Raw genomic sequence first — 61,364 nt, forward strand, 5'->3', positions numbered from 1 at the left:
GCAGTAGTAAAGATTTAATAAAAACATTAATATTTCATAAGAAAGCAATATTAAAATCAAAGCTGACTCAATTTATATGCAAACTGATTAATGCCAGGGATATAAAATCAAGCAGACCCACCCTACAAAAAATCCAGATAGTGATAAAGACACAAAAACAATGACATCACAACAGTTTAAGTGTAAATACTCTCAACTCAATATAGAAACAATTAAATGTTTGATATTCCCCGGATAGCTGGTAGATAAAGCAAGAAAAGCCTTTTAAAAAATAAAACAAAGAATATAATTTCAAGATATTTATTATTACTTCTACATTGTAATTCATCATATATAATTCTGTTTTATTTCAGTGATGGATTATTATTAATGGCACAAAAATTCTTACTTAGAAATATGGGTCTCCAGATGACAAAAGTAAAATCGAACATGATTTTTTAAGAGGTTAGAAATTAATAAGTTATTATCACAAATAAAATTTTACTATGCTATGTACATCATTAAAATCCTCTTATAAAAGCTAGTAAACAAGTATAATCAACTTTGTAAATTAAAAGATCTAACAGCTATCAGAACTCAAACACCTGGAAGCTAAAGACCACCTTGCTTAAGAATGCTTGGATAAAACAGGAGATCAAAGATGAACTTAAACAATTCATGGAAACCAATGAGAATGAAGACACTTCGGTCCAAAACCTATGGGATACAGCAAAGGTGGTTCTAAGGGGGAAATACATAGCCATCCAAGCCTCCCTCCAAAACATTGAAAAATCCAGAATACACCAGCTGTCTCTACACCTTAAAGAACTGGAGAATCAACAACAAATCAAACCAACTCAACATGCAAAAAGGGAAATAATCAAGATTATAGCAGAGATCAATGAGGTAGAAACGAGAGATACAGTAGAATGTATCAAAGAAACTAGAAGCTGGTTTTTTGAAAGAATCAATAAGATCGATAAACCATTGGCCACACTAATCCAAAAGAAAAGAGAGAAAGCCCAAATTAATAAAATTATGACTGAAAAGGGAGAGATCACAACGAACACCAAGGAAATAGAAACAATCATCAGAAATTATTACCAACAGTTATATGCCAATAAGCTAAGCAACCTAGATGAAATGGATGCATTCCTGGAAAACTACAAACTCCCAAAATCGAACCAGGAAGAAATTGACAACCTGAATAGACCGATATCTAGTAACGAGATTGAAGCAGTGATCAAAAACCTCCCCAAAAACAAGAGCCCAGGACCTGACGGATTCCCTGGGGAATTCTACCAAACTTTCAAAGAAGAAATAACACCAATTCTCCTGAAGCTGTTCCAAAAAATTGAAGCAGAAGGAAAACTTCCAGACTCTTTTTATGAAGCCAGCATTACCCTGATCCCCAAACCACGCAAAGACCCTACCAAAAAGGAGAATTTCAGACCAATATCACTGATGAATATGGATGCAAAGATTCTCAACAAGATCCTAGCAAACAGGACCCAGCAGCACATTCAAAAGATTATCCACCATGACCAGGTGGGATTCATCCCTGGGTTGCAAGGATGGTTCAACATTCGCAAATCAATCAATGTGATAGAACAAATCAATAAGAGAAGAGAGAAGAACCACATGGTCTTCTCAATTGATGCAGAAATAGCATTTGACAAAATCCAGCATCCGTTCCTGATGAAAACGCTTCAAAGTATAGGGATATACTGAACTTCATAAAATCTATCTATGAAAGACCCACAGTAAATATCATCCTCAATGGGAAAAAGCTTGCAGTCTTCCCGTTGAGATCAGGAACACGACAAGGATGCCCACTCTCACCACTCTTGTTCAACATAGTATTAGAAGTTCTAGCAATGGCAATCAGACAACAAAGAGAAATCAAAGGTATCCAAATTGGCAAGGAAGAAGTCAAACTCTCTCTCTTCGCAGATGACATGATTCTTTATATGGAAAACCCCAAAGACTCCACCCCCAAACTATTAGAACTCATACAGCAATTCAGTAACATGGCAGGATACAAAGTCAATGTACAGAAATCAGTGGCTTTCTTATACACTAACAATGAAAATACAGAAAGGGAAATTAGAGAATCGATTCCATTTACTATAGCACCAAGAAACATAAGATACCTGGGAATAAATCTAACCAAAGAGGTAAAGGACCTGTACTCGAGGAACTACAGAACACTCATGAAAGAAATTGAAGAAGACACCAAAAGATGGAAGACTGCTCCATGCTCTTGGATTGGAAGAATAAACATTGTTAAAATGTCTATACTGCCTAGAGCAATCTATACTTTTAATGCCATTCCGATCAAAATTCCACCGATATTTTTCAAAGAGCTGGAGCAAATAATCCTAAAATTTGTATGGAGTCAGAAGAGACCCCGAATTGCTAAGGAAATGTTGAAAAACAAAAACAAAACTGGTGGCATCACATTACCCGATTTCAAGCTTTACTACAAAGCTGTGATCACCAAGACAGTGTGGTACTGGCATAAAAACAGACACATAGACCAGTGGAACAGAGTGGAGAGCCCAGATATGGACCCTCAACTCTATGGTGAAATAATCTTCGACAAAACAGGAAAAAATATTCAATGGAAAAAAGACAGTCTTTTCAATAAATGGTGCTGGGAAAACTGGACAGCGATATGTAGAAGAATGACACTCGACCATTCTCTTAAACCATACAGAAAGATCAACTGGAAATGGATAAAAGACCTCAACGTGAGACAGCAATCTATCAGAATCCTAGAGGAGAACATAGGCAGTAACCTCTTCGACATCAGCCACAGGAACTTCTTTCAAGATATGTCTCCAAAGGCCAAGGAAACAAAAGCGAAAATGAACTTTTGGGACTTCATCCAGATCAAAAGCTTCTGCACAGCAAAGGAAACAGTCAACAAAACAAAAAGGCAACCCACGGAATGGGAGAAGATATTTGCAAATGACACTACAGACAAAAGGTTGATATCCAGGGTCTATAAAGAACTCCTCAAACTCAACACACACAAAACAGATAATCCTATCAAAAAATGGGCAGAAGATATGAACAGACACTTCTCCGAGGACATACAAATGGCTATCAGACACATGAAAAAATGTTCATCATCACTAGCCATCAAGGAGATTCAAATTAAAACCACATTGAAATACCACCTGACACCAGTTAGAATGGCCAAAATTAGCAAGTCAGGAAACAACGTGTGTTGGAGAGGATGTGGAGAAAGGGGAACCCTCTTACACTGTTGGTGGGAATGCAAGTTAGTGCAGCCACTTTGGAGAACAGTGTGGAGATTCCTGAAGAAATTAAGAATAGAGCTTCCCTATGACCTGCAATTGCACTGCTGGGTATTTACCACAAAGATACAGATGTAGTGAAAAGAAGGACCATCTGTACCCCAGTGTTTATTGCAGCAATGGCTACGGTCGCCAAACTGTGGAAAGAACCAAGATGCCTTTCAATAGATGAATGGATAAGGAAGATGTGGTCCATATACACAATGGAGAATTATGCCTCCATCAGAAAGGATGAATACCCAAATTTGTAGCAACATGGACGGGACTGGAAGAGATTATGCTGAGCGAAATAAGTCAAGCAGAGAGAGTCAAGTATCATATGGTCTCACTTATTTGTGGAGCATAACAAAGAACACGGAGGACATGGGGAGATGGAGAGGAGAGGGAGTTGAGGGAAACTGGAAGGGGAGATGAACCATGAGAGACTATGGACTCTGAAAAACAACCAGAGGGTTTTGAAGGGGCGGGGGGGGTGGGAGGTTGAGGAGCCAGGTGGTGGGTAATAGGGAGGGCACATACTGCATGGAGCACTGGGTGTGATGCCAAAACAATGAACACTGTTATGCTGTAAACAAACAAACAAACAAAAAAAACCTTTCGTTTGCTCAAAAACCTGTACAGGAATGGATCTGTGTCCTGATGGAAGCAGTGGGGCTGCCAAGGGGGTAGAAGTGACTGCAGTGGTTGGATATTGACACTGGACAGCCTTGTAAGAGATGTTCTCATCTTGCTTCTTTGAAGGCCCCTTCCCATTCATAGTGGTCCTGGGGACAAGGAGAAAAGGAATGTCAATGATTTCAAGAAGTTGAAACCTGCCAAGCATTAGAACACCATCTCTTCTCCACGAATTCATTCTCTTATTCACCCCCAGTGTCCCGCAGCAGACAGGAGGGGTCTGGTCCAACAGCGGTTGCGGGCAGTGGCCCTTCCACAGGCCAACTCCCCTCTAGCCCAGAAGTACAATGACCAGGTCCCAGGCTTTCAACTCATCTAATATCTGTGCCTTCTCTAGGGGCCCCAGGGAACTTCTGGGCACTTTCTCTGCCTTCTAGGAGGCTCTGCGGGGCTGGGTCAAGTGCTCTCAGCAGACATGGACCACCCTGCCAGTTGTATCCTCCTGCATTTGCCACCTATCGACACGGGAGGATCAATTGAGGGGACGTCCTCTCAGAGAGATACATTGCAAACAGTATAGAGGTCCTCTTTCTTCCATTGTTTACTCTCATCTCTCAGTACTTTCTACCATCTCTTGATTTCCCTGGAATTTCAAGCCCAGGAGAGGGGGCGTGGGTCAGAAGCCAAACATTTGAATTCACACTCCTGTCTTTCTTGAATGTTTTCCGCAAAACAAAGGGCCTAAAACAATATTGATAACCTCATATGGTTTCTGTGGGCCAGCCATCCAAGTGCAACTAGTCAGGTCCCTGTGCCTCAGGATCTCTCACAAGGGTGCAGTCAAGATGACATCTGGATCCTGTCATCTCCAGGCTTCTTGGGGGGAAATCTGCTTTTGAGGTCACTCAGGGGGATGTGAGCAGCCAGAGGTCCTCCATAGCTCGATGCAACAAATCTTCATTACTTGCCCCATGGGCCTCTCCATGATAGAGCAGACAATGAGCAGCCGGCTTCCCTGGGAAAAGATGAGGGATGGAGGAAGGGCGGGCAAGCCCAAGAGGAGATCAGTCTCTTTGTAAACTAAACTCCGAAGTGACATCCTATCACTTTGGCTATATTCAGTCCTTTAGAAGTGAGTCACTAGTTCCTCACTCTAATCAAGAGGTAGAGTATGGAACACAAAATGATGTGCATCCAAGATGCGAATCATTGGAGACCCTTTAAGGCTGCCCTCCCTACTTTGGTGGGACTTGACTTCAGCTAGCCACCACTATAATATTTGCATCCTTACTAGGATGTGAATTAGGAGAACATTTAACCAAGCCCTTCTGGGATCCTTCAGCAGCTTACCTAGAAGTTCCTTGCACAAGGGTGCCTGTCAGTTCAGTGTCTGGCTCCTGATTTCGGTTCAGGGCTGATCACGTGATCTTGAAAATCCAGTCCAGCGTCCATTTCAGCACGTGAGTCTGAAGCCTGTCTAGGAATCTCTCTCTCTGCCCCTCCCCCACCTGCCTGTGTGTGTGTGTGTGTGTGTGTGTGTGTGTGTGTGTGTGTGTGTTGTGTGTGTGCGTGTGCCTTCTCCCTTTCTGTCTCTCTAAAGAAGAAAAAGAAGAAGAAATGTAGTAGGCATAGTAGTAGAAGTTATTGGCACAGCAGGTGATCATTAGACAACCCTGGTTTGGAACGGGAGCTCTGAAATTCACTAGCTGTGTGATCTTGGGGCAAGTTGTTTCCCCTGTCTGAACGTCACTCAGACATGACACACTGGATTATTGGGACGATTAAGTGATCGAGAAAAGACACTTCAAACCGTCCCTTGCTTGGCATAGAATCCCTTAATAAAATACATTCTCAGTAGCAGTAGTCTCAGCAATTGGATATTTTTATTTTTATTTGTGTTATGTTTAACACTGAAAAATATTCTCTCACACTCATACGGCTCCAGGGAAAATGGAGCATCAGGCTAAAGAATGGGGTGGATCTCAAGTCAAAGGAGCCATGGGTATGGCTGAAGCACACGCATCCCACTCAGGAGGATCTGGCTGAGGGTGTGCTGTTGGTTCTGGCCCTCACCGCTGGCCTTCTGCCACACTCCTCCTTCAGGAAGGTCTGGCCTGCCTGCCTGCCCTGCCTCGTCCTGCACTCTCTGTCCACAGCTGCCAATCTCCTGAACCAGCGGGTCTGCACTTGCCTGCAGATCAAGGCTGTCCTTGAAGCCTTCTGGTGTTTTCCTCAGCAGGGCTTCTCCATCTTCCTGGGCTGCTCCACAGATGGGATTTTCATGAGGCAGCTGCTGAGGGCTCTTCAACAGCCTTTCCCGAACTCCCTTCCGCAGTTGCGTGGTGTTTCCCACTGACCAATACCCGGCATCTTGATTCAGGGCAGCCAGAGCAAGAAGCTGGAATGGGAGAGGACTGGCCTTCGGCTCGGATGATGCGACAGCTCCACGGGCTTGTGCGTCCGGTTCGGTCTTCTCCATGCCTTTTCCAGTGACTTCCTCATTCTGGGCACACTGCCCCTTTCTTCTTCGGAAGCTGAATGCACTCTTTCCCAGGAACACCACCACTGCAGTGCACACCAGGATCTCCCAGCAAAACCCAGAGACTCGTGGCACATGTGGCCAACGTTCGGATATCACCAACCCAGCAGCCCACAGCTGCTCCAGGACAGCCCACAGCGGCTCCAGAACTGTGTGGGGAGGCATTTGGATGGCCACCAGCTGGCTCCAAAGAGCCTTGTGGCTTGGTCTCCGATCACCAGTGTCTTCTGGGCCACTAGGAAGTGCTTGGAACCTCTACGAGGGTTCCGTCTCCAACGCAAACCAGTGCCTGGCAACAGGAGCTGAAGGGAGGAGGGGTGGGGGAGGTGCACCTGAGTCTCCAACGCACATCAATGCTTACAACAGCAGCTGACAGCCATTGGGGTAGGGGAAAGGAATCGCTATATTGTACACCTGAAACAAATACAACCCTATCAATCAATTTCTCAGAAGTACAATTTAAACATTAAAAAAAATTTAGAAAGCAAACTAGGTATCCAAAGGAGAAAGATAACAAATATCCAAACACTGAGAAAGTAGCATTCTAGATGATCAAACATCAAAGATCAAATCTCAATGCATTGAAGTGAAGGAAAATGAACATACAACATATGAAAATGTGTGGGACACAGCTAAATCAATGGACAGCACCATGTAGAGCACTCGATGCATATGTTAGAAAGGAGGAGGAGCATCTGGGAGGCTCAGTCAGTTAGTCCATCTCTTATTTTTGACTCGGGTCATGATCAAACTCGAGGTTGTGGGACTGAACCTGCATTGTGCTGGTGCTGGGCATGGAGGCTGCTTAATAATCCCTCTCTCTCTCTCTCTGGACCCCTTCCCTGTCACTCTCTCTCTCTCTCTCTCTTTCTCAGTCTCTCCCTGTCTCAAAACAATAAGCTCTCTGCTTGAGAGCCTATAAATAGAGGATAAAATAAAACTAAGGAAGATAACCAAAGGAATCCTTCTACCCAATTTCAAAACATACAGCTACAGTAATCATAAGTGTGTGGTGTTGGTGAAGGGATAGACAAATGGAACAGTATAAAGATAGATAAGTGCAACAGGATCAAACCCAGAAAGAGACCGACAACCAACATGTCAATGGTTGAAAGGGACAAAGGGGAAAAGCAGTTCAGTGGAGGAGTGACAGCGTTTTGAATAAATGGTGCTAGAGCAAATGGACTTCCAGAGGCAAAGAAGAAGAAGGAGAAGAAGAAGAGGGAGGGGCAGAGAGAAGGAGGAGGTAGAAGTTGAGTACGAAGAGGACGAGGACCACAATCGAAGTCTCATTCTCTGTACAAAACTTAAGTCGGGGCACTTGGGTGACTCAGCTGCTGAGGCAGCCAGCTCTTGATTTCGGCTCTTGTCATGCTTTCAGGGTCCCGGGACAAAATCAGGCTCCAAGCTCACTGGGGAGTCTGCTTAAGGATGCTCTTTTCCCTTCTCCTTCCACCCAAGCCCCGCTCATGTCATGCTCACTCTCTCAAAAAGAAAAAAAAAATTTTTTTAATTAATTCAAAATTTATCACCGCCTTACATGTAAAATGATAAATCCTATAGGGAAACAATTTCCAGAATGGACAGCTAGGGAAAGAATCCTCCGACTGGACATCAAATCATTTGCCATACAGGAAAAGTTCATTCATTATATATGATCCGACAATCAGAATTGGAAGTCTGTCCTGTGTGAAACACCTTGTGAAGAAGACTTTAAAAGGGAAGCTACAAACTGGGAGAAAATTGGTGCAAACCACATACCTGATAAAGGACTCCTGTCTGAAGTAGAGAATCTCAAATGTTGACCCCCAAATAAGCAAGCCATCCAATCGGAAAAAAAAAAAAAAAAAAAAAAAAAAAAATTGTGCAAAAGACCGAAACACTTGACCAAAGAGTATACAGATGGAAATCACATAAAAAGTTGCGATTGGGGCAATTCAAATGTAAACTCCAATGAGCTCTCACTGCACACCTATCACCATGATGCAAAACAAATGCATCTGAGAGGGAGAGAGAGACCCCACTACCCCATGCAAGGCAGCATGTGGAATGACTGGATCGCTCCTGAATCGCTGTTGGGAATGGAAGATGATAGAGCTCACTCTTGAAAACAGTTCACAGTTCCTTTTCTTTTTCAAGGCCTGGATTTAAATTCCAGTGTACAAGCAGTATAATATGCATTTTGGGTGCACAGTATAGTGACCCAACACTTCCACTCAGTTTCTGTTTAAAAAGGAAACTAGGCGGGCGCCTGTGTGGCTCAGTGTGTTAAAGCCTCTGCCTTCAGCTCAGGTCATGATCCCAGGGTTCTGGGATCCAGCCCCGCATCAGGCTCTCTGCTTAGCGGGGAGCCTGCTTCCTCCTCTCTCTCTCTGCCTGCCTCTCTGACTGGTTGTGATTTCTCTCTGTCAAGTAAATAAAATATTAAAAAAAAATTTTTTAAAGAAAAAAGCCAACTAGGTATCCAAATGAGAAATATAACAAATATCCGAACACTGAGAAAGTAACATTCTAGATGATCAAAGATCAAAGATAGAATCTCAATGCACTGAAGTGAAGGAAAATGGACATACAACATATGAAAATTTGTGGGACACAGCTAAATCATAGGATAGCACAATGTAGAGCACTCAATGCATATGTTAGAAAGGAGGAGGAGCATCTGGGAGGCTCAGTCAGTTAGTCCAACTCTTGATTTTGTCTCGGGTCATGATCAAACTCGGGGTTGTGTGACTGAACCTGCATTGTGCTGGTGCTGGGCATGGAGGTTGCATAATAATCTCTCTCTCTCTCTCTGTACCCCTTCCCTTTCTCTCTCTCTTTCTCAGTCTCTCCCTGTCTAAAAACAAAAGGCGTCTCAAAACAATAAGCTCTCTGCTTCAGAACCTAGAAAAAGAAGAGAAATAAAACTGAAGAAGGAAACTAAAAGATTCCTTCTACCCAATTTCAAGATCTATAGCTAGATTAATCAAAAGTGTGTGGTGTTGGTGAAGGGATAGACAAATGGAACAGAATAAAGATAGTTAAGTAAAACAGAATCAAGGACCCAGAAATAGACTGACACCAATTTGTCCAATGGGGATTTGACAAAGATAAAAGCAGTTCAATGGTGGAGTGACAAGTCATTTTTATGACTATTATATGCTGATATCAGTATAAAACATCATCACGTTTGTATAATAATTACTCTGGCTTTAATATAATTCCCTAGATTATATACTGACCAGAGAGCTATACTTCAGTGGCAGGCATTGGATCGCTGTTTACCAAATTGGTTTAGCTTTTATTTCCCTTGGGCATGAACCTACACTACTTTTCTAATTTTCTCTTGCAATAAGGAGTGGTCATGGAACTGACTTGCATCTAAGGACATGCACACCAATGTAAGGGAAAACATGGAGTGTACAGGCCCATTTAAAACAAACAATCCAAAAACTCCAACACTCCTTCAAAATGACTGTTAAGAGCCCTGCACTGAAGGAAAGTGAGCCTGTCTTCCAGGACAAAAAACCCTGGTGCCTCCAACATCCTCCACCAGTGACTGGTTTTACCTGAGAGAACTATGTCAGATCAAGAGTTCAGAATGACGATTCTGAACATTCTAGCCGGGCTCGAAAAAGGCATGGAAGATATTAGAGAAACCCTCTCTGGAGATATTAAAGCCCTTTCTGGAGAAATTAAAGAACTAAAGTCTAACCAAGTTGAAATCAAAAAAGCTATTAATGAGGTGCAATCAAAAATGGAGGCTCTCACTGCTAGGATCAATGAGGCAGAAGAAAGAATTAGTGATATAGAAGACCAAATGACAGAGAATAAGGAAGCCGAGCAAAAGAGGGACAAACAGCTACTGGACCATGAGGGGAGAATTCGAGAGATAAGTGACACCATAAGACGAAACAACATTAGAATAATTGGGATTCCAGAAGAAGAAGAAACAGAGAGGGGAGCAGAGGGTCTATTGGAGAGAATCATTGGAGAGAATTTCCCTAATATGGCAAAGGGAACAAGCATTAAAATCCAGGAGATGCAGAGAACCCCCCTCAAAGTCAACAAGAATAGGTCCACACCCCGTCACCTAATAGTAAAATTTACAAGTCTTAGTGACAAAGAGAAAATCCTGAAAGCAGCCCGAGAAAAGAAATCAGTAACATACAATGGTAAAAATATTAGATTGGCGGCAGACTTATCCACAGAGACCTGGCAGGCCAGAAAGAGCTGGCATGATATATTCAGAGCACTCAACGAGAAAAACATGCAGCCAAGAATACTCTATCCAGCTAGGCTATCATTGAAAATAGAAGGAGAGATCAAAAGCTTCCAGGACAAACAAAAACTGAAAGAATTTGCAAACACCAAACCAGCTCTCCAGGAAATATTGAAAGGGGTCCTCTAAGCAAAGAGAGAGCCTAAAAGTAGTAGATCAGAAAGGTACAGAGACAATATACAGTAACAGTCACCTTACAGGCTACTAATGGCACTAAATTCATATCTCTCAATAGTTACCCTGAATGTTAATGGGCTAAATGCCCCAATCAAAAGACACAGGGTATCAGAATGGATAAAAAAACAAAACCCATCAGTATGTTGCCTACAAGAAACTCATTTTAGACGCGAAGACACCTCCAGATTTAAAGTGAGGGGGTGGAAAACAATTTACCATGCTAATGGGCATCAGAAGAAAGCTGGGGTGGCAATCCTTATATCAGATCAATTAGATTTTAAGCCAAAGACTATAATAAGAGATGAGGAAGGACACTATATCCTACTCAAAGGGTCTGTCCAACAAGAAGATCTAACAATTTTAAATATCTATGCCCCTAACGTGGGAGCAGCCAACTATATCAACCAATTAATAACAAAATCAAAGAAACACATCAATAATAATACAATAATAGTAGGGGACTTGAACACTCCCCTCACTGAAATGGACAGATCATCCAAGCAAAAGATCAACAAGGAAATAAAGGCCTTAAATGACACACTGGACCAGATGGACATCACAGATATATTCAGAACATTTCATCCCAAAGCAACAGAATACACATTCTTCTCTAGTGCACATGGAACCTTCTCCAGAATAGATCACATCCTGGGTCACAAATCAGGTCTCAACCGGTATCAAAAGATTAGGATTATTCCCTGCATATTTTCAGACCACAATGCTCTGAAGCTAGAACTCAATCACAAGACGAAAGCTGGAAAGAACCCAAATACATGGAGACTAAACAGCATCCTTCTAAAGAATGAATGGGTCAACCAGGAAATTAAAGAAGAATTGAAAAAATTCATGGAAACAAATGATAATGAAAACACAACAGTTCAAAATCTGTGGGACACAGCAAAGGCAGTCCTGAGAGGAAAATATATAGCGGTACAAGCCTTTCTCAAGAAACAAGAAAGGTCTCAAGTACACAACCTAACCCTACGCGTAAAGGAGCTGGAGAAAGAACAAGAAAGAAACCCTAAACCCAGCAGGAGAAGAGAAATCATAAAGATCAGAGCAGAAATCAATGAAATAGAAACCAAAAAAACAATAGAAAAAATCAATGAAACTAGGAGCTGGTTCTTTGAAAGAATCAATAGGATTGATAAACCCCTGGCCAGACTCATCAAAAAGAAAAGAGAAAGGACCCAAATCAATAAAATCATGAATGAAAGAGGAGAGATCACAACTAACACCAAAGAAATACTGAGAGAAAATGTACCTTCTAGAATGGGACTGTACTGAGGTTTAAATTTGTTAGAGCATCTATTGCTAACCAATACAGTTTTCCTTCTCAGTGTTCTCAGCAAAAAGTTAATTATCCCATCCTGGTGGATTTCTACCTTTCTGAAAGGAAATATGTCAACACCTGGATTGCTTGATGAATAAGGTAAAAAGATAGTTAAAACTATTAGGCCATGGGGCACCTGGGTGGCTCAGTGGGTTAAAGCCTCTGCCTTTCACTCAGGTCATGATCCCAGGGTCCTGGGATTGAGCCCCGCATCGGGCTCTCTGCTTGGCGGGGAGCCTGCTTCCTCCTCTCTCTCTCTCTGCCTGCCTCTCTCGCTACTTGTGATCTCTGTCAAATAAATAAATAAAATCTTTAAAAAAAAACCAAAAAACTATTAGGCCATAAGAAATAAAGGCCATAACATGATAATTTTATGCTAGGTAGCATAATATCTTACACACAGAATGAAGGAAAGAGTCAGTAAGGAAAGGAATAAACAAATAGTTCATACATAGATTTTCCCTTCTTTGCTCTACTGGGAAGACATAGTTCCTGGAAGTATGTAGCCTAAATGAGAAAGGAATCACCAGATTTCTGAAGGTCTATGATTGTATGTAAAACCTCTCGACAATCCACCTACTTGAGCTTCAGTAGACTGCAGGACAAAACACAACATATTCCCTTCTTGACTCACATATACATTTGGGCTTGGGGTTAGAAGAAAGGAAAGAGAAGCATCCAAGAGGAAAGTCCTCTAACTCAACATCTTTTCATTTTTACTTATAATTTTTGGATGATGTGTTTTAGCACACTAGACGATATGTGGTGTGTTTTCACAGTGCTAAAGAATCAAGAACAAAATCACCTACAATTTATCACTATTATCATCTATTTACTAACAATATAATTACTCCTTTCTTCATTCACTGAGCAAATATTTATCAAGCACCTACATGTGATGGGCACTCCAGGTATCCTGTTCCTATAGTACTTCTATTTTGATGGGGGGCCAGAATCAATATGGGAAGTAAAGAGAGAAATAATAAATAAACAAATAAAATAGCATGATAATTTAGAGAGTGATAAGTTCATGAAGATAATTTCAAAAATTAAAAACACAGTTTATGGTAATAGGATAAGATTCTCAAAGAGTGTCACTGAAGACATAAGTCATGAATACTGCGACTCTTGTCATCTCATTCACTGCTGTCCCTCCAGCACCTAGAAAACTCCCTGGTATATACTAGGAATTAATAAATCATAGTTGAATGAGAATTGCAAGAGCAAAGATCCTAAATGCAGAGTCATCCCAGAGTGTTTAAGGAAGAGACAGAAAACCATAGGGGCCACAGTGTAATGAGCTGGGTACAACATTATTTGCCAACTCACAGAGGAAGTCAGGGGCCCTATTATGTGGGGCCTTATGGGCCATGGTAAGAGATCTGGACCATAGTAAGGAAGAGGTTCCAGACTTTTCTTTGAGTGTAATGGGATGCCAGTAGATGATTATAAGCAGGAGAATTCTTTGCACTTACATTTGTTTTAAAAGGTCTCCAGCTGTTTCCTGGAGGCTGTGTCATAGGGATGGTGGACAAAAGCAGGAGCAAGGAAGGAGAAGTTGTAACTGGGAAGAAGGTGGGGATCTTGGAAGTGACAAAAGTGGTCTGATTAGTGATCTATTTTGGTGGAAGAATTCACAGGGCACCCAGAATGGTGAGGAAAACCTGGGAGAATCTAGTTCAGTTTCATCCCACTCTAACTGGGAAAAAAAAAAAAAAAAGAACATTGAAGTAGCTTAGTCAAATACCTATGTTTATTCATAATTCCCTCTTTCTCCTCTCCCACATTTTGCATTAGAAATTCTTCAAGCTTTACTTCTCAGTCCCATTATCACTGCATTCTTCTTTGTTACTGATCTTCTCAGGAAACTGGTGCTCTCTTGAAATGATTCCCACGATTGTATACACTGAGCTTTACACATATATTTTCAACCTCTTGCTGGGTGTTCCCCTGTGGATGTCTTATAACGATCCTGACAAAAACCCTTTATCTTCTCCCACCCTGCTCCTTCTCCTGAATAATCATCCCTGTCAACCAGACAGAAATCTCACAGTAACCTGATCTTGCTCTTCACTCCTCATCTCCCACATCCAACAGTTTTCAGTTTTCTTCCCTTCTGCCCTGTCAGAGTTCTACTCATTCTACAATGCCTTACATGAGGCCCTTTCCCTCATAATGCAGCCCCAAATACTCCAATTAGAACTTGCCACGGGGCACCTGGGTGGCTCAGTGGGTTAAGCCGCTGCCTTCGGCTCAGGTCATGATCTCAGGGTCCTGGGATTGAGTCCCACATCGGGCTCCCTGCTCAGCAGGGAGACTGCTTCCCTCTCTCTCTCTTTGCCTGCCTCTCTGTCTACTTGTGATCTCTATCAAATAAATAAATAAAATCTATAAAAAAAATTAAAAAGAACTTGCCATGTCTTCCTCCACTATCCCAGGTAAATACTTACCCGTATTTCTAATTTTTGCCTGTTCGTAGCCATTCACATTAAAATTAGCAAATATATCACCATAAACCCATACTCCACAAAATTCCCAGAACTGCAGTTCTATATATATTAGGTACTTGAAATGTTAAAAATACATAAGCATCCTATAATGTAGACATTTACTATAAGCCAGATTGATTAACAGAATCAAGATGCTTCCAACTGGTGACCAAAGAGAATAACTTAGTAATTAACAAAATAATTACCATGGTGGGTGATTCCATTTTCTAATAATGCTTGTCCAAAGTGTACATCTTCCTCAGGCCTGTGAATCTCTCCAATTTCCAAGAGCCATGACACAAATTCACTGCAATAGAAATCCAGTGAAATAGTTAAAGAGTTTTCCCACACCTTCCTCCCCAAGAAGTCTATTTCTACCATGCTTTCATCAAGCAGCATTGGAAGGAGCCTCAGATATAAAGAAATATTTGCAGTGCATTTAAGCTTACATTTTTTCACATATGCAAAGCCCCAAATTATTTAAATTTTACTCTATCCTAGAAAACTCATGTCCATTCATTCATGCTTACCTAAACCCTATTATATAACACCTATTCAACTTACTGAGACCTCTAATAAACACAAAGGGATATTTTTAGAGTAGTTTTTTTTTAAAGATTTTATTTATTTCTTTGACAGAGAGAAATCACAAGAGAGGCAGGCAGAGAGAGAGGAAGGGAAGCAGTCTCTCTGCTGAGCAGAGAGCCCGATGTGGGACTCGATCCCAGGATCATGACCTGAGCTGAAGGCAGCGGCTTAACACACTGAGCCACCCAGGCGCCCTGAGAGTAGTTTTAACTGTAAAGAGAATACAACAAGATCCTAAAGATAGCAAACAGACAAAATAAACAGAATAATAATGACTGAATATAAGAGATAGACTGGAATATGGCTTTCTAGGCACAGAAAACCAGTGTGTTTGAACTCTAAGAAGGCAAACCCCAAAAAACTGCACACCCCATATGGTAGAAGGAATTCTAAACGTGTTCTCTTACCCCACTATCAAGAATCCCATCCCTTGGTTTTGTAACCAAATCTTAATCTGGGTAGTGGTATGGATGAATTTTGTATAGGAAACTAAAATTCCAAGTCAGTTGACCTCAAAAGATGTATATTATTCAAGTGAGCTTGACCCAGTCAGTTGAGCACTTTGAAGCAGAGAGTTTTCTCAGGCTGGTGGCACAAGAGTAAGAGACAAATTAAAAGCACAAGAAAGATTCAGTGAGCCACTGCTCACTGCTGCCTTAGAAGATAGAGGGGCCATGTACCAAGGAACACAGGCAGCTTCTGAGAGTGGTCCTGGCCAACAGCCAGCACAGAAGTAGGACTTATTCTTACAATCACGGGGGACTGAATTCTGTCAACAACCTGAATGTGCTTGCAAGTGAATTTTTCTTCAGACCCTTAAGATAAGGCCCAGCCGCAGTTCAGCACTCGATGTTGACCTTGATTTCGACCTTGTGAGACCCTAAGCAGACAGCCCAGCATTGCTACCCCTCAACTTCTTTCTGACGTATAGAATTATGAGCTATACGGGAGACAAACCATAAATGACTCTTAATCTTACAAAACAAACTGGGGGTTGCTGGGGGGAGGTGGGATTGGGAGAGGGGGAGGGGGCTATGGACACTGGGGAGGGTATGTGCTATTGTGAGTGCTGTGAAGTGTGTAAACCTGGCGATTCACAGACCTGTACCCCTGGGGATAAAAATACATTATATGTTTATTAAAAAAAAATTTTTTGGAAGGGGAGGCGAACCATAAGAGACTATGGACTCTGAAAAACAACCTGAGGGTTTTGAAGGGTCAGGGGTGGGAGGTTGGGGGAACAGGTGGTGGGTAATGGGGAGGGCACGTTTTGCATGGAGCACTGGGTGTTGTGCAAAAACAATGAATACTGTTACGCTGAAAAAATAAATAAAATGGAAAAAAAAAAGAATTATGAGCTAATGAATAGGTGTTGTTTCAAGGCACTAGGTGTGTTGTTATTTATTTATTCTGCAGCAATATAAAATTAGTACACACCAATAGTTTTACTATACTGTTTTCAAATTTTGAAGTTATTTAGTGGGGCACATGGGTGGCTCAGTTGGTTGTTTTGGCTCAGGTCATGATCTCGGGGTCCTGGGATCAGTCACACCTCCTGCTCTCTGCTCAGCAAGGAGTCTGTTGCTCCCACTCCCTCTGCCCCTCCGATGCTTGTGCTCTCTCTCTCCTCTCAGATAATAAATAAAACCTTTAAAAATACATAAACAAATAAATAATACGTTTTTTGTTTTTTTTAATAAATACGGTTTTTAATAAATTCATTCTTGAATTTAAATGTCATCTGGGGGGTGGGGGTGGAGGGACCTGGGTGGCCTAGTCGCTTAAGCATCTGCCTTTGGCTCAGGTCATGTTCCTGGAGTCTGGGAATCGAGCCCCACATTGGGTTCCCTGCTCACTGAGACATCTGTTTCTCCCTTTGACCCTCCCGCCTGTTGTGCTCTCTCTCTCTGATTCTCCCTCTCTCTCAAATAAATAAATAAAATCTTAAAAAAAGGAATATTCCAGCACAAAACCACCCATCAGAACTGTCTACCACATCCATCTGCTGTGGCTGTGAAAGGCCAGGGAGGATGAACAAACCACATCTTTTACCATTTTGGCGTGTGGGGTGGAGCCCTACATCACAGATAAGTAGGATGATATTTTATAACACAGGAAAGCACCAGCTTGGTACTGTTTTTTGGGCCATGTGGTATCAGTAAAAGAACACTAAATAGAGAAACATTTTATAATAAAATATTTTATTGTGCTCATGTTATAAAAATATAACATTTGAATTTTACATAAAGTAATGGATACATTTTAGAATGGTTTCAACTTTGCACAGAGGTCAGAGAAGCCAAGCTATACAAGGTGTCAGGAAATTACTTTTCCATTTACTTCAAAACCAAAGGCAACACCTATGGCTAAAGTCAAATAACCGAGGGGCATGGAATTCTAAAAATGGATATCTAGTCTAAAAAGTACATTTTAAGGCAGAAGAAGTTGTTAAAGCCATCCAAAAGAAAGAAAATTTTTAAAAGAAGTAAAACTTCAGTTTTTTCTTCAATAGCACAAAAATAATAATACCAATTCCAGGGATGTCTGGGTAGCTCTGTCAGTTAAGCATCTCCCTTTGGCTCAGGTCATGATCTCAGGGTCCTGGTATCAAGCACCAAATCGGGCTCTACACTCAGCATGGAGTCTGCTTGTCCCTTTCCCTCTGCTCCCCCCACCTCGCAAATAATTAAGTAAAATCTTGGGGAAAAAAAAGCGTATCAACTCCACAGTGCCGTCACAGGATTAAATGAGCTGATGTATGTCAGGAGCTCAGCACAGTGTATGGCACATTTTGAGCACTTATGAAACGTCAGTGGTTGACAAATGGGTTGAGCTGGTTGGTATGTAGCGAAAGCATCATTCTCTGTTCTGATGTCAGCAGATTCCTGAATATGCCAAATTAAAATGAGGAAAAGAACACACTGTAAGAACTTCTATTAATTAAGAGCATAGGGGAAGGAAAGAGAAGGGGTAAGAAAGGAAGTTACTGGCTGGCTTTATCATGGGACCTACAGAAATCACAAGATCCCATCAACAATCTGCGAAAGGATCCTGATCCAGTCAAAAACAATCTCAAACTTGGTCTATAATTAGTAACTAGTAACTAAGCTAGTGTGCTGTTATGGAAAAAGCCACAATGAACAAACTAAAATTTACCAAGTCTCTCCTGTGTATCAGGCACTGTGGAGAACGCTCACATATCATTGTAACTAACTAGCACTTTGGCCGTGTAAGATCATGTTAACTTTTTTTTTTAAGTATTATTATTATTTTTATTACCATATAATGTATTATTTGCCCCAGGGGTACAGGTCTGTGAATCATCAGGCTTACACATTTCACAGCGCTCATTAGAGCACAAACCCTCCCCACTGTCCATCACCCAGCCACCCTCTCCACACTCCACCCACGTGTTAACTCTTTAGTTAACAAGACTCCAGCTCCTTTAATTAGGAAAACTTGACCCTGGGTCAGCCTTGGAGCTCTGTTTCCCTGGAACCTGATAGAGGCAGGGCATCTGCTGGGTTACCAGGCAGCATTGATCATGGCCAAAATGACTCCTGATGGCTATATGGAATATGAATACATTCTTGGTGAGAAGCTATAGCTTGAAGTGACTCCTATAAACAGGCATGTTCCTCTGACAACCCCGGAAGTTATGCCCCAGAGGTGGGTTTCTCTCCCACAAGAGCTGTCGGCTGGGGGCCTACCAAGGACAGCAACAGCAGCTTGCTGGCAGCTGAGTGCTCTGTTGTGAGGACCCCAGCCCCTGAAGGAGGGGCCCCATGCTGCCCTGCAGGCCAGGGTTTCCTGGCTTATATTCTTCTACCTGGGTTGGCAGCCGGTGTGGCCTATGGTTATTTTATGGTATCTGCATAACTTATCGAGAAGACATTCTGGTAGGCATTACAGGTAAGCACTATGATCATCTTCAAGTTTAGAGAGGAAAAAGACATTTAAACTTCCCACATCGCTCAACTAGCCAGAGGTAGGACCAGATTTGCATGGAGACAGTCTGACTGCGAAGTGTGGGCTTTGAACTACCACTCCAGTCTGCTTCTACAGAGTTGACATTGGCATTCACTGGTTGTATGAAGGCGGGCCTGGTAAACTCCCTGAGAGCTGGTTTCTGAATCTTTAAAAAATATAAAGATTATAAATGCAGAGTATGCATCTGAGGATTAGAAATATATGGAAACAGCCAACACGGGGCATGGCTTAAGGCAGCCGCCCTTCCCTTTGGTTCTGCACCCTTCACCGGGCAGGGACTCCCACGTGCTGCTGCCGCAGACCCCAGAGGACTGACAGTGGGTCTATGCTCAATACCCAGGCAACCTCTCTGCCTGTTGCTCTGTGCCAGGCCCCTTGCAGGACCCTCTTTTTCAGATTCCTCATCGATGGTCCTTCAACATGAGCCCAGTTGTCAAAGTGCTGATGAATCTCGGGTTTGGACTCTGTGTCTTACATTCTTTGGTTCTCTGACTTGTAGGCCCTGTACTCACATCCTTGCTAGACTTCCTCCCCCTTCAGTGAACCTGCTTCCTGCCAGCCCTGCCTGACCCCAGTGTCTGCTTCCCCCTCAGAACACCATACATCTGAAATGGTTGACGTCAGGGATGGATGGATAGATGTCTAAAATCTTCCATGATTGCAGGCACTAGGTCCATTCCTTCACCTCACTATCATCCAGGAAATGTTGACAGTAAAAAGATATTAAAAAATGCCCAGAGGAATGTTTTTTTTTTTAAGATTTTATTTATCCATTTGACAGACAGAGATGATAAGTACGCAGAGAGAGAGACGGAAGCAGGCTCCCCGCCGAGCAGAGAGCCCGATGCGGGGCTCGATCCCAGGACCCTGAGATCATGACCTGAGCTGAAGGCAGAGGCTTTAACCCACTGAGCCACCCAGATGCCCCGGAATATTTTTTTTATAGAAGAAAAGCAAATCATTGAAGGAAGGGTAGTTGATACATGACATAGTGAAAATATGAAAGAAATCCATGTACCCAGACTATAGACCTTACCTTTCAAGGAAGCATTTAAGGAATGTGGTCAGTTTTCTTTTTCTGTCTTTGGTCAGATTTCCTTGTTTGCACATCATCTTGTAGAGTTTCTCGCCCTGTTCCGAGATCATTACCCAGGTGTCTTGCTCCATTCCTAATTTTAAACCTATCGAGAAGGAAACCAAGGACAGGTAACTGAAAAAGTCTCCTCACTCACTCTTGCCTGCATGAGACCAAAATTTATTGCACATCAAGCATGGGCAGGGGGTTGCAGATACAGAGCTCTCTACCACAGGGCACCTGGGTAGCTCAGTCAGTTAAGTGCCTGCCTTCGGCTCAGGTCATGGTCTCAGTGTCCTGGGATGGAGTCCTGAATCGAGCTCCCTGCTTAGCAGGGAGTCTGCTTCTCTCTCTCCCTCTGCCCCTCCCCATGTGCATTAGTTCTCTCTCTCTCTCTCACACACACATAAATAAATAAAACCATAAAAAAAAACCCTGAATTTGGAGCATAGGGGAAAGAAAGAGAAGGGGTCAAAAGGAAGTTAATGGGTGGCTTTATCATGGGACCTACATAAATCACAAGATTTGTGTGATTTTTATTTTCAGTCTTCTAACTACAAAATTTTTTACTAGAATTTTTATTTTTTACAATGGAGGAGGAATTACCATTTGTCAGTAACAGAATAATTTTTATTAAGAATAGAGCCTGTTAACATAAACAAATTAACAGAACATGCTTGTCTGCTTGCTTTGCTTTCTTCGTTTTTTCCTTCCTTCTTTCCCTCCTTCCTTTTTCACTTCAGATTTATCTATACGCATAGCTATTCTGAAAAAATAAAGGTTCAACTTGATGAAACATTTATTTTACCTTTGAAATGATTTGCTAAGCTATCTGAATTGACTGCTAAATTCAACAAAACTTAAAGAATTCTGATAGATTCCTGTCTCACGTTGAGGTCTTTTATCCATTTCGAGTTTATCTTTGTGAATGGTGTAAGAGAATGGTCGAGTTTCATTCTTCTACATATTGCTGTCCAGTTTTCCCAGCACCATTTATTGAAGAGACTGTCTTTTTTCCATTGAATATTTTTTCCTGTTTTGTCAAAGATTATTTGACCATAGAGTTGAGGGTCCATATCTGGGCTCTCCACTCTGTTCCACTGCTCTATGTGTCTGTTTTTATGCCAGTACCACGCTGTCTTGGTGAGCACAGCTTTGTAGTAAAGCTTGAAATCGGGTAACGTGATGCCGCCAGTTTTGTTTTTGTTTTTCAACATTTCCTTAGCAATTCGGGGTCTCTTCTGACTCCATACAAATTTTAGGATTATTTGCTCCAGCTCTTTGAAAAATATCGGTGGAATTTTGATTGGAATGGCATTGAAAGTATAAGCAAAATTTAATTTAAAAAACAACGAGTTTAATACCTTTAAATGGTCTAAAATATTTATATTGAAAATGACAGCTGAAATATTTCCTTAACAAAATCAATTCACACTAAAGAACACCTTAAAGAGCTCCTCCTTGTGCCCAAAACCAGGGCAGCAGTGGCTGTCTAGGCAGCTCCAGACCGCCAGAGAGGTTCCGAGCAGAGATCGTGCACTGAGATTTTCCCGCTGTCCCGGGCTGGGAATGTCTGGTTTTTCCGGATGCCAGAGCTCCAGGCTAGCGCCTATGAGCACCTATCCCAAGGGAGGGTGTGGGACTCGAGCGTTTCAGGATTGCCGTCTGGCCAGGCTCCCAGCCCCTCACGGGAGCCAGACCCCACTCGTTCTCAGGCGCGCTGGCATTCAGGCGCACTGGCGGCTCAGGGATGGAGACCTGATTTCTCCTCCACACTCTCCCTGGCTCCGCGCCAGGGGAGGCTGTCCTGGGTCCGGGAACTTAGGTCCCTGACCCTAACCGCCCAGGTTCCCACTATTACCCCCCCCCCACCGCGATCCTTTGCTGTTTGTTTTTTGAGTGCTTTCAACCAGACTCCAAGTTAATGCTGGTCCCCAGACGCAGAGCACTCTCGTGTTGGGGTGTTACTTTCCAATGGGTCACCTCTGGTGGCTCCCTCCCCCTTTTGTTTATCTTCCGATATCAGTCCGATGCTCCCAGTCTGCTTTACCTGCCACTGGCGTCTTCTGCTCCAGTAGAGATCCAGACGTGTATAATTCTGATCTCAGGCTGATTTCATGGGTGGTCGGAGTTCTTTGGTAGGTAATCAGCTCACTTTAGGGTACAGGTTGAAATGGCACCTCCTCCTACTTCCCCGCCATCTTGACCCTGTCCCTCCTGGAAGCTTTTTATCTCTCCTTCTATTTTCAATGATAGCTTAGCTGGATAGAGTATTCTTGGCTGCATGTTTTTCTCATTTACTGTTCTGAATATATCACGCCAGCTCTTTCTGGCCTGCCAGGTCTCTGGGGATAAGTCGGCTGCCAATCTAATATTTTTACCATTGTATGTTACAGATCAAAGATGAACTTAAACAATTCGTGGAAACCAATGAGAATGAAGACACCTCGGTCCAAAACCTATGGGATACAGCAAAGGCGGTTCTAAGGGGGAAATACATAGCCATCCAAGCCTCCCTCAAAAACATTGAAAAATCCAGAATACACCAGCTGTCTCTATACCTTAAAGAACTGGAGAACCAACAACAAATCAAACCAACTCCACATGCAAGAAGGGAAATAATCAAGATTAGAGCAGAGATCAATGAGGTAGAAACGAGAGATACAGTAGAACATATCAATGAAAATGGAAGCTGGTTTTTTGAAAGAATCAATAAGATCGATAAACCAATGGCCACACTAATCCAAAAGAAAAGAGAGAAAGCCCAAATTAATAAAATTATGAATGAAAAAGGAGAGATCACAACTAACACCAAGGAAATAGAAACAATCATCAGAAATTATTACCAACAGGTATATGCCAATAAGCTAAGCAACCTAGATGAAATGGATGCATTCCTGGAAAGCTACAAACTCCCAAAACTGAACCAGGAAGAAATTGACAACCTGAATAGACAGATATCTAGTAATGAGATTGAAGCAGTGATCAAAAACCTCCCAAAAAACAAGAGCCCAGGACCTGACGGATTCCCTGGGGAATTCTACCAAACTTTCAAAGAAGAAATAACACCAATTCTCCTGAAGCTGTTCCAAAAAATTGAAGCAGAAGGAAAACTTCCAGACTCTTTTTATGAAGCCAGCATTACCCTGATCCCCAAACCAGGCAAAGACCCTACCAAAAAGGAGAATTTCAGACCAATATCACTGATGAATATGGATGCAAAGATTCTCAACACGATCCTAGCAAACAGGATCCAGCAGCACATTCAAAAGATTATCCACCATGACCAGGTGGGATTCATCCCTGGGTTGCAAGGTTGGTTCAACATTCGCAAATCAATCAGTGTGATAGAACACATCAATAAGAGAAGAGAGAAGAACCACATGGTCCTCTCAATTGATGCAGAAAAAGCATTTGACAAAATCCAGCATCCATTCCTGATGAAAACGCTTCAAAGTATAGGGATAGAGGGAACATTCCTGAACTTCATAAAATCTATCTATGAAAGACCCACAGCAAATATCATCCTCAATGGGAAAAAGCTCGCAGCCTTCCCGTTGAGATCAGGAACACGACAAGGATGCCCACTCTCACCACTCTTGTTCAACATAGTATTAGAAGTTCTAGCAACGGCAATCAGACAACAAAGAGAAATAAAAGGTATCCAAATTGGCAAGGAAGAAGTCAAACTCCCTCTCTTCGCAGATGACATGATTCTTTATATGGAAAACCCCAAAGACTCCACCCCCAAACTACTAGAACTCATACAGCAATTCAGTAACATGGCAGGATACAAAGTCAATGTACAGAAATCAGTGGCTTTCTTATACACTAACAATGAAAATACAGAAAGGGAAATTAGAGAATCGATTCCATTTACTATAGCACCAAGAACCATAAGATACCTGGGCATAAACCTAACCAAAGAAGTAAAGGACCTGTACTTGAGGAACTACAGAACACTCATGAAAGAAATTGAAGAAGACACAAAAAGATGGAAGACCGTTCCATGCTCTTGGATTGGAAGAAAAAACATTGTTAAAATGTCTATACTGCCTAGAGCATTCTATACTTTTAATGCCATTCCGATCGAAATTCCACCGATATTTTTCAAAGAGCTGGAGCAAATAATCCTAAAATTTGTATGGAGTTAGAAGAGACCCCAAATTGCTAAGGAAATGTTGAAAAACAAAAACAAAACTGGCGGCAACACGTTACCCGATTTCAAGCTTTACTACAAAGCTGTGATCACCAAGACAGCGTGGTACTCGCATAAAAACAGACACATAGACCAGTGGAACAGAGTGGAGAGCCCAGATATGGACCCTCAACTCTATGGTCAAATAATCTTCGACAAAACAGGAAAAAATATTCAATGGAAAAAAGACAGTCTCTTCAATAAATGGTGCTGGGAAAACTGGACAGCGATATGTAGAAGAATGAAACTCGACCATTCTCTTACACCATTCACAAAGATAAACTTGAAATGGATAAAAGACCTCAACGTGAGACAGGAATCTATCAGAATCCTAGAGGAGAACATAGGCAGTAACTTCTTCGATATCAGCCACAGCAACTTCTTTCAAGATATGTCTCCAGGGCGCCTGGGTGGCTCAGTGGGTTAAGCCGCTGCCTTCAGCTCAGGTCATGATCTCAGGGTCCTGGGATCGAGTCCCGCATCGGGCTCTCTGCTCAGTGGAGAGCCTGCTTCCCTTCCTCTCTCTCTGCCTGCCTCTCTTGTGATTTCTATCAAATAAATAAATAAAATCTTAAAAAAAAAAAAAAAAAAAAGATATGTCTCCAAAGGCCAAGGAAACAAAAGCAAAAATGAACTTTTGGGACTTCATCCAGATCAAAAGCTTCTGCACAGCAAAGGAAACAGTCAACAAAACAAAGAGGCAACCCACGGAATGGGAGAAGATATTTGCAAATGACAGTACAGACAAAAGGTTGATATCCAGGATCTACAAAGAACTTCTCAAACTCAACACACAAAAAACAGATAATCATATCAAAAAATGGGCAGAAGATATGAACAGACACTTCTCCAATGAAGACATACAAATGGCTATCAGACACATGAAAAAATGTTCATCATCACTAGCCATCAGGGAGATTCAAATCAAAACAACATTGAGATACCACCTAACACCAGTAAGAATGGCCAAAATTAGCAAGACAGGAAACAACGTGTGCTGGAGAGGATGTGGAGAAAGGGGAACCCTCTTACACTGTTGGTGGGAATGCAAGTTAGTGCAGCCACTTTGGAGAACAGTGTGGAGATTCCTGAAGAAATTAAAAATAGAGCTTCCCTATGACCCTGCAATTGCACTGCTGGGTATTTACCCCAAAGATACAGATGTAGTGAAAAGAAGGGCCATCTGTACCCCAATGTTTATTGCAGCAATGGCTACGGTCGCCAAACTGTGGAAAGAACCAAGATGCCCTTCAATGGATGAATGGATAAGGAAGATGTGGTCCATATACACAATGGAGTATTATGCCTCCATCAGAAAGGACGAATACCCAACTTTTGTAGCAACATGGACGGGACTGGAAGAAATTATGCTGAGCGAAATAAGTCAAGCAGAGAGAGTCAAGTATCATATGGTCTCACTTATTTGTGGAGCATAACAAATAACATGGAGGACATGGGGAGATGGAGAGGAGAGGGAGTTGAGGGAAACTGGAAGGGGAGATGAACCATGAGAGACTATGGACTCTGAAAAACAACCAGAGGGTTATGAAGGGGCGGCGGGGGGGGGTGGGTGGGGGGTGGGCGTGGGGTGGGAGGTTGAGGAACCAGGTTGTGGGTAGTGGGGAGGGCACGTACTGCATGGAGCACTGGGTGTGATGCCAAAACAATGAACACTGTTATGCTGTAAATAAGAAAATAAAAATAAATAAATTAATTTAAAAAAAGAACACCTTAAAAATAAAAAATTTCCATCTTATTCAATTCAAATTTGACCATTGTATTGAAATTTGTGGTTTGCCTAACACCACTACAGATCACATTTTCTAAAGGTTACCATTTTGCCCTCTCTCCAACTACACAAATAAATTAGTTCTTAAGAAAGAATATAAATGAACTGTTGTTACTTTCCGAATGAATGTCTAAGCGTATACTATGAAAATTACCAAGGAAGTTAACTGCAGAAAGTACAACAGCTTTCCTAGGTAGGTCTTAAGTTGGATACTTTTTATGCATCATGTTCAAACTAATATCTCAGAAAGAATCTTCAAAGAATAATTAAATTAGAATTAACCAAAATGAGAGTTGGGTCTAGACAATGGAGGAATAGAAATTTGGAGACAAACTCAATGGCTACCATCTTCCTTCAACATAAGCAGTAATGGATAACATGGATATATTAAAACAAACAAATTTTCACATTTCTACATGTCATATCATTATTGCATTATTTTTTTGTATTCTAAGGTATAACTGATATAATTCAATTTATAAAACATTATAAGTAAGAGTGTAATCAAGTTTATTTTTCAAAAGATTTAAATAGTTACACACTAGCTAAAAGCTTAGTCTCATTCCAAACGCAATTATTTCTTCTGCAAGTTTTGAGCTAAATCATTGTGATCAGTGTCTGATGGTGTCCTTTACTTAGAAAATTATTTTACTTATACCTAGAGTATGCAAAAATACCTAGTATTTTTATAATATATTCAAATAGGCGGGGGAACATTTAAACTTGTCATCAAAAGTTTTAAGCATGGGGGCGCCTGGGGGTTCAGTGGGTTAAAGCCTCTGCCTTCAGCTCAGGTCATGATCCCAGGGTCCTGGGATGGAGCCCCGTGTTAGGCTCTCTGCTCGGCAGGGAGCCTGCTTCCTCCTCTCTCAAACATTCCAGAACTTTGGTATAGTGTGTCTAAGACTGGTCTTTAATCTTTAAATGTAACACGAAGTTAAAATATCCAGGTTTATAGAGGAACATTTATAATAATGAATTATGTGGCTAAATGTGTTTGTAGTTGAATCACTGAACATTCAGGAAAGATTATTTTAACAACAGGATTTTTCATTAAAGAGGAAAGATTCTAAGAAATGATTCAGGATTTCAGAATACCTAGTCACTCAAAAGATTTCAATTAACTTGAACTATTCCATTTGACTCATTGACAAAAGTCTGCCTAATAATTTAATATACTGAAATAATTACTCATTTGTTCCATTTGTTGTACAGACACATCTGACAAAAGTGAAGGCATAAATATTCACCAACTTCAGTGTCCCTCTCCTCCCCACCCTTGCAGTTAGATATCAGCCCTGAAGCAGGAGGAGTAGGCGCAAGGAGGGGTCACAAGGTGCTGTCCCAGTCTGAGTTCCTTCCTTGAAAGAGAATCTATGTTCCTAGGTCATCTGTCTAAAGCCTCATCAGAACTTAGTCCTTCATCCCTACTAAAAGAAACTAATTAAATAGATTAGTTAACCTGATTAGGGTTTGTCGGCCCAGGCCTTCACCATCTTGCACTCCTATGTTCATTATGAAAGTCACCTCTAAATGTCCTTTGCTAATAACCCTAAATAAATGCTACCAATTAGGGATTCAGTCCATATAGTATGCAAGTTGGCATCATAGAAAGCCAGGATAGAGAAGAATGCCGAGAAGTTTAGTATGTAGATAATTGCTTATTCTCCCAGGTAGGACATATTATTGTGGTCTCTTGCAAAAGAGAGTTTCTTATAAGTTGATACATCATACTTCAATCATTTTTAAAAAAGTTTTATTCACAGGCAAAGAATCATGGTGTGGAATCTAACACTGGGTCCTATTTTCCAAAGCATTAATTTGCTTTGTGATCTTGTGAGTTCTGTATAGGCTTTTAAATTTCTCTTGACCCATAGATAGTAACACTCAGTATGAAATTCCACTAAGTGTCTGATCAATATTGTTAACACTTGGCTTAAAAAGAGAGATCTTCGTTCCCTTCAGAAGGTGGTTCTATTTGGGGCGCCTGGGTGGCTCAGTGGTTAAAGCCGCTGCCTTCGGCTCAGGTCATGATCTCAGGGTCCTGGGATCGAGTCCCACATCGGGCTCTCTGCTCAGCAGCAAGCCTGCTTCCCTCTCTCTCTGCCTGCCTCTCTGCCTACTTGTGATCTCTCTCTGTCAAATAAGTAAATAAAAAAAAAAATCTTTAAAAAAAAATTAAAAAAAAAAAAAAGAAGGTGGTTCTATTAAAGTGTATCAACTGAAAAGCTTCTGCTTTGAAAATAATTTTGCTCTATGTTTTAATGGAGAATATTTGATATCCCAATTTTCTGATTTCCCTTCTAATTAATTGTTTTAGTGGTCATCAGATACACACTGCAGGAACATTCATAATGGCAGAAAAACTAAAACAAATAAAAACCTAAAGTCCACTGATGGGAGAGTGAGTAATTAAGTTGTTATCAATATAATTGTGATAATATTCAACCAATGGAGTATTATGCAACAGTTAAATGAATAAACTATTCCTATACATATGGATAAATAATTTACAAACTATATTGTATACAAAATATAAATTGCAGAAAGCAAAATACATTATCATACTTATAGAGCTCATTAACAAGCCAAACTAAGCCGTATCATGCTTTATGTATTAACTATTATACATTATTTTTTTTTAATACTAGTTTCTCCTGAGATTAATAGCATTAGTAAATTCCAGAGCTGAGATTCCGAATCAGCACTCTTGTCTTTTGTGAATGTAAATCTAGAATTCAATTCATCAAGTCCCCAGGTTTTGCAGTTAAAATATTGTGGAAATGTGGAAAAGGTTCAGTTTACTCATACTCACTAAATAATCTTTAGAGCTTCAATAGTACTTGGTTAAGGGGATGAAGTATCCTAAAATGAAGGGACTAGATGGTATCTTCTTACTACTTCAATTCGGGAAGTGAATAGACAATCATTTTTATGCAGTATTTCCATTTCTAGTCACTATGCATTTTGTCCATATTATATACCCATTAAGGATATTTGCTCAAAAACTAGGATTTTAGGGGCACCTGGATGGTTCAGTCAGTTAAGCGTCCAACTCTTGATGTTGGCTCAGGTCATGATCTCAGGGTCCTGGGACTAAGCCCCATGTCAGGCTCTGCACTTCAACGGGGAGAGTCTGCTTCTCTCCCTCTCCCTTTGCCCCTCCTGCTGCTCACTATCTCTCTCTCTCTCAAAAAAAAAAAAAAAAAAAAAAAAACCTTCAGGATTTTAATTTTACAAAATCTTTTCTGTTGTTTACCAATTTAACAAGGAAAGTCATAAGACCATAAATGATATCATCACTGTACATGGCTAATCTTGCAAAAGCTTTGCACTTGAAAGCAGGCATGTATGAGATCAATTGTAATAAAAAAAAAACTCATTCTCAAATGGATGCCTTTAATAATTGCACCTAGATGGATGTGTTAATTGAGTTCATAGGTAAAATCCTTTCATGATGTATATCAAATCATCATGTAGTACAATTAAAATATATTACAATGTTACTTGTCAACTAGTCCTCCATAAAGCTGGATAAAAACAATTGTACCTAAACAACTTGAAGCACGTTATAATATCTTAATGAGTTATATACAAGTAAAATTAACAGCCTTTTCTACATCTTCCTGAAACGTATTTCTATGAGTCCCAATCTTGCTGCAAAATACAAAGAATTTAGAAGAGCATAGTAAAAAAAATAGTCAATTCATTTTCATATGTGGTAAAAAGCATCTTTAAAAAAAAAAAAGCTCATTAAGGCAGGGATTAACAACAACTATCTTTTTTTGAAAGATTCATTACTCCTTTATTTATTTTAAAGAGAGAGAGCATGTGTAAGATTGGGAAAGGGCAGAGTGAGAGAGAGAGAAACTCAAGCTGACACCAATTTGATGCAGAGCCTGATATGGGGCTCAATCTCACAAACCTGAGATCATAACCGGAGTCGAAACCAGGAGTTAGACACTTAACCAACTGCACCACCCAGGCACCCCATAACTGTCTTTTGACTTTAACCCTAACCTGTTCCCTTTCAGCAAGACACATGGGTAGTTCTATGCTTTCTCAGTATCACTGTATTTTTGCACTCATGTCTCCTGCTAGGGCATTCTGATACTATAATCCAAGAGGCAGAACTCCCATGTCATCAATACAGCTGCCAGCTCAGAGAACTTGCTCTTGACATCTTGTTCATTGACTTAGGAAATCCCATTTCAAAAGATGAAGAATGACGTTCCCTTAATCTTGCCTCAGAAATCAGGCAGTTTTTGAGTTTCTCATTTTCATGTTACCAAAAATCTTTGGTTACACTGTCCTCATTTCTGAACCTAGAATAAACACTCATGCAAACCCAGCATCCTCAACCCATCTGTTTCACCTTTAAATTTCAGGAAGCCTTTTAGTACCTTTCAACTGAAAATAAAGTATCCTAGATATGGTTAGGAAGAAGTAAAGAAAGGCTCAGGAAATTTCCCAATTAAGTTCAGCTTTATTATTTTGCTTAAATAATCTGTAAAACGTTTCACCAGGAGTTCAAGGAAACATCCTATATATTAAGTACCTCCTGAAGAAAAAATTATATCTCTACTTTAAAAAAAATAACATACATCAGTAACACTGCTACATTAAATTACTTAAACTAATGATAACTAAGCTATACCAGGAACTTGCATGGGTTTCATTCATTCAGTTATTCATTCATTTATTCACTTATTCAACAAATACCTCTTGAGTGTCTATTACAGGGTACATGGCAGGTCCAGTCTCTAGGGAAATAGCACAGAATAAGTAGCAAGACCAGTATTCTCATTGACTTTACCATCTAATCCAGCAAAGGTGGCAACAAATAAATAAATAATGAAGAAACTATTAGCAAGAATTTTCTAGGTATCGATATAAAATTGCCGGGAGGCTATACTAGATGGGGCAATCAAGGAAAATATTTCCAAGGAAGGGGAGGAAATGACTGGGAAACAGCACTGGGAAACACGGAAGACATATTCACCTTTCCTACAGAGCCTGAGGCATGTTGGGTAGCAACAGAAAAAATTTTTTTCCTCCAAAAGCTTCCTGGGAAGGTAGTGTTATTGAACGACAATCACATTTCAGTCAGGTTTTACAAGAAGGTAACGAGAAGAATCAGAAAACAGGCTAAGAGTATGTGAATTTTACTGAGGAGATCCTGAGTTCCCGGGAGCACAGAGGAAAAGGTTGAAACTGTGAGATTGATAATTTCTTTTTTCTTAAAAAATATTTTCCAAGGTTAATAAGTTATTTCTGAAGTAGTACCTGTTTATCACCTTACCTGTGTTTCCTTTTGCAATATACCAGAAGATTATCAAAAAGAAAAAACACCCGTTCTTGAATATTTCCAGAAGAAATTTTCAGCAAGACGCCACACATTAGCATCTCAGTGCAGGTGTCGGTGATCTTGGATCCCTAGGTTAAAAAAAAGAAAAAGAGAGAGAGAGAGATAATGTCTGATTACTTAACAGAAACTTTTGTGTGTAATTCTTTTTCTCATTAAAAGTCTGTTTTTATTTCAAGATACAATATATGGACAGAATAAAAGTTGAAACACCATAAATATTTATACACTGGATGGAGGTCTCTTTTCCTCCCAGACTCCTCCTCATCAGTCTCAGCAGATACAACTGTGGTTAGGAGACTCTGGGTCTTCTTTTAGCTTTCTTACACATGTAGGCATATATAAGCATGGATGATACATGTTACCGATGCTCTTTTATAAGGAGATGATTTCAAACTGATGCATAAAATTCATGTCTCTAACACTTCTCTCCCCCTCCTCTCTTCCCCTGGTATGGGAAAAGAGCTCCACGGATATATCACAAAGTACATTAAATTCTCTAAATTTTTAACGGGTCTCAACTTATTTATCCACTCCTTGGATGGAGAGAAGAAAAAAGAAGAAATTAAAGAAAAAAAAACTATTTAAAGAGAGCAACCTTCCATACAGCTTCAACCCAAGGTAAAATTTAGCATAGGCACACTTGTTCCTTAAATAAGCCTTCACTGAGTGCATGCTAAGCTCAGATGACTAGTGACAAAACTAAGTCTACACACAAGAACTAACCACTGAGAGGAGACACAGATGGAAAGAACCTGAATCATGAACAGAGGAAAGCTGCCCAATGAAGCAGAGTACAAGCATTGGACTGTTGTGTGAGCTGATTAAAAGTCTGTCCTTTGAGCCATTATAAAAGTGGAAGTGTATTTGTTTCTACATCCTAAACTATCACAACTAATGCACTGAGTTAGACAAAACAAAAAACAAACAAACAAAAAAAACAAAAAAGTTTTCAGTAGATAGCTGGTAAGCATGCTCTGTTTTCAATATGTCTGGTCCTTAAATCTAGGGATAAATTTCTGATTCTTTTTCAACTCAATGCTTTTATTTTTGTTTTTGATATTTAAAAATCAGACCACGAATTGTAAATTTCATATTTCCACAGTAATCATTGATATGGTTTATCTGATTATAAAAATTTAAATTACAGTGATAACTCATACATGTCAGTAAGAAATTTCCCAAATGGGAAGTTAAGAGAATGTGATTGTGCTGAGTATCTGCATTACAAACACATTTTATTTATTTTTTATTTTTTACTAACTTTATTCTATTAAAGATCTTATTTATTTGTCAGAGAGAGAGAGAGAGACAGAGAGAGCACAAACAGGGGGAGCAACAGGCAGAGGGAGAAGGAGGCTCAATCCCAGGACCCTGGGATCATGACCTGAGCTGAAGGCAGGTGCTCAAATGAGTGAGACACCCAGGCATCCCTACACACATATTTTATTTTTTGTTTTTGTATTTAACTTAATTTTTTTTTTTAAAAATTAATTTTAATTCCAGGAGAGTTACCAAACAGTGTTATAGTAGTTTCAGGTGTATAATATAGTGACTCAGCAAGTCCATACCTTATTCAGTGCCCATCACGATAAATGTATTCTTAATCCCCCTCATCTCTTTCACGCTTCCCCCGGACTCACCTCCCCTCTGGTGACCACCCATTACAAAATATTTTAGATTTAAGACATTTCCCTTTTTCTCGTCTTTCATCATAAAGGTGGACATATAACTAGAGATCTATCAAAAATTTATACAATTTCATATCCTTCCTCATGTGATAATTAAGTAAAAACTGTCATCAAATTCGAATATAAATCCCAATTTCAGTGGCAATGATTTCTTACTTAAGTACTATCCCTACCTCAGAAAAAAATTACAATAGAATACTATTAAAAATGGAAATAAGGAAACATCACATTGATTCTTGCACAAGGACCTATACAATGTTATGAGCAGATTACTTAACCTGGCCCCTGGCAAGGTTGGTGCAGTTCCACCTCAGGCAAGGACATCTGAGAATCACGGCAACAGGCCCCTCCCCCAGTAGATAATCAAGAACATCTAACCAAGAACAAGTCCCCTACTCAATAAGAACTGCAGAACTCCAGAACTAGGGGAAAGCAACACATAGAATTCATGACTTTTTTACCATGATTCTTTAGTCTTTGAAAGTTAACTTTTTAAATTTTGTTTTTTCCTTATTCTATTTGTAAAAATTTCCTCCATCTTATTTTAACGTTTTTTAACTATTTTATCTTATCAATACCTTTTTAAAAGTCTTTTTAAATTTTCATTGTTGTACTCATATTCTATCCCTTCATTGTATTTAACTTTATTTTTTGGATATATACAGGTTTTTTTTCTTTAAAATTTTGGAACACAGATTCTTCTAATAGATCAAAATATACCCTAAATCTAGCACATGTCTTTGTTCTAGTCTCCAGCCTGATCACATTCTTTCCTCTTTTTTTTCCTCCTTTTTCAAAGAATTTATCATTTCCTGTTTTAGAATCTTTTTAAATTTTCAGCTTTACAGTCATATTCCATCCCTTCATCATGTTTACCGTTATTTTGTCTGTTCTATTCACCAGTCTAATATATATAATTTTTTTCTATTTTCCTTTTTTCCTCCTTTGTTTTCCTCCCAGTTTTGGGTCTCTTCTGACTTGGTTAGTATATAATTTTCTGGGATCACTGCCACCCTTTGTTCGAGAGAACATCTTTTTTATCTGGAAAAAAATGACAAGGTGGAAAAACTCACCACAAAAAGAGAGAGAGAGAGAGAGAGAGAGAACAAGAGGCAGTACCGGTGCCTAGGGATCTAATCGATACAAACATTAATAATATCTCAGAACTACAGTTCAGAATGATGATTATCAAGGTGCTAGCTTGGCTTGAAAAAAGCATGGAAGACCCTAGATAATCCCTTTCTGGAGAAAAAAATCCCTTTCTGGAGGAATACAAGAATGAAAATCTAACTAAGTTGAAATCAAAAAAGATTTTAATGAGGTGTAATAAAAAATTGGAGGCTCTTACTTCTAGGATAAATGAGGCAGAAGAGAGAATTAAGTGATTTAGAAGACCAAATGATGGAGAATAAAGAAGCTGAGAAAAAGACAAACAACTACTGAACCACAAGGGCAGAATTTGAGAGATAAATGATACCGTAAGACAAAATAATATTGGGATAATTGAGATCCCAGAAGAAGAAAGAAAGAGAGAGGCAGAAGATATTTTGGAACAAATTATAGCAGAGAATTAATTTCCCTAATTGGGCAAAGGGAAGAAGCACCAAAATCCAGGAGGCACAGAGAAGCTCCCTCAAAATCAATAAAAATAGGGGGGAAGGGAGTCGGGAGAGGGGGGTGGGGTTATGGACATTGGGGAGGGTATGTGCTATGGTGAGTGTTGTGAAGTGTGTAAACCTGGTGATTCTCAGACCCGTACCCCTGGGGATAAAAATATATGTTTATAAAAAAATAAAAAAAAATTAAAAAATCAATAAAAATAGGCCCACACCCTATCATCTAATAGTAAAACTTACAATTCCCAGTGACAAAGAGAAAATCCTGAAAGCAGCCCAGGACAAGAGGTCTGTAAACTCCAACAGTAAAAATATTAGATTGGAAGCAGACCAAGCTACAGAGATCATGCCAAAAGGACTGGCATGATATAATCAGAGCAATATAATGAGGAAAATATGCAATCAAGAATACTATATCCAGTTAGGCTGTCACTGAAAATAGAAGGAGAGATAAAAAGCTTCCAGGACAAAGACTAAAAGAATTTGCAATCACCAAACCAGCCCTACAGGAAATATTGAAAGGGGTCCTCTAATCAAAGACAGAGCCTAAAAGTAACAGACCAGAAAGGAACAAAGACAACATACAGTAACCGTAACCTTACAGGCAATAGTAGGGCACTAAATGTATAGCTTTCAATAGTTACTCTGAATGTAAGTAGGCTAAATGCCCCAGTAAAAAGACACAGGGTATCAGAATGGATTTAAAAAAAAAGAAAAGAACAAGAATGAAAAGACCCATCGATATGCTGTCTGCAAGAAACTCATTTGAGACCTAAAGACACCTCCAGATTTAAAGTCAGGGGGTGTAAAACAAGTTACCATGCTAATGGACATCAAAAGAAAGCTGGCATAGCAATCCCTACATCAGATAAATTAGATTTTAAGCCAAAGACTGTAGTAAGAGATGAGGAAGGACACTATATCATACTTACAAGGTCTGTCCAAAAAGATCTAACAATTTTAAATATCTATGCCCCTAACATGGGAGCAGCCAATTATATACACCAATTAATAACAAAATCAAAGAAACATATCGATAATAATACAATAATAGTAGGCAACTTTAACAACCCCTCACTGAAATAGACAGATCATCTAAGGAAAAGATCAACAAGGAAATGAAGCCTTTAAATGACACACTGGACCATATGGAAATCACAGTTATATTTAGAACATTGCATCCCAGAATAACAGATTACACATACTTCTCTAGTGCACATGGAACATTCTACAGAATAGATCACATCCTGGGCCACAAATCAGGTCTCAACTGGCATCAAAAGATTGGGATCATTCCCCACATATTTTCAGGCCACAATTCTTTGAAACTAGAACTCAACTACAAGAGGAAAGTTGGAAAAAAAACTCAAATACATAGAGGCTAAAGAGAATAATGCTAAAGAATGAATGGGTCAACCAGGAAATTAAAGAAATAAAAAAAATCATGGAAACAAATGAAAATGAAAACACAACTGTTCTAAATCCTTGGGAAACAACAAAGGGAGTCCTGATAGGAAAGTATATAGCAATACAACCCTTCTCAAGAAAAAAGAAAGGTCTCAAGGACACAACCTAACCCTACACCTAAAGGAGCTAGAGAAAGAACAGTAAAGAAAGCCTAAACCCAGCAGAAGAGAAATCATAAAGATCTGAGCAGAAATCAATGAAATGGAAACTAAAAAAAAAAAAAAAAAAAAAAAAAAACCAGTAGAACAAGTCAATGAAACTAGGAGCTGGTTCTTTAAAAGAACTAGTAAGATTGATAAACTCCTGGCCAGACTTATTAAAAAGAAAAGAGAAAGGACCCAAATAAATAAAAACACGAATGAAAGAGGAGAGATCACAACCAACACCAAAGAAATACAAACAATTATAAGAACATATTATGAGCAACTATTCACCAGCAAATTTGACAATTTGGAAGAAATGGATGAATTTCTAGAGACATATAAACTACCACAACTAAACCAGGAAGAAACAGAAAACCTGAACATACCCATAATCAGTAAGGAGACTGAAGCAGTCATTTAAAAAAAAAATCTCCCAGCTAACAAGAGCCCAGGGCCAGATGGCTTCTAAGGATGTCTACCAAGCATTTAAAGAAGAATTTCATTTCCTGAAACTATTCCAAAAAACAGAAATGGAAGGAAAACTTCCAAACTCATTTTATGAAACCAGCATTACCTTGATCCCAAAACCAGACAGAGACCCCATCAGAAAGAATTATAGACCAATATCCTTGATGAACATGGATGCAAAATATCTCACCAAAATACTAGCCAATAGGATCCAACAGTACATTAAAAGGATTATTCACCACAACCACGTGGGATTTATTCTTCGGCTGCAAGGTTGGTTCAACATCTGCAAATCAATCAATGTGATACATTAATAAAAGAAAGAACATGAACCATATGATACTTTTAATAGATGCTGAAAAAGCGTCTGACAAAGTACAGCATCCTTTCTTGATCATAACTCTCCACAGTGTAGGGATAGAGGGTACATACCTCAATATCATCAAAGCCATCTATGAAAAACTCACAGCAAATATCCATTCTCAATATCCGTTCTCAGAGAAAAACAGAACTTTTTCTCTAAGGTCAAGAACACAGAAGGGATGTCCACTATCACCACTGCTATTAAACATAATACCAGAAGTACTAACCTCAATAATCAGACAGGAAAAAGAAATTAAAGGCATCCTAATAGGTAAAGAAGAAGTGAAACTCTTGAGTCTTTGCAGATAGGATACTTTATGTGGAAAACCCAAAAGACTCCACTCCAAAACTGCTAGAACTCACACAGGAATTCAGTAAAGTGTCAGGATATAAAATCAGTGCACAGGGGGCGCCTGGGTGGCTCAGTGGGTTAAAGCCTCTGCCTTCGGCTCAGGTCATGATCCCAGGGTCCTGGGATCGAGCCCCACATCGGGCTCTCTGCTCCGCAGGGAGCCCGCTTCCTCCTCTCTCTCTGCCTGCCTCTCTGCCTACTTGTGATCTCTCTCTGTCAAATAAATAAATAATATTTAAAAAAAAAATCAGTGCACAGAAATCAGTTGCATTTCTATACACCAACAACAAGACAGAAGAAAGAGAAATTAAAGAGTCAATCCCATTTACAATTGCACCGAAAATCATAAGACACCTAGGAATAAACCTAACCAAAGAGGCAAGGAATCTGTGCTCAGAAAACTATAATGTATTCATGAAAGAAATTGAGGAAGACAAAAAGAAATGGAAAAGTGTTCCATGCTCATGGGTTGGAAAAACAAATATTGTGAATATGTCTATGCTACCTACCTATAGCAATCTACACATTTAATGCAATTTCTATCAAAATACCATCAATTTTTTTTCAAAGAAATGGAATAAATAATCTTAAGATTTATATGGAACCAGAAAAGACCCCAAATAGCTAGAGGAATGTTGAAAAGAAAACTAAAGTTGGCAGAATCACAATTCTGGACTTTCAGCTCTATTACAAACCTATAATCATCAAGACAGTATGGGACTGGCAGAAAAACAGACACATAGGTCAATGGAACAAAATAGAGAGCCCAGAAATGGATCCTCAACTCTATGGTCAACTAATCTTTGACAAGGCAGGAAACAACGTCTAAAGGAAAAAAGACAGTCTCTTCAACAAATGGTGTTGGGGAAATTGGACTGCCACATGCAGAGGGATGAAGCTGGACCATTTACTTACACCACACATAAAAATAGACTCAAAATGGATGGAATACCTCATTGTGAGACAGAAATCCATCAAAATCTTTGAGAAGAACACAGGTAGCAAAACCTCTTCAACCTCAGCTGCAGCAACTTCTTCCTAGAAACATCAGCAAAGGCAAGGCAATTGAGGGCAAAAATGAACTATTGGGATTCCATCAAGATCAAAAGCTTTTGCACAGCAAAGGAAACAGTCAACAAAACCAGAAGACAACTGACAGAATGGGAGAAGATATCTGAAAATGACATATCTGATAAAGGACTAGTACCTAAAATCTATAAAGAACTTACCCAACTCAACACCCAAAGAACAAATAATCCAATCAAGAAATGGGCAGAAGACATGAACAGACATTTCTGCAAAGAAGACATCCAGATGGCCATCAGACACATGAAAAAGAACTCAACATCGCTCGGCATCAGGGACATACAAATCAAAACCACAGTAAGATACCATACCATACCAATGAGAATGGCTAAAATTAACAAGTCAGGAAACAATAGATGTTGAAGAGGATGGGGAGAAAGGGGAACCCTCCTACACTGTTGGTGGGAATGCAAGTTGGTGCAGCCACGCTGGAAAACAGTATAGAGGTTCCTCAAAAGGTTTAAAATAGAGCTACCCTATGACTTAGCACTCTCACTCCTGGCTATTTACCCTAACGATACAAATGTAGTAATCTGAAGGGGTACATGCACCCAAATGTCTACAGCAGTAATGTCCACAATAGCCAAACTATGGAAAGATCTGCAAGATCCCTGAAGATCTCTTCTGAACCTTCTCCAGTTTGTGAGGGTCTCCCTCAATACGGAACATCTTCAGAAGTGAACACGACCACCCAGATGCAAGCTGGCGAATAAATCATATAGTGATATCAGTATTTCTCCAGACCCCTACAATATATATCTTGATTCTATAAGATTGGATTAACACATTTATGGCAATTCCATCTTACAGGTAATTCCAAGTGCTCCATTAGTCAACAACGCCTCTGGATCATTTTCCTCTATTGTATGCTTAGTTTGACTTTTGATTTAATCTAGATTGGTAGCATAGCAAACTATAAAACCCCTTACTAATATTACAAATACATTATGGTTGGGGGCACCTGAATGGCTCAGTTGGTTAACTGTCTCTTTTCAGCTCAGGACATGATCCCAAGGTCCTGGAATGGAGCCCTGGGTCAGGCTCAGCCTGCCTCTCCCTGTCCCTGTCCCTCCACTTGTGCTCTCTTTCTCTTTCAAATAAATACAATTTTTAAAAAATCTTTAAAAACTACATTATGTTTAAGTCATTACCATAAGTTCCCATTAGCTCCTAGCTCCTGATCAAAAACCAGAATAATATTAATTGACCTCTGTGAGGTAAAACACTTCTTTTCAAAAACAGCCCAAAGCATCTGTTTAATAATCTATTAATGAAACTTTGTGGGGTAATGACATAGAGCCCAACAATCTTGTTATCTTTTAAAGTATATCTCACAATATAAACATAACATCACTCCTATTATATTTTACTAAATCCTACCAAGACGTTTCTATCCCTGTAATGATATGTCTTTAATATTTAACAGCAAGCTTTAAGAATCAGTACATTAGGTACCTTTACTATCTTCTACCAGAGTAGAATAGTAATAGTATTAGATAATAGTGAACTACTACTATCACATGAAATGTCCATTAAATAAATCCAGGAGGATTGCTTACGCACTTAGAAGGAATCTGTGTTGAACATACACATTTGTCTAAAAAATCTCCTTCTAAATGAATGGCCTATAGCATTTCTCTTTATACCATGTGTATAAGCTGTAAATGGTCAAGAAGAACCATTGTGCCCTTGATTTACCATGATTGAATCTGTGCATTATTACTAGGACAATGGCAACTAGAAATCAGTAAGAATCTCTTAACTACAGAGACATACAATGTTAGAAATATCAAAAATTTGACCAAGTGTATATACCGTCTTCTGTATAGTCATGATATGCCTCTCACTTCAAATCCATCCCATGTACAAGTAGACACTTAATAAGCGTCTCTTTTTAAATAATGTTGTGTTATTTTCCCCTTGCTTACATGATAAATCTACCTTTCTCTGTAGCTAAAACAAAAGAAAACAAAACCCTCACGACTTTATCTTTAAAGTAAATGAAATGTATGATATTTCGAAATTACATGCAATTTTTTTTTCATTTACCTAGAAATCCCAGGAGAGCTTCTGGGGTTAGAAATAAAGAAGTCAAGCTACAAAATTCACGGAAGGAATTGAAATATAGTATGGCGATGAACATCAGATTACTAGGTAAGAGTCAGGAGCACTAAAGTCTATCAAAATGACAACGTCAGGCAAGTGAACTAGAATATAAAAAATGTCGAAGCAGTAAAACAAGCCAGGCAGATCATCAGAAGACAGCAAAGCCTCTAGGGCAATGGGTCTCAAAGTTTAGAGTTTGGGAGACACACCTGATATGCTTCTTGAAATTCCCAGGTTCCCTGGTCCTGCCTTCGGAGATTGAAACTGAGTAAAGCTGGGGTAGGTCCCACGTCATTCCAGTAAATGCTGATGCATGTGGAACACTCTAAGTAAAATTGCCTTGGAGGCTTTGAGTACCTGATTCCAGGTGCTCAAGTGCATCCTATGGCAACCCTGCTGACAGGGAGATAGAGGTGAGCACAGGTCTCTGCCTGAGGTAGTCCTGACTGCTTCCTAGTCCCAGGGCAGATAGGCATTGATCGTGTTACCATGGTCGCAAATATACCACATGGTCATCTCTGGTATATTTCATCACTGGTGAATATTCACTTATACCTAAATAATGTTACATAACCTAGGTAGTGTTTTATCTTCATTTTGAAAATTGATGCTAATTTTTAAATCTAGAAATCTTTTCTTTGGCAATTCCATATTTAGTCATTGAACAATCATGTATGATAAACACTTTTCTCTAGATGAATACTAAAGTCAGGGTTTTAACATTTCTATAACATGCCAAACAATGTGTTAAACATTTTTTCCTTGTATAAATCTCTAGCAAGTTGGCTTCTCTGTAAAGTTTTAGGAAGCAAGAGGGAGAGAGGGAGACGGGAGGGAGGAAGAAAAGGAGGAAGGGAGGAAGGAAGGAAGGAAGGAGGAAAGAAATATGGTGGGAGGACAGGAGGAAGGAAAATAAAAGAAAGGGAAAGATGTTTGGTTAGATCAGTTTTGTACAGTCTTTCATGGGTCACCAAGTAGATATTGAAGGCGGCAGATTATTTCACTATGGGAAAAAAAAATACCCTATAGAAATACTTTTACAAAGATGGAACTTCATGTGTCTGTGAAAAAAATATTGCCCATTAAAATAAGCTATTTTAACAGTACAGTGATATATCATAGAGTCATAAACGAACATTTGAAGGCAAGGTATAAAGAATTATTTTAAAAAGTAAGAGGGGGGCGCCTGGGTGGCTCAGTGGGTTAAAGCCTCTGCCTTCGGCTCAGGTCATGATCCCAGGGTCCTGGGATCCAGCGCCGCATCAGGCTCTTTGCTCAGCAGGGAGCCTGCTTCCTCCTCTCTCTCTGCCTGCCTAGTTGTGATTTCTCTCTGTGAAATAAATAAAATATTAAAAAAAAAAGTAAGAGGGCTTGTATAAATCATTAATTTTGGACTATCTGAAAGCTATTGCCCATAATGTAATATGTATATGTACATATTCAATACAGAATTTTTTTAAAGATTTTACTTATTTATTTGACATAGACAGAGAGAGATCACAAGCTGGCAGAGAGGCAAGCAGAGAGAGAGGGGGCAAGCAGGCTCCCTGCTGAGCAGAGCCCGGTGTGGGGCTCGATCCCACAACCCTGAGACCATGACCTGAGCCGATGGCAGAGGCTTTAACCCACTGAGCCACCTATGCGCCCCAGTACAGATATTTTTAAATAATGTGTTTGCCCATATGATTCAGACTTTTGCTGTCTCAGCAATCCCTTAAAAAATAACCAAAATAATGTACTTTTTTCATCTAGATGATTTATCCTTTTTAACATGCATTTCCCTTTAAGAAGCAACATTTATCATGTAAAATCACACCTGTGATGAATTATATATATATATAGAACTAAATACAGCAAAGCCCCAGCAAGGACGTTCCATGGATGGTTTTAATCCTGACCACTTTTATTAAATCAGGAAAGGGAGGCTGAGTGGCCGTTCAAGGGGAGAAGTAACCACCCATTAATAACTGCACTATGGGTGGCAATCTACTCATCCAGTGCCTCTCCTTCCAAAAGCTTCTCTTTCTAATCCAGTCTGTGGAAACCTATCTCATCCCTCCTCCTTGGTCCCAGCAGGTGCAAAGGCTTGGGACATGACCCCTGTTCCAGATTCTAGTGGAAGAAACAGATATGAAAGCATAGAATTAAATGCAGTGTGATCACTGCAGTAACAGAATAGCAACAAAATGAGAGCTGGCCTGAATTAACACTCTTAGAGATAGCTGTGTGTGTATGATTATTTGTTTATCATTAACTATATAGTTCATTCCATGTCGTGGTTTCAGGTTTCAATCACTCTTTAGGGGTTTTCTTTGTCAGACTTACAAAGTACACCATTTCAGTATCACCTTCTGATAGGGTGAAAAGATCAGTCTGAAATGGATGGAGCAAACCATGACTTCAGTCACTAAAGCCAGGACCCAGCGGCAGTCCATGTTGGCAACCCTCCTCACCAATGGCTCCTCTTCCCACTGTGGGTGTCTCATGGTCAAGATCCAGCCAGAAAATGGTGATAATTCAGAATCTAATTTGTTAAGAAGCTGAATAATTTTGATTCTATGAATTGGAGGTATAATCAGGTGTGAATTATATAGTCAGTATACATGAAAGACTAGTAAATTCAAAGTGCCATTACAGAATTTAATGTAATTTAATTTAATGTGGAATATGATGAATTTCCATAGGTGGACACAAGTTAGGTGACAAAGTATGCTTTCAGAAAATGACAACACCCAGAAAAGACAGTCAGGAGCGTGTGGATTTATTTTATGGCCCCTTTTCTAATTTCCAGTGTGTCTTCAAACATTAAAATGATTTATGAAGCACTGCAACAATAGAACAAAGCCCCACCTCTGAAAAAGACCCAATGAAAATACTATTGCTAAACCACATCTGGATTATTTGAAAGGTAAATCTTTTTATGTTAAGTTCTCTTAATATGTTATGGAAGGGTTCATTACTGATTCTTTGCAGCTATGAGGAGGCAAAAAATCACTATAATAGGAAACTAGTCACTAATTATCTGACCCCACTGTCAGCGCTCCCTGCTTAACACCAGAGTCTACCCCATTCATCTTGTCAACTCAATGTTGAATGTCAATACTGGAAAAACGCAGACTGCAGAGAGAAGGCATAATCTTGGCAAAGGAGGAGGATGACAGGAGGCCCTGAAACTTCCCCCAATCATATACAAAGCACTGACAGATGAAGATCTAACAAGAGCTAGACCCACTCACGGTGGAAGAAAAGAAAATTGACAAGAATGACAACTAGGTGGGCGTCTCATAAGAGAATGATTTCAGTATCAAAGGAGTGTCTCAAGAAAATGAATGAAGCATTTGAATATTCTTTCAAAAAACCTTTTAAATCTACTAGAAAAGTTAAACATGAAATGAAGAATATCACATCATTTTATCATAGAATGTCATAAAATGTATGTCCCACAGCAAGATTTAGCATTTGGTTCACTCTTTTTGAGATTCAATTTATTAAATGATGTTTTAACCTAGATTCTGTCATCTATTAGATAAAACTAATAACATAAATGTTCGTTTTATCGAAATGAAGTCCCAATCAAGCTTCCCCCCTCCCACTTAGGAAATTCTGCTCCCTTTCTACATAGATTGACTTTCAATGGCCTTCTTCCCAAACCACCTATCCTTAAGCAACAAGGGCCATCTATAAATCAGTTCTGTCTCAAGGCAGTAGACAAATTTGTATCTACCAAATCACCTTGTAGAAAAGAAAAAAAAATTCTCATCACAACCTCTGTTAGACTCATACTCATAAAGTAAGAGAACATGACTTGAAGTCAATATACTGTCAGACACAATCATATATAAAAAGCAGGAAATGGATGTTAAAACAGGTTTGTGCCATTATATTTCTCCACGCAGAAAGCCAAGAGGTGTCAAATTTCTATTCTGTTTCTATTTCATAAAATGCAGTAACTATTTTGATCTTATTTTTTCCAGCACCTTCATATTTTAATAATTCTCCCTCTTATCTTTTAATATGATTGTTTTCAGATTTGAGAGATCTATTCCAAACAAGGCTATCACGGATATAAAGCTGAATTACCAAGTGATATAATGCTTTTTGATACTCCCTTGTTGACAGAGTTCATTAGGACTCCAAAGATTAGAGTTACCATTACAATACTATCAATCAGCCAAAAAGCAGACCAAGACGGCGACTGGTCCTGCTCTATGAAATGAATCAGTGACTCTGATTAAACAACTAATGAACTTCCTTTCCAAGCACACTGATCACTGCCCTACAATTACCTTTGGCAGAATATCCTGTGCAATGCTCTGAATGTTGGAGAAGACATAAAACTGAGATATCATAAATTATACTAATAAAAGGCAGAACTTCAAATCTGAGCAATTAAACTACAGATCTTCTGTAATGACAGTCACTATGTAAATGATGACAAACACCTAATTTCTATAGTCAATTTACTTCTAAATGGCAAGCAATCAACGTAATCTAAAGAATTAGCTTAATTTTTTTCTGAGTAGATACAATATTACACGGTGACAAGGAATATAGGTTTAAACTCTGCCATCCATTAGCTATAAGCACTTGGGGTAAATCATATGGGCCCTCACTTTTTAAATCTGTGTAATGGGGATTATAAAACCTCAGCGAACTGTTAAGGGCTCACCAAGATTGCATACAATGGAAGATTAGCCTTTCCTCAAAAGGAAAGTGGCTGACTGGCCAACAAGGACCTCTGTCCTCCCCTAGGCAAGACTACAGGAATCTTAGATTTTGATCTTGAATCTTGAGTGATGTAATAGAACGGTAGAAAACATTATTAGAGTCTATCCATTTTACTCAGGGCACTGATGAACCTACCTACCAGTTTTGGCTGCCTAGACACCCTTGAGAGTGTAGCTTTTCTACTGATTCTGTGAGCTACTCCGTATCTTTTTAAATTAATTTTTCTTTTAGTTTCTGTGACTTGGAGCTATCTAACCTTAAGTGAAGTGATATAATACCTTCAGTAGTCAGGAGCTTGTATTAGACAAATAGGAATTTCTCAACGGTAAAAATCCTACCATTGAACCCGAGCTTTAAAATACTTCTCATTTGCGTAGGATTTTATAGTATTCAAAGCACTTCCACTTATTTCATTTGACTCCTGTAATAATCCACATACTATGTGGGAGAGGTCTGATGCATCATCCCCAAAGTAAGGGTTAGAGTCCGGACTAGAGAAAATCATGTTTCAACTCTGTGTTATCTAATTTGGGACCATAGATTTCAATCACTTGTTTACCTAAATTCAACATAAAGGAATGTAACGATAATTTATAGCACAAAATATTAGACAGGCAAGATACCAGACAGTTTTTACTATAAAAAGCCTTCTTTTGATTAATGAGAAAATAAGACTGGATAATTGACTTACATGAAATAAATAATCCACCTAAGGTGAAAACAATGCTGATTCATGCTGTATCAGATTCAGATCCCATTCAAGAAATTTTATAGTTACTGGAGCGAGGGTGTCATCCCTCAGGTGGTCCTCAAGGGTCTGCAGGAGCTTGGGGAAGGAACTAGACAGGGAGTTGTTTTGCAGCCTTCTTAGCTCAAGACTTCTCACCTCAAAGGCTTTTTAAGGAACTCTCCGTTCTTGGCCAGCATGCCACCTGACATCTGCCCTTGGTCGTGTCCTAACCCCACTAGAGCTAACTCTAAACATACACAAAGCTCTCTGCAAGCTGAGCAGTAATCTTTGTTTGCAATTCAGAGAAAGCTCTGTAACTATCCTCCTTCCCTCCCAGGGCCTGCATTCATCCTGTAAGACTACCCCTCTCTCCTGGACAAATCGGGAGTCCTATCAGCAATTTCTCCAAAGCTTCCAGGAACAGACCAGGTGTGAGTATTATAAGAGCTTTCCCCCTCTCTCCAAGCTGGTGGACTGAGATGAGGAATCATGTTCTTATCAAAAGTTGCCAACCAGTTAGCTGGGCCTTCCTCCAAGCTCCGTTCCCTCAATGTCCCAAAACCCCCCAAAGTAGCCTGGCTGTGTCTTACGCAATTATATTCAAATCCTACTCCAATAGAATCTGCGTCACTGCCCTTTTTGGGGACCTGAACTCATATGATCTCCTCTGTGCCTGCTGGGACTGTAGTTAAATCTGATTTCCTGCAGCCAGTTTCCTCTGTCCCGATGCTGCATTTTTCTCTTGCACTTCAACTGTTTGTTGTAAACAGAGAGCGCTGGTGAGATTGAGGCACCCCCTGTTAGGGGCTGTAAGTAACGGAACATGATCCACACACATTCTTCCTCTGAGTAACTGCCATGCCCAGAGCAAGAAATATCAACTTTTTAAAGAATCTCTTAATTCTGCAGTAGATACAATTTTTTTTTTGGAATATACATGAGGAGGAACAAAATTATGACAGATTCCATTCCCCTAGAGTACCGAGAAGAACCTGTGAGGTTTTGTTTTGGGAAAAGGCCTGGCAAATATCAATGAGAAACCCTGCAGTTTAAAGCATGTTCAGTTTTTCTTCCAATGCTCGCGTGACAACAGAACGACAAAAGCAAACTTCAGTCCATTTTCCTCAACCCAGCAGGACAAGCGCTCCCCAAGAAAGGAATTATCATCATGAATCAACTGCAAAACACACAACCATTTTAACTGACTGAAATAATTAGCATTCATGCTGAAATGGGAGGTCCCCCTGGACACTTGAAATGAAAGAATATAGATGAAGAGAAAACTTCCATCCCAGCTGGATTTGAAAATTTCATGGTGAAGGGTGGATAAACTGGGGAATTCCCGGAGGTCAACGTTTGAGGTTTCTTTGCAAATCTGAATGGATATAATTTTTGAATGGATTTAATTTTAGATCTAAATGGAAACCAACATATTGAAGATATGAAACAAATCAATTATAAGGTCCTAAAGATACAAAGCAATTCACTCGAATTTGTGTGAAAACATTATTTGGTTGGAAACATTTTAAATCTTCTCTATCCCTTTAAAAAATGTCTTAATTGCTTTACTTTATAAAACTAAATGATACCAGCTGAAAGCTCATCTCATCTCAATTAAGTCAATTTAAAGACAAAATTTCAGTTTATGCTTTATATAGCACTAAAATAACATAGGGCTCCAACCCCATGAAATAACAAGGATTCAAAGTTACCATGGATGAAAACATATAACAGAGTCTGAATATCACTTTTTGTTTGCTTCTTTTATCATTTAAAAAAAATCTTTCTTTAATGAGTCATAAATCCGTAAGACTTTTCATCTTGAATGGACCTTGAAAATCACATCATAAGACAGTTTCTTCATTTAGAAATGATGAAATAATTGCAAAGAAATGCAGTTTAAGAGATTAAGTGACCTTAACATGAAATTCATCATCAAACACCTAATTTAGAATCTGAAAATAACAGTATCATAGAACACATACCGGGCGTTACTCCCCTTCCTTACTCTCTCCAGGTTTCAGGCTATGTACTTATTGACCAAAGGAAGGCAGGGAAAAGGATAATCAAGATGCACAAATACTGAAACACCAAAGCTTATAACCCACACAACATTAGAAGGCTCTATGACAAAGCTTTCAGGTTGACGTTAAGTCAATTAACTTGCCACTCTAAAGAGATTTAAAAATAATAATGACAGCACTTTGCAGAAATGGTTATAGCCCTCTGCCATTATCTGGGAAAATGACCATTTATGGCTCCATCCAATGTCAACAATTCTACATGCAGCATAAGACATAACACAACTATTTTAAGCTCCACTGTTGAGTAGAGTAAATGTACCTCCCAGCCTTCAATGTGAGACTGCCATTCCTCTAAAACTTCTAACTTCTCCATCTGCCTCTTGGCCTCGTTTATGTTGGGGTAGACAGCTTTCATGGCTTGGAGGGCTTCCATTACTGCTGCGTAGACACTGTGTTTCCTTGGAGTCCGCTTCAGCAACTCCTGTTTATACACAAAAAAAAAAAAACAAATCGCCCTTTGATCTTCAGCTTTCTGGTATAGCAGGTTCAGAATGACCAGGAAATGAGAACTGCAGAGATCGTGAGAGCCACCTTCAGAAGGGACATCACAAACTCCACTGAAATTCAGATCAATGAATGTACGTTACCCTGACACACATTTTGCAGCTCCTTTAATTTTTTGGCCTTAAAATTATTTTGTTTTAAAAACTAAATTAGATTTCTCCTTTTGAATTCTCAAGTATCTCACCTGCAGCATGTAATTTGTTTATAAGATTGACCTCTGCTCCAACAGAAATAGAACTCTGTATGTCTTCCTAGAGTCTTAGCGGAACAGTAAGTCTTTAAATAAATATGTCCCATAATTTCAAAAATAATTTCAATGCCTTATTTCCTAAAACACTTTTGAGAAACTACAAAAACATGCCATGAGTAAAGCAAAATTTTTAAATGATGTCTTATACGCTAGCAAAATAAGTAACTTACAAGTTCCATGATACTCCATCAATAACGGAGCAATTTATGCTATTTACACCAATAACTCGGTTTCACTTTCTACAGTGAATGAATTGCCATAGGCCCGTCCAAAGCTTTTTTTGTTGTTGTTTTGATTTGGGTTTTTTTTTTTTTTGGCATTTTATGGTTTTGTCCATTCAGGATATCAGAGCAAGCGTGATCTTTAATCTTTTAAATATATTAAAAGGTTTTGTTTGGTGTTTAGAAGCACGAAATAAACATCTTCACCCACTGTCTAGACAGTTGTGACCACATTGCTTTTTAATTAGTCATTTTCTCTTTACTACAGTTGCCATCATCACATTAACTAACACAATTACAGAAATCCTGGGGCAAGTCTTTAAAATAAGTTTCTTCATTCTTAACATCCAGTGGGAAACTATGCAGTTGTTATACTCTCTTGAGGTCTGTTACTGTTGAAACTTCTGCCATAAACTTTGACCCTGCATTCAGTATGTTCACATTCCGTTCTGCAGGGCTAGCACCAGAAGAGTGCACATTACATCACTCCCAAGACAAGATTTAAAAACTTATGTTGGATCACAAATCCATAAAAGAGATATGCTGGCTTCTCTAAAAATTCTAAAGTGCAGAAGTATTTGTAAATTATGTGAAGTGGTCAAGTCAGTCTGCAGACTGTGATTTGAGGTCCTATGGAATTGTGCCAGTGCATATCTGTGAAGTTGAGATATGAATGTAGACAATGTGAAACAGCAAGAAAAATGAGTAGTACTAATATTTTGTCAGTTACTTTCTATCAACATTAACTGGTTGGCCACGCCAATAATTTCAAGTTCCACAACGATGACTGATAGATTGTATAACACACAGCCTAACTCCTAATGCTTTTCTCTGAATAAATAAAACCAACCAAAATGAAAGAGACTATAGGCACAATGGTACAACAACAAAAAAATTATCAACACCAACATATCTACTACACAAATAAATAGTTTCTTCATGTTTCTTTGTGAAGATAATCATCCAAAGAAGGGGAAAGATGTCATCTTTCCACTTCTCGAAGGAGCTCTGAGTTGATCTTTTTCTTCCTAAGCAAGGATGGGTCCATTATTCTATCTTTGTAGAGGTCAGATCAGCCAACCCTATCTGGTGGTCATCCCCATCCAGAAGTGATTTAGAACAATTACTTAGCATGATATCCTTCTCTTAATAGCACTATCCCTTCTGACTCTTACAACAAAAAAATGCCTGGGATTCCAAAATCAGGTCCAGGAACAGCTGACGTGATCTGAGTCACCAAGTCAAGAGTCTGAAAGGACTCTCAGAAAGATAGGAGTCGGGACGCCTGTGTGGCTCAGTTGGTTAAGCGGCTGCCTTCGCTCAGGTCATGATCCCAGCGTCCTGGGATCGAGTCCCACATTGGGCTCCATGCTTAGCAGGGAGCCTGCTTCTCTCTCTGTCTCTGCCTGCCACTCTGTCTGCCTGTGCTCACTCTCGCTCTCTCTCTGATAAATTAAAAAAAAAAAAAAAGAAAGATAGGAGTCACGTTTGCCCCAATCTTCCTGAACTGAAGACCATATTAAAGTTCTGCAGAACTGAAGATCCCCATGTTAGCTTCCCTCTGTGGCTTAAGCAAGCAATTTTGACTTGTTTTTTTAATAAGGAGAAATTGTTTTCAAAGAAATTTTACACAAAAACCCAATTATGCAACTCATGGAAGTTGTAGTTAAAAAAATGTATTTTAAGTTCAAATTCCTTACATTTGTTTCTCAAAAAGTAAATCAATAAGAACACCAGTTAATATGTGCAAAACATATTGAAATATTTTAAAAATTTAGAGAGCAAGCAGTAGTTCATCTATTAAGATAAATCAGAATCAAATATATATGAATAATAGCAGCTAACATATACGGAGTACATAATAACTAACATATACGGAGTACATACTGTGCTAAATGATTTGCATAAAAGTTGAATTACTATTTTTATGTAATACATTTTCCATATGTGTGTATGTATATATGTATATACACACATACACAGACATACACATCCATTATACACATCCTTGCAGACATACGCTACAATTTCATCATCATTTTTTCTGCTTCATTAATAAAAACCCAAGGCTTTAAGAAGTTAGATTATGTGGGGGCACCTGTGTGGCTCAGTGGGTTAAAGCCTCTGCCTTTGGCTCGGATCATGATCCCAGAGGCCTGGGATCCAGCCCCACATCCTGCTCTCTGCTCAGCGGGGAGCCTGCTTCCCTCTCTCTCTCTCTCTGCCAGCCTCTCTGCCTACTTGTGATCTCTGTCTGTCAAATAAATAAAAATAAAATCTTTAAAAAAAAAAGAAGTTAGGTTATGTGTTCAGTCATAGTAAGCAGAATACTTAGGATCTGAACTCAGAGTTCCTGTGCTCAACCGCCAACCCAAACTGCTGTTCTAGTTCCAAGAAGCACCATTTCCAGAATTGCTATTCTAATCTATTCACATATTCTTACAGTACAAGCATAATTAGCACATTAAAATGTGTATTTCACAGTAACACTTTTAGTCATTGTAATGAGACAATGGCCTACGACCATTAATGCGTCCACAGGCAGTATTTGCTTAGCACCGTCGTTCTACATCCTACCATTTATTGTCCCATGTGACCCACAACATTCCCTGTAATACTGATTCAAAAACCAAACTGTGAAATTAGGTAACTTTCACTTTAAGTTCATTAGCATCAAGAGGAGACCAGTGTAAGGGGAAGTCAAAAAATAAACAATAGTAGATTTACTTAAGATAACGAACCCTGTAGACAATATGCAATATAAACTTGTCATAAGGTATTTAATGGGATCTATCTTGAAACTAATGCATTTACTCTAAATGAAACTCAAACGGATAAGTTTTCTACAAAGAGCACTAAAAAGTCTCTTTTCCTAAAAGATTTGTTTCCTAATCCATATATATGTGATGAAATAGCTATTTTCCCTAGTAAGTATAATCTGCCATTTCTTTAGAAAATCAGATTATTTAAAAGAAAAACATTTTAAAGCAAAATATGCAGCAAAATATGCAGATACAAGAAAATACTACCGTGAAATAAACACATAAAATACCTTCAAAAGGAGAGGGTATTTGCAAATTCTTTGTATTGGTGTTACTAAATATCCTTCCAGGGGAACATCTGTATTCTTCCGTCCTCCAAGTAGCATGCAGTTCTGCAGTGGAAATAAAAATAATTAATCGCAATTTTTTAAAGCTGGAGCCATGAAATTTTCTTCTATCATAAAACTTTCTGCTAAAATCTTTTGAAAGCCTGTCTTTATACCTTCTTTCTCTGAGATGAGCCTGTGAAATCACAAAGAACATTGACAGAAGACAAAGAGAAGTATTTTCGTATCACGTTAGTTATAGAAACCAAAATAAGTTTTAAATACATACCTTTAAAATTAATTTTTATGTACTATCCTCTAAAGTCTGAGGAAAAAGAAATAGGATAGAGATGGAGGAATAAATGATGGGTAGGTGGATGGATGGATGGATGGACAGATGGGTGGATGAATGGACTGATGGATAAATAAATAACAGACACAAAGATACACAGATCAATCCTGCTTATAAAAGGAGTTGTGTTGTAGCTGAATTGTGGTGTTGTGCTGTGTTGTAAAGAGCAGGGCCTGAAGACAACCAGGTTCTATACATCCTCACCACTGACTAGTGATGTAACTTTGGGTTGATTTCAGAATGCTAGTTTTCCTGCCTGTAAAACTGTCATGTTTTAACCAAGTGATTACTCAGTCACTTTTAGCTATAATACCCCACCAGTGACAATGGCCAGTCAGTCTCTGAGAAGGAGGTCAGGTATGATCACCAGAGAGGCAAGATGAATGGAGAAATCTCAAAAGCAGCAATCAGAATATCATGAAATAGAAGGAAAATCAACTCTGATTAAAAAAAAAAGCCTATATCCTCTGAAGCATCTGGTCTTTATTTTATAATTTAAGTATCAATTTAAAAAAGAAAAAGATTAGAAACTTGTGCCAAATCCTTTTCCTACAATGCCTATCAGAGGGACTGGCAAAAAGAAAGTAGTCGATAAATATGTAATAAACGGAGAAAAGGGCTCCTCAGATATCATACTGATAATTTAGCAACCTTTATACCAGCATTTTACAAGGGATGAGACTACTGTCCTACATTCATTGAGAAGAGAGACCAAGAGCTGAGCAGGAAAGGATGAAAAAGAAAAGACTGTTGTGAGCAACTTGGCTTTAGCCAAGTGTATTTGAGTCAGGAAAACTAACATCATGACTTTAACTTCACCCAGACACTTTAGAAGACAGGGGAGCAAAGAAGTGTTCTGACTCAAGCATGCTCTTTGAGGGCTTCATCCCCCCATTGCAATCAGTTTATCAAAATATTTTTTTCCAACCCCACATGGTGTTGTCCCCAGAGGAACCGTATGAAACACAACTATGTACATCTCACTGTATTTCCAGTGATGTTTCAGCATCCTTACATATGTTAGCGCCCCTTATAAACACAGCCACCCCTTTCCCTAGCCCCGTGTTGAGGTACCCTAAGAAATTCATGACTGCTTAACACACTGTTATTTCCTTGTCTAAGAGGACTGTACAGATCATGAACTGTCTTCATAATAGCAGAGGTGGGTTGTCACTTTAGACTGGCTTATGAAAGCCAACTCTCTCTCCATGCGTCTACAAAGAATATCTTCTAAATGAGCTCCCACAGATCTCCCTGATGATGAAAACTGTGCCAGCATACCCAAGTACCCAAATAATACCACCACCAAATCTGTAAACTCTTACCTGTCTTCCCAAGGGTGACTGTTATTATCCCCCATTTTATGGAGATGGAAAATGACACCAGCGATAAAATCAATTTCTTAAAGTCATTCAGGTAATTAGAGATCACTTAGTACCAGAGCAGGTATTATAAAAGCCAGGTTTCCTACCAGACTATGCTGCAGGATCATCTAAAAACCAACACTCTTCGGACTTGACTGGCATGGCTTGACACAATTCAGTCAATAAACTAGATCAAGGGGATCAAAGAGTCAACTGTGCTGAGAACAGACTGGATTCACTAAGACAATGAAGCTTTAACACCTCCTAAAAAGCTCTAAAATTTTAGTGGCATAGAAGCCTCTTCTGGCTGTGGCAGAGAAAAGAGATCAGTAAATCCTCTTCCTAAAAAAACAACTGTAACCTCAGCAAAATTGTCGAAAATATCAACTTCAGGGCTCTGGAAATCAACTAAAGTCAAACAAAAAAACAGAGAAGTGTTTTTTTCCATGAAAAACTGCGGAAATTTCTGGTAAGAAAGGTGGGAGTCTATAGCATTCTCACAAGAGCTTCTCCCACCTTCCCCCTGCCTCCTCATGCTTCCGCCCTCCTCAGCTCGCCCTGCACAGTGGCCCTATCAAAATGGTGCTTCCACAGTGGCTCTCCTGCAGTGGCCGCATCACAGGGGCCCTGACATAGTGATAGACCCTGAAAACCTGCTTTCAGGTGGGGCTGCAGAAAGTAAATATCTCACTCCTGAGGGCGTTGTCAATAAAGTTAGCACACTATATAAGAAAAATGGAGAATACCTACAATTCCGTTGGCCTGAGATTATAGCCCTCTTTGGAGCAGATATCAGGCTGTGCATCTGTAGAAAAGACCCAAGGGGGAAGCGGTGTCCCCATGGAAAGAAAAACCTAGATCTGACTTGAAAACTGCCTACTCTCTGAATGTCTCCCCCACCCCCCCTAAAGTAACACATAGATCCATAGACAAGATGATTAACGATGTTTGGTCACCTCTGACAAACCACCGGCAGAACTAAGTTAAGCAGTTACTGGAGTGACCCCTAAAAAGAGAGGCTAAATTAAAGAACAAAAAATTGAGTAGAGAGAGCAGTTGTACATACAAGAGTCAAGGTTCTTAAATCAAGTCCAGGAAAGTTACAAAAAGACAAAACAGAACAACACAAACAAAAAACAACCACCAACTTCAGGAAATAAGACTTGATAAATTAAGATGAATATTGTTCTTAGAGCAATCACCCCCCCAAAAAATAGTTCAAAAAAATCAAAAGAGGAAATAAAACAGTACACTAAGGAAGGTAAAGGAGGAACAGAGGGGCAACAACAAAAACACATACAGAAAAAACAATAAAATGGTACCTGTCAATACAACAATACCAATAATTCAGTTAAAGATCAATGAATGGAACACTCCAATCAAAAGTCAGAGATGATCAGGCTGGATAAAAAAATCAAGATCCATAATGATGTACTGTAGTTGGCTAATTGAATTTAAATAAAGTAAAATTTTAAAAAAAAGGCAAGATCCAACTATATACTGTCTCCTAGAGACATGTTTTAGATTCAAAGACCTAAATAGTTTGTAAGGAAAATACTGGAAAAAGATACACAAACAGTACAAGAAGTGTCATGGCTATAATAATATCAGCCAAAACAGACTTTAAGAAAAGAAATATCCCTAGGGACAAAGAAAAACATTTTATGATCAATAGAAATACAAATACAAGCACTTTCAATGAATATATATTTAACAACAGAGCCCCAAAACATATAAAACAAAACTGACATAATTGAAAGGCAAGACAGACAATTTAACAATTATACCTATAGATTTCAATATCCTACCCTCAATAACTGACAGAACACCTAGAGGAAAAGAGAAAGAAGAGAAGAACAACACTATGAACAAAACTGACCTAACATTTATAGAACATTCCACCCAACAGTTACAGAATATGCATAGTTTTTAAGCACACATGGAGCATACAGAGAGGGGGAAAAAAACAAACAAAAAACAAAAAACTCCAGGACAGACCCTATGCTAAACCATAAAAATGTCTTAATGAATTTAAAAAGATTTAAATGATTTAATTATGTTCTCTGACCAAAATAGAATTAAATTTAAAAAGTCAACTACAGGAAGAAATCTGGAAAATTCCAACCTTGGGAAATAAAGTAACGGAATGTTAAAACTCATCATTCTAAGATTTTACCCTACTGACAAGCTCAAAAGTCAACCGGCCAGAGATTTCTGGATGCTGGAAGAACACATGAAACTCCTAGGCCAGAGCTACAGGACTTTTTTTTTTCCCTGAAAGCAATAGCAGTAGCCAGAGTATCATTATTTTGGGGCCAGTTTGCCAAGGCTCAGTTCCCAAATAGCAACATAAGAAAGACCAGGTGGCCCATGCACATGGATACCAGGAAAGGAGACCTGAAGCTAAGAACCATGCATCTTTCATGAGGGCAGCAGGCGTGACTGCCCGCCACTTAGGAGGAAAAGAATATCTCTACCTTCTGATATAAACATCCTTTATATCGTGATATAAACATCCTTTAAAGATCAGCCAGAACAAAAGCAGTCAGTTCCTCCGCTCAGAAAATGTGCAGGGACACAGTCCCATGCAGAACTGCCTTCCAAGACAAACTCTAAATAAAGAATAGACGACAGATATTACAAAAGAAACGAGACCTTTTCAATAACTGAATGAAACTGAAAACACATGTAAAATTTTATGAATAAAACTAATGCAGTGTGTAGGACAAAATCATAGGTTTAAACACCTATGTTGGAAAAAGCAAAAAGGTCCCAATAAAAACTCTTGACAAACTATGAATATAGTGGAACTTCTTCAACTGGAAGAGGACATCTGTGACAACAGTAAACTTCACACTTCATGATGAAAAACTGATTGATTTCCCCCAAGATCAGAAACAAGGCAGGCATGTCTGTTCTTATCACTTCTATTCAATAGTAAACTGGTTTTAACCAGCGCAAAACCCAGGGGGGAAAAAAGACATCTATATTGAAAAGGAAGTAATATAACTGTCTTTACTCTCAGATGACTTCATTCTATATGTAAAGTGTCCTAAAGAGTCTACCAAAAAAACTACTAGAACTAATACATGAATTTAAAGCACACGATACAAGAATATACAATAAACAAAAATAAATAAAAGTCAAATGCTTATATGGTAGCAATGAACAGTCCAAAAAATGATATTAAGATCATTCCGCTTAGTGAAATAAGTCAATCAGAGAAAGACAACTATCATATGATCTCCCTGATATGAGGACGTGGAGATGCAACATGGGGGGTTAGGGGATAGGAGAAGAATAAATGAAATGAGATGGGATTGGGAGGGAGACAAACCATAAGTGACTCTTAATCTCACAAAAAAAACCTGAGGTTTGCTGGGGGAGGGGGCTTGGGGGAGGGGGAGTGGGCTTATGGGACATTGGGGAGGGTATCTGCTATGGTGAGTGCTGTGAAGTGTATGAACCTGGCGATTTACAGACCTGTACCCCTGGGGATAAAAATACATTATATGTTTATTAAAAAAAATAAGAAATAAATAAAAAATTTAAAAAAAGAAAAGAAAAAATCATTCCAATCACAGCAGCATCAAAAAGAGCAAAATACTTGGGAAAAAAATTAACAAAGTAAGTATAAAACCTGAATACAGACTTCTTAAATAAAATGAAAATATGTTCATATGGAAAAAATTTAATAAATCCTACTTCAACAAAATGTAAGAATTTTGATGTCCAAAAGATAACATTTTTAAACTAACCACACTGAGTGGAAATATTCACAAATTATATGTCAGATACAGAAGATGTGTTCCAAAATAAAGAACACTTATAGCTCAATATAAGATAAACATCTCAATTTAAAAATGGAACAAAAGATTTGAATAAGCATTTCACCAACAGGATATATGAATGTCTAATAAGAACATTGAAAGCATGCCTGGTATCAGTGGTCATGAGAGAAATGCAAATAAATATCATCTTGAGATAAACTACACATCCACTAACCCAGCTACAATTGCAACTGGTAATACCATGTGTTTGCAAAAATATAAAGAAACTGCAAACGTACATTGCTGGTGTATATGGCACAGTCATTTTGGCAGTTTCTTAAATATACAATTACTATGACCTAGCAATTCCACTCTTAGCATCCATCCAAGAGAATGAAAATATCCAAAGACTTGTACATGAATGTTCATCTCACCATCGTTGATAAAACAGTTCAAACTGGACATTTCCTGACTTTTTCTATACTAATACCTCTCTCTGAAAAGATCTTCAAGGCCCATCATTAATCATACTTGCTTGCTGACCCAAAGTCCATACACCGGCAAATGGATAAATAAAATATGGTATAGCCATACAACGAATACTATCCGGCAATAAAAATGAATGGCATATGGATACATGTTACAATGGAGATGAACCTCAAAACATTTACTCAGTAGAAGAAACCAGGTGTAAAATATTACATTGAACCATTCCATTTTTTTTTTAAAGATTTTATTTATTTATTTGACAGAGAAAGAGATCACAAGTAGGCAGAGAGGCAGGCAGAGAGAGAGGAGGAAGCAGGCTCCCTGCAGAGCGGAGAGCCTGATGCGGGGCTCGATCCCAGGACCCTGAGATCATGACCTGAGCTGAAGGCAGTGGCTTAATCCACTGAGCCACCCAGGTGCCCCGAACCATTCCATTTTTAAGAACTATCCAGAAAAGGCAAACTACAGAGATTGAAAGTAAATCAATTGATAGCCTAGAGTTTACAGGGGTTGTAGAGATGGGCCATGAGCAGGCATGAGGGACTTTTCAGGGTGCTAGAAATCTCTATAACTGGATAGTGGGGATGGTTCCTCCACTCCACAATTGGCTAAATAGTATTGAATTGTACACTTACAATGTGGTCCTCACGGGCAATTAAATTGTCCAAATTACTACCAAAATATGCATTTCTCTGTGCTATCCTAAAGAAATAAAACATATATTCTTGGGACCTGGGTGGCTCAGTGGGTTAAAGCCTCTGCCTTCGGCTCAGGTCATGATCCCAGGGTTCTGGGATCAAGCCCCGTATCCGGCTCTCTGCTTAGCAGGGAGCCTGCTTCTCCCTCTCTCTCTGCCTACCTCTCTCCCTACTTGTGATCTCTGTCTGTCAAATAAATAAATAAAATCTTTAAAAAAAACATATATTCTTATTCTTTCTGTGGAAAGTGAGTAAGGAACTTATGCAGGAGAAAGTTCAATCTTTAAATTTCTTTTCTACTATACCCACAAATCGCTTCCTTCCTGTGATGGCCCCACTTACAGCTCTCTTAGCAAAAGCAAATGAAACCTAGGGAGCTGAGGGATATACAAGCAATGATGAACTCTGGCATAAATATCTTCTCTCACTAAGAATCTGAGGTTCTCACAAACAATTCATAGTCAGCCAGGAGAGGCCATTATCAGTGATTTCCCATCCATGAGCTTCTGCCAACTCTCCCTTCTTACGATTAGAGTCCTTTGGGACTCTAGTCTCCTAGCCCAGACACATTTAAAGCATTGTCCCATGAGTAATTTTTGCACCACATTGACACTAGTTCTTGGTTCCTTAGAGAGCCTAGCAACAAATCACAGCGTATAGTAACACTCATATATATACTTACCAAAAGAAATGTGCGGATTGTTCTTATTTTGTTAAGTTCGAGAAGCAATTTCTGTGCCTTCTCATGGTTACTACAATATTCATCATAGATACCAAACTTGTCTTTCTGTGAATTTGAATAAGGATAAGTTAGAGTCATGGTAATACCTATTTGGAAAGATCAACCTGTGTGATGTTTGTGAACATATTTTATGTGTCCAAAGCGTTTACTATATTTTGGGAGCTCTACTCCGTGTATGTATCTAAGCACACTTCATTTACCAATTTTCTCTGATTCAAGAAGAATCATCTAGGAAAAAAGGTTATATGAACTAGAGTCCAATATGAGGTATGCAATACTAAGTAAATGAGTCAAATGGTAGCAAATTACAGAGAAGAGAGTACTTAGCTTTCCTGAGACGGTTCAGATACAGCTTTAAAAAAAAAAAGTAGTATCTGAGCAAGGTTCAGAGAGATGAATGCATCATTCCCAGGCAGGGTGAGGGAAGAAAGCATTTTAGGAACAGGGAAAAGCATGTGCCTGATCATGCAGGAATAGAGGGACCTAATACCCTGCAGTTCACATGCACCAATCTGGACAGCTGTGTTTAGGAGGGACATGGACAAACAAGAGAATAGTCAGCAACAAGTGACTAAGATAATGATGGACTTAGAGTCTCCAAATATGAGACTCTCTGTGACAAAGTATGAGAGGTCATTTCAAGTAGAATCATTTGTTAGTATAATAAAGTAAAGAAATGGTAGCTACTTTCAGACAGCTGTCATAGTGTAATGGGACTTACAACACTGTGTAGCTCCAAAACACAAAACTAAGACCACTTGGTGGACATTGCAAGGGCAATCCATAATGGGCAGTGGTAGGCAGATTCAGGATTAACATAAAGATCTTCTAGTGCTTATAGCTTTCATTAAAAGAGATCAAGTAGGAACAAGATAAATAACCTTCGTATTTGCCACAGAAGGGGTACATTCAAAAAGGGAGTAATTTCACCATCATGACCTCTAAGCTTCCTTCTGTCATTAGATTTTTCTCTCAGCGGCTAGGATTAGTATCTACCAAAGCAACTCCAATAAGAGGAAGACACAGAAAATGTATTGATCAAATATTAGAACCAAAGTACACCCTCTGGAATTTCCATGACATACATTTGGAAAGCAACACTGAGTGCTATTTTATATAGCCAGCAAAAAATATATTGAGTTACTTATTTCAAGAGATGGTATGACCCAGAAGGAAATACGCTTCAGAAATAGTTTAGCTAAATACATGGATGACAGATTCATAGTGTGTTACTGAGGAAATGGATGTCAGAGTGCAAGATTCCCCTATGAGGCCCTGGACTAAGGCAGCTGATGCTCCAGCTGGCTGAAGATGTGAATTCCTTC

The 61,364-nt window shown here is 39.2% G+C and overlaps 1 protein-coding gene across 1 annotated transcript; it reads right to left on the reverse strand.

Moving 5' to 3' along the window:
- Positions 1 to 14,558: 14,558 nt before the first annotated feature.
- Positions 14,559 to 60,029, reverse strand: LOC123936017 (phosphatidylinositol 3,4,5-trisphosphate-dependent Rac exchanger 2 protein-like). Its single transcript, XM_045996818.1, has 7 exons — positions 59,980 to 60,029; positions 52,589 to 52,690; positions 48,821 to 48,982; positions 31,665 to 31,798; positions 20,337 to 20,481; positions 14,929 to 15,029; positions 14,559 to 14,568 (listed from the first exon to the last, which is right to left on the reverse strand). Exons 2-5 carry the CDS (start codon positions 52,682 to 52,684, stop codon positions 20,352 to 20,354), a joined length of 522 nt encoding a protein of 173 aa, XP_045852774.1. The 5' UTR covers positions 52,685 to 52,690; positions 59,980 to 60,029; the 3' UTR covers positions 14,559 to 14,568; positions 14,929 to 15,029; positions 20,337 to 20,351.
- Positions 60,030 to 61,364: the final 1,335 nt, after the last annotated feature.

This window comes from Meles meles, unplaced genomic scaffold, assembly GCF_922984935.1.
Source record: "Meles meles unplaced genomic scaffold, mMelMel3.1 paternal haplotype, whole genome shotgun sequence".
NCBI lineage: Eukaryota > Metazoa > Chordata > Mammalia > Carnivora > Mustelidae > Meles > Meles meles.

Excerpts from the sequence above, each read along its gene's own strand:
- LOC123936017 (XM_045996818.1), bottom strand. The coding sequence starts at position 52,684 with ATGCTACTTGGAGGACGGAAGAATACAGATGTTCCCCTGGAAGGATAT. Across the intron at positions 48,983-52,588 it reads AATACCCTCTCCTTTTGAAG|GAGTTGCTGAAGCGGACTCC; the intron begins GTATTTTATGTG and ends GTGTATAAACAG. Across the intron at positions 20,482-31,664 it reads TATTGCAAAAGGAAACACAG|GTTTAAAATTAGGAATGGAG; the intron begins GTAAGGTGATAA and ends CCTTCTCGATAG.